The sequence below is a fragment of the Zingiber officinale genome, chromosome 4A, assembly GCF_018446385.1.
Source record: "Zingiber officinale cultivar Zhangliang chromosome 4A, Zo_v1.1, whole genome shotgun sequence".
Classification (NCBI taxonomy): Eukaryota; Viridiplantae; Streptophyta; class Magnoliopsida; order Zingiberales; family Zingiberaceae; genus Zingiber; species Zingiber officinale.
Genome location: NC_055992.1, coordinates 113,868,926 through 113,941,014, shown reverse-complemented (window position 1 = coordinate 113,941,014; position 72,089 = coordinate 113,868,926). Strand labels below are relative to the sequence as shown.

At 40.1% G+C, this 72,089-nt stretch overlaps 4 protein-coding genes across 4 annotated transcripts; 3 read left to right on the top strand and 1 right to left on the bottom strand.

The window, feature by feature from the left end:
- The first annotated feature begins 41,994 nt into the window (after nt 1-41,994).
- On the top strand, nt 41,995-45,892 carry LOC121970638 (elongation factor 1-gamma 2-like). The gene is made up of 8 exons (XM_042521464.1): nt 41,995-42,095; nt 42,228-42,278; nt 43,161-43,310; nt 43,399-43,459; nt 43,966-44,018; nt 44,098-44,199; nt 44,275-44,785; nt 45,256-45,892. Exons 2-8 carry the CDS (start codon nt 42,270-42,272, stop codon nt 45,633-45,635), a joined length of 1,266 nt encoding a protein of 421 aa, XP_042377398.1. The 5' UTR covers nt 41,995-42,095; nt 42,228-42,269; the 3' UTR covers nt 45,636-45,892.
- A 284-nt stretch (nt 45,893-46,176) lies between these two features.
- On the bottom strand, nt 46,177-47,011 carry LOC121973572 (protein C2-DOMAIN ABA-RELATED 3-like). Its single transcript, XM_042524973.1, has 3 exons — nt 46,804-47,011; nt 46,616-46,711; nt 46,177-46,541 (listed from the first exon to the last, which is right to left on the bottom strand). Exons 1-3 carry the CDS (start codon nt 46,912-46,914, stop codon nt 46,251-46,253), a joined length of 498 nt encoding a protein of 165 aa, XP_042380907.1. The 5' UTR covers nt 46,915-47,011; the 3' UTR covers nt 46,177-46,250.
- Nucleotides 47,012-47,617: 606 nt separating this feature from the next.
- Nucleotides 47,618-54,365, top strand: LOC121970636. The gene is made up of 2 exons (XM_042521462.1): nt 47,618-47,895; nt 53,988-54,365. The coding sequence occupies exons 1-2, from the start codon at nt 47,695-47,697 to the stop codon at nt 54,177-54,179; spliced, it is 393 nt and encodes a 130-aa protein (XP_042377396.1). The 5' UTR covers nt 47,618-47,694; the 3' UTR covers nt 54,180-54,365.
- A 355-nt stretch (nt 54,366-54,720) lies between these two features.
- On the top strand, nt 54,721-59,463 carry LOC121970637. The gene is made up of 2 exons (XM_042521463.1): nt 54,721-54,992; nt 59,158-59,463. Exons 1-2 carry the CDS (start codon nt 54,807-54,809, stop codon nt 59,230-59,232), a joined length of 261 nt encoding a protein of 86 aa, XP_042377397.1. The 5' UTR covers nt 54,721-54,806; the 3' UTR covers nt 59,233-59,463.
- The last annotated feature ends 12,626 nt before the right edge of the window (nt 59,464-72,089 follow it).

Here is a 72,089-nt window from a genome sequence, read left to right as displayed (position 1 = left end):
TGTATAATTACACTAGTACACTTAGAGTGTATTGAGTAGGACCATTTGAGGTCGTTTCTTTTATACTGACTTTATAAAGAAACAAAGACCTCGGTTATTATGGAAGTGTGTGCTCTTAATCCTGATATAATAACAAGCACATATATTTGATATTTATTTCTTTAATTTATCAATGGGTGAGATTTAGTTCGATGAATCAATAAGCCCGATAAGTTGGGAAATGGTATTACTTATAGTGTGTGTTGTTGATTATAGAAGGAAACTGTGTCCTAGAGATACTAGGTTGATAATGTCCTCAAGAGGAGCTCATAAGGATTGTCATGTTAAACCCTGCAGGTGGACTTAGTCCGACATGACGATAAGGTTGAGTGGTACTACTCTTGGACTTAGATATTAATTAAATAAGTTGTCAGTAACTCACTTAATTAGTGGACATTCGATATCTTAAACACAGGGAGACTAACACACTCATAATAAGAAGGAGCCCAAAAATGTAATTTGGGATTGGTGCGGTAGTTCAATGATAGTTCTCTAGTGGAATGAATTATCATTGATAAAATTAAGTTGTGTGTTCGGGGCGAACACGGGATGCTTAATTTTATCGGGAGACCAAAACCAATTCCTCCTCTCGGTCCCTATCGTAACCTCTTAGTTATAGAGTTCTATACCCACCTATACCCACCTTCTATACCCACCCAATAGGGGCCGGCCAAGCTAGCTTGGGAAACAAGCTAAGGCCGGCCTAGGTATAAGATTGGGTGGCCGGCCCTAGCTTGAACCCAAGCTAGTAGGGCCGGCCAAAATAAAATTAAAAAGAATTTTTATTTTTAATTTTTATTATGTGGAAGAAATAATTTATTAAAGAGAATTTAAATTAAAATTATCTCTCTTGTAAAATTTACAAAAGATTAAAGAAAGAGATTTGATCTCTTTCCTTATTTGTAGATTGGTGAGATATTTTATTTTCTCTTTAAAAATTATTCACATATTGTAAAATTAAAATTATGGAAATTTCTTTTTATTAACCATGTAGAGATTTTTAAAAAGAAATTTTATTTTTTAAAATTTCCGGAAACAAATTAGGAAGTTTTAATTGTTGATTAAAACTTGTCCAATTTGTTCTCCAATGATGTGGCCGGCCATGAGATTGTAATTGGGGAAATTTTATTTTATTTTCTCAATTAAATCATGACAAGGAAATTGAGGAAATTTTATTGTAATTAAATTTCCTAATTTGCCTAGGCCAAGGAATATAAAAGAAGGGGTGAGGGTGACTTCATGGAATAACCTCTATTGTTTTCTCTCCCTCTTTTCCTTGGTGTTGTGGCCGGCCATCATCCTCTCCCTCTCTTCCTCTTGTGGTGGCCGAATACTTCATCCCTCTTGGAGTTCTTGTGGTGGCCGGATACTACTTAGAAGAAGAAGAAGAAGGAGAGAAAGCTAGCATCTCTTGGAGCTTGGTTAGTATTTTGGTTTTCTTCTTTGGTGAAGTTCTTCCTTTGTGGCCGAACCTTGCTTGGAGGAGAAGAAGGTGGTTGGTGGTTTCTCATCTCGGTAGATCGTTGCCCACACAACGTCCGAGGTTAGAAGAGGAATACGATAGAAGATCAAGAGGTTTTTCTACAAGGTATAACTAGTAATTTTTATTTCCGAATCATGCTAGTTATTTATGGAAATAATACCAAATACAAGAGGCTTACGTTCTAGTATTTCGAATATGTTTTTCGAAGTTGTGTTCTTTTGTTTTATTTTTTCCTTGTGATTTGATTGTTCTTTTTGGTTAACCTAAAGTTATTTTAGGAAATTAAATATTAACTTTCTATAAAAGGTTTTTTTTAGTCGGTGGTGGTTGCTCCCATATCTAAGAAGGCCATGTGCCTCGCCACGTCAGTACTGGGAATCAATTATGGAAATTAATATTTAATGGAATTAATAACTTAAGGTGATTTGGGTCGAACGTGTTAAGTTCCGCAGGAGACCCAAGTCAAAACCTAAAAGAACGAATAGGTTAAGTTTTGGATCAAACGTGTTAAGTTCCGCAGGCGATCCAAAATTTAATTTAAAAGAACACATGGTAGCTAGGAAAAGGTTCAGACCTTTGTACAAAATTTTTGTACAGTGGAACCTCTAGGTTTTCCGAGTAGCAACCAACAATTGGTATCAGAGCTAGGGTTTTGCCTTTGTGTATTTGGTATTAGTCTAATTATGCACATGTCATACATAATTTAGGCAGGTTAATAGTAGGATGTGCTAACTTTGTGGATGCAGGATCCAACTATTATGGCTTTTAGTTATTATGTGTGTGATTGGACCCTTGGACATGTCAAGGGCATTTATATGTGTGTGCATGATTGTATTAAAATACAGCAGGAGCTGTATTTAGTTTTATTAGGATTTTATTTTTGATCTAGATACATGTACATTCCTTTTATGGAATATAGGATCAAAATGTAAAATTCTATTTTCGTCGCGGATCGAATCTTGCAAAGCGTGGAACCTTCGTAGGACCAGAGGCGCAGCGGAACTAGGAGCAAGATGGATGCGACAGCGAGACCCGGTGGCGGTGGCCAAATATGGCAGCAGCTTGGGATGACAACACACGGAGGACAACTAGAGATAAAAGCCATAATAGTTGAAAATTAGATTTTTCTATTTATTGCTTTTATATTGTGTTGTGTGTATGTGTTAGTCTACATGCTTAGTAGGCTAGCATAGTTAAAATTCCTCATTTATAAATAACTAAGTGGGAGAGGGATTTTTAAATAAATCTCATGGTCTCCATTACTGGTTTGTAAGTGATGCAAACAAGCTTGCGCGTTGGCTCTGAGTGCCTTCCTCCATAACGGATGAGCTTGTTTGTGGATCACTAGAACAGACTTCCATTTTTGGATGACTATAGGAAGTTAATTAAGAGCGTGTGATCTTCCCCAACGGAAGAGGCATAATCTTATTAATGGACTTAGTGTCAAGTAATGGTATACACTTAGACACACCTAATAGTATCCTCCCCATCGGAGTCACTGCTATTATTTGTGTGACCAAAAGATACCAACTATTAATTTTATTTGTCAAAAAGTTAGGTTGACAAGATAATAAAATTAATGGGTTAAAATCCTCTTTTTACAAATGTTGAATTTGTATACGTCCACACTAACGTGGCATACAAAATTCACGGTGTTTTGAGGTGTTGGTTAATTTAAAATAGTATTGTTTGAGGAATCAATATTATTCTAAATTTAGAGTTCTGACCAAAATTTATTTGTGATTCTTAGGATGTCTTTCAACCCACTGTCCATCATACTTCAACAGAATAGACTTACTGGACCAAACTACATAGATTGGAAAAGAAACCCGGACATTGTTCTATCAAAGCTATAAATTTGATCGACCGAAAAGGCTCGATGCACCCATCGGTGAATCTACCAAGAGGAGATTGAATATCATAGAAATGGGTAAAAGCAGATGAGACGGTGTTACATTTGACTTCAATGTCAAATGTATTGCAACATCGACATCAAGATTTACAACTTCTGATATTATGAACAATCTCAAGGAACTCTTTGGTCATCGTGATAGGGCTTCTAGGCAAGAAGCCATGAGAAAGATAATGACACCACCATGCAAGAGGGTACTCGTAAGGGATCATATCCTAAAGATGATGGCTTATCCGAACGAGATACGATCCTTGGAGGAGAAATTGATGGGAAACCCAGATCGATATGATCCTCCAACGCTACCTAGAAGTTTTGAGCAGTTCCCGAACTATAATATGAATAAGAGGGTTTATTCATTAGCGGAACTACTGACAGAACTTCAAGCAGCAGAAGGATTATTTTGTCAGAATGCTCAAATTCACTATGCTGAAAATGGTTCTACTTCTAAACCGAAATGTAAGAAGAAAAAGAAACAAGCTGGTTCAGCAAAGAAAGTGAATAAATCTCAGAGTACGGGATTTAAAGTCGGAATGAAGAAGTCAAGGGCAAGTGCTTCATCCGTAGGTGCGAGACATTGAAGGCGGATCGTCCTCGTGAGAAACCAAAACAAAGGTATATCTCATGCTCTAGTTGTTGAAACATGTTTAGCGTGTTATCTACCAAAGACCGTGTGTAGATACGGAGCCATCGATCATGTCTCGCACCTTGGGGGTTCCAGAAACCCGACGACTATCTGAAGGAGAAATTACTGTCACATGGGCAATGCTACTAAGGTGGCAACTGTTGCGGGAGACGTCTACTTATCTTTTAGTAGAAATAGAAATTTGATTTTAAGAAATTGTCTTTATGTACCCAGTTTTAGAAAGAATTTAATTTCAGTTTCTAAACTATTTTTAGATGGATATTCAGTTTCTTTCAGTAACGATGTAGTTATTAAAAGAAATAAAGTGATTATCTGTTCTGGTACATTAGTTGGCAATTTGTATACTTTAAATTCAATTTCTTCCACAAAGCAAAACATGGAAATTTATAACTCATCTTCTAACTCTAATAAGAGAAAAGAACCTTCGGAAATGAACCAAGCATATCTTTGGCATCTAAGGCTTGGTCATATTAACTTAAGTAGGATTCAGAGGCTTATAGCCGATGGACTTTTGAGTTCATTTGAGTTGGAAAATTTTCCAACTTGTGAATCTTGCTTGGAAGGTAAAATGACCAAGAGGCCGTTCAAGGCCAAGGGGTATAGAGCCAAAGAAGTGTTAGAGTTGATCCACTCTGATTTGTGTGGTCCTATGTCTGTCCAGGCAAGAGGAGGTTTTGAATATTTTGTCTCTTTCATAGACGATTATTCAAGATATGGATACATTTATCTAATGTGCCGCAAGTCCGAGTGCTTTGATAAGTTCAAAAAATACAAGGCTGATGTGGAGAAACGACTAGGTAAAAGTATCAAGACACTACGGTCAGATCGTGGTGGCGAATACCTCTTAGGAGAGTTTAGGAATTACTTATCAGAGGCCGGGATTCAATCCCAATTGTCTGCACCTGGAACACCCCAACAGAATGGTGTGGCCGAATGAAGGAATAGGACTCTTATGGTTAGATCAATGATGAGTTATTCAGAATTACCAAATTCGTTTTGGGGATATGCTCTGGAAACAGCAGTATACGTTCTGAACTTAGTACCTTCTAAATCAGTTTCTTCTACTCCCATAGAATTGTGGAATGGGCGAAAGCCCAGTCTAAGACATATTCGGATTTGGGGTAGTCCAGCACATGTGCTGAAACCAGATGCTGATCCCGTACAGAAGTTCGCGTATTTGTAGGATATCCCAAAGGAACGAAAGGTGGTTTATTTTATAGTCCTAAAGACCAGAAGGTTATTGTTAGCACCAATGCCCAGTTTTTAGAAGAAGACTATATAATGGATCACAAGCCCAGTAGCAAAGTTATTTTAGAAGAACTTAGAGAGGACATGTCTACTTCAGTACCAACAGTACAAGATGAAGTACCACAAGAGACTGCAACACGTGTTACACATGATACACAACCACAGACAGTGCCTCGTCGTAGTGGGAGGGTTGTGAGGCAGCCTGAAAGATTCATGTTTTTGGGAGAGTCTTCGGACTTGATCCCGGGTAAACATGAACCTGATCCACGAACATATGACGAAGCACTCCAAGATATAGATGCAGCATCTTGGCAAAAGGCAATGAATTCTGAAATAGAGTCTATGTACTCTAATAAGGTCTGGGAGCTTGTAGAACCACCTGATGGTGTAAAAGCCGTTGGATGCAAGTGGATCTACAAAAGGAAAAGAGGGATAGACGGGAAGGTAGAAACCTTCAAAGCTAGGCTTGTTGCGAAAGGGTACACTCAGAAAGAGGGAATCGATTATGAGGAGACCTTTTCACCAGTGGCCATGCTTAAGTCTATCCGGATACTCTTATCCATTGCTGCTCATATGGATTATAAGATTTGGCAAATGGATGTCAAGACAGCTTTCCTTAATGGAAGTCTTGAAGAGAACATCCATATGAAGCAACCAGAAGGGTTCATTGAAAAGGGTAAAGAGCATCTAGTGTGTAAGCTCAATCGGTCCATTTATGGACTGAAGCAAGCTTTAAGATCTTGGAACATCCGGTTTAATGAAGTAATCCAGTCATATGGATTTATTCAGTGTCCGGATGAGTCTTGTGTATACAAGAAGTGTAACGGAAACGTGGTGGTATTTCTTGTACTATACGTAGATGATATTTTGTTAATTGGCAACAATGTCAAGGTATTATCAGACGTAAGGGTATGGTTGTCCAAACAATTTGATATGAAGGACTTAGGAGAGTGTGCACACATTCTTGGGATCAAAGTTATAAGGGATCGTAAGAAAAGAATGTTGTGTTTGTCCCAAGCTTCATATATAGATACAATCCTTGCTCGTTTTAGCATGCAGGATTCCAAGAAAGGTTTTCTACCTTTTAGACATGGAGTAGCTCTATCTAAAGAGATGTCTCCAAAGACGTCAAAAGAGATAGAGGACATGAAAGCAGTTCCTTATGCTTCGGCTGTAGGAAGCTTAATGTATGCAATGTTATGTACGAGACCGATATCCGCTTTTGCGGGCATGGTCGCAGATATCGAGTAACCTCGGACAAGGACATTGGACTACGGTAAAGCATATAAAAGCACCGAGAAGGACAAGAGATTATATGCTAGTTTACCAAGCAGACGATCCGCTCCCTGTGGGTTACACGGATTTCCAATCAGATAGGGATAACAGAAGTCTACATCAGGCTATGTGTTTACTTTAGGAGGTGGAGCCATTTCATGGAGGAGTGTTAAGCGAATGCGTTTGGACTCAACCATGGAAGTCGAGTATGTAGACCTCTGAGGCTAAAGAAGCGATATGACTCGGAACTTTCTAATGGACTTAGATGTGATTCTGGTTTGCCCAAAATTATCACAATTTATTGTGATAATAACGATTGCAAACTCGAAGGAACCACGAGCTCATAAGGCAAGTAAACATATAGAGCGCAAGTACCACTTGATACGAGATATCGTGAAGCAAGGAGAAGTTGTCATCGCCAAGATTGCATCGGCAGATAACCTGGCGATCCTTTCACTAAGGCCCTTCCAAAAGCTTTCGATCGGCATGTGGAGGAATGAGAATCGGATGTATGGTAGAAGATATGGCGCTTAGTCATTAGTATAAGTGGGAGATTGTTGAGGTATACTGAAAGCCCAAGCTTTTGTAAACATTTGTCTTGAATAAAGAATCACATTTGGTCAAATTATCTACATTTGTTTAGTAGTTGTTCAATTAATTTATATTGTAGATAACATAGCTTGTGGTGTCATACATAAGATAATGTTATCAATACCTTATAAATTATAAATGTAGCTCACGACCAAAATGGAAAGGAACAAACCATTAAGGTCGTAGTGTAATTAGGTATCGTTTATCTTGATCAGATAATTACACTAGTACACTTAGAGTGTATTGAGTAGGACCATTTGAGGTCGTTTTATATCGACTTTATAAAGAAACAAAGACCTCGGTTATTATGGAAGTGTGTGCTCTTAATCCTGATATAATAACAAGCACATATATTTGATATTTATTTCTTTAATTTATCAATGGGTGAGATTTAGTTCGATGAATCAATAAGCCCGATAAGTTGGGAAATGGTATTACTTATAGTGTGTGTTGTTGATTATAGAAGGAAACTGTGTCCTAGAGATACTAGGTTGATAATGTCCTCAAGAGGAGCTCATAAGGATTGTCATGTTAAACCATGCAGGTGGACTTAGTCCGACATGATGATAAGGTTGAGTGGTACTACTCTTGGACTTAGATATTAATTAAATGAGTTGTCAGTAACTCACTTAATTAGTGGACATTCGATATCTTAAACATAGGGAGACTAACACACTCATAATAAGAAGGAGCCCAAAAATATAATTTGGGATTGGTGCGGTAGTTCAATGATAGTTCTCTAGTGGAATGAATTATCATTGATAAAATTAAGTTGTGTGTTCGGGGCGAACACGGGATGCTTAATTTTATCGGGAGACCAAAACCAATTCCTCCTCTCAGTCCCTATCGTAGCCTCTTAGTTATAGAGTTCTATACCCACCTATACACATCTTCTATATCCACCCAATAGGGGCCGGCCAAGCTAGCTTGGGAAACAAGCTAGGGCCGGCCCTAGCTTGAACCCAAGCTAGTAGGGCCGGCCAAAATAAAATTAAAAAGAATTTTTAATTTTAATTTTTATTATGTGGAAGAAATAATTTATTAAAGAGAATTTAAATTAAAATTATCTCTCTTGTAAAATTTACAAAAGATTAAAGAAAGAGATTTGATCTCTTTCCTTATTTGTAGATTGGTGAGATATTTTATTTTCTCTTTAAAAATTATTCACATATTGTAAAATTAAAATTATGGAAATTTCTTTTTATTAACCATGTAGAGATTTTTAAAGAGAAATTTTATTTTTTAAAATTTCCGGAAACAAATTAGGAAGTTTTAATTGTTGATTAAAACTTGTCCAATTTGTTCTCCAATGATGTGGCCGGCCATGAGATTGTAATTGGGAAATTTTATTTTATTTTTTCTCAATTAAATCATGACAAGGAAATTGAGGAAATTTTATTGTAATTAAATTTCCTAATTTGCCTAGGCCAAGGAATATAAAAGAAGGGGTGAGGGTGGCTTCATGGAATAACCTCTATTGTTTTCTCTCCCTCTTTTCCTTGGTGTTGTGGCCGGCCATCATCCTCTCCCTCTCTTCCTCTTGTGGTGGCCGAATACTTGGAGTTCTTGTGGTGGCCGGATACTACTTAGAAGAAGAAGAAGAAGGAGAGAAAGCTAGCATCTCTTGGAGCTTGGTTAGTATTTTGGTTTTCTTCTTTGGTGAAGTTCTTCCTTTGTGGCCGAACCTTGCTTGAAGGAGAAGAAGGTGGTTGGTGGTTTCTCATCTCGGTAGATCGTTGCCCACATAACGTCCGAGGTTAGAAGAGGAATACGATAGAAGATCAAGAGGTTTTTCTACAAGGTATAACTAGTAATTTTTATTTCCGCATCATGCTAGTTATTTATGGAAATAATACCAAATACAAGAGGCTTACGTTCTAGTATTTCGAATATGTTTTTCGAAGTTGTGTTCTTTTGTTTTATTTTTTCCTTGTGATTTGATTGTTCTTTTTGGTTAACCTAAAGTTATTTTAGGAAATTAAATATTAGCTTTCTATAAAAGGTTTTGTCTAGTCGGTGGTGGTTGCTCCCATATCCAAGAAGGTCATGTGCCTCACCACGTCAGTACTGGGAACCAATTATGGAAATTAATATTTAATGGAATTAATAACTTAAGGTGATTTGGGTCGAACGTGTTAAGTTCCGCAGGAGACCCAAGTCAAAACCTAAAAGAACGAATAGGTTAAGTTTTGGATCAAACGTGTTAAGTTCCGCAGGCGATCCAAAATTTAATTTAAAAGAACACATGGTAGCTAGGAAAAGGTTCAGACCTTTGTACAAAATTTTTGTACAGTGGAACCTCTAGGTTTTCCGAGTAGCAACCAACATTAAGGTGGCCGGCCATATATAGTTTGAAAGGGAAATTTATTAAACTTTCCTATCATTGGCAAAGAAAATAAGGAAGTTTTAATAAAACTTTCCTTATTTGCCAAGACCAAGGAATATAAAAGAGGGGATAGAGGTGTCTCACCTCATAACAATATCTCTTCTATTATTCCTCTCTTCCTTGGTTGGTGGTCGGCCCCTCTCTTCCTCTTCCTCTCCTATTCTTCTTCCTTGGTCAGCGACATCTTCATCTCAAGGAGCTTGGTTGGTGGCCGAATCTTGCAAAAGGAAGAAGGAGAGATAGGAGGTCTTGTTTCTTAGCATCCCTTAGAGCTTGGTGGTGGTCGAACCTCATCTTCTCTTGGAGTTCTTGTGGTGGCCGAAACTTGCTTGGAGAAGAAGGAAGCTTGGGTGGTTCTCATCTCGATAGATCGTCGCCCACACGACGTCCGAGATAAGAAGAGGAATATGATAGAAGATCAAGAGGTTGTTGCTTGCAAAGAAAGGTATAACTAGTAATTCTATTCCGCATCATACTAGTTTTCTTTGTATAGATTTTGAAATACCAAACACAAGAGGCATATGATTCTAGGTTTCAAATTTGTGATTCGAGTTTGTGTTTTTTTTTTGTTTTTTCGAACTTGTGATTCGATTGTTCTTTTTGGTTAAACCTAGGGTTACTATAAGGAAATTAAATATTAAATTTCGTTGAAAGGCTTTGTCTAGGAAGTGGCAGATGCTCCCATATCCAAGAATGCCTAGTGTCTCACCATGTTTAACCTGGAAGTCAATCTCTGAAATTAATATTTAATTGAATTTGTAACATGGGTGGATTTGGATCAATAATGTTAAATATCATTTGCGATCCAAGTCTAAACCTCTAAGAACAGATAAGTTAAATTTGGAATCAATAATGTTAAGTTCCGTTTGCGATTCCTAATTTAATTTCTAAATAACACAATAGATTGTTAGGAATGGTTCAGGAGTTGTACAAAATTTTTGTACAGGGGAACTGGTATGATATTATGAGTATCAACCAACATCGATCGCATCTGGGAGGAGGCGAGGGCGCGAACGACCATGAAACCTCTGGGCGCGCTGGCTGACAACCATCTGGAGATGTCCACTAGGGTGAGTATTTGCCAATACCAGTTCATAAGTTACCTCTGCTCGGCACTAATCTTTGCTTGCAGTTCTGGGTGGAGAATATCACCATGTGCCAGTGGCTTGCCCAAGTGGAAGATGAGCTAAAAAGGCTCAAAATCTTCGGAGAAGCCTCCTCCTCCCAAGGACCGTTGGTCGCCCGTCTGAAGGCCGAGCTGGAGAGGGCTCAACAACTCCTTGCTGTGGAGCAGCAAAAATCGGCCGAGCAGGCCAGTAGGCTGGCACATCTGAAGACTTATGACCGGAAACTCGATCTAGCTTCCACAAGGAAACGACGAGTCATCGCCGATCTAGAGGAAAAAAACAAAGAGGTCCGACAGCTGGCCGAGGATCTGAAGAAGGCAGAGGACTTCTTAGTTACAGAGCGGGAGAATTGCTCAGCCAAGGAGGCGGAGCTGCAGGGCCAAGTGAAGCGCCTTGAAGAGGAGCTGGCAGCCTCCCGTTCTGCTTTGATTACCTATCAAGAGGTCGAGCTAGGTCGCTTCGCAGCCCTGAAACAATAGTACCTCCGCTCGGACCAATTCTTGGAGAAGGCAATCGATCGGATCATCCGATCGTTTGAACTAGCGATTGATGCAACGCTCGGCCAATTGAAGGCGAACGACCATGTCTCTGAGGCCTTGTCTGATAAAGACGTGAATCACGTCCATCTCCTGAAATCCATTCTCAATGAGGCCTTCGAATACATTGAGTGAGCGAGGGGTCAGTTAGAGAATATTTTTGTAAGGTTTTGAATATACTCCTGCCGTTCGGCAGTGACCTATTATCAATGATCCTTTTGTGTATTTTCTTCATATGTCATCTGTTTGCTATATATTTGACCATATAGTTCCGATCGGTTGTGGCGCTCGTACTATTGTTATTGAAATATTCGCTAGGATCATACCTCCGGGGTTTATAATCGTCGCTTGACTCTAGGTTTTAACGTCTCCACTAGATGATCTCCCAAGGCGGAAGTTTAAGGTCGTCGTTCGACCACCGTTCGATCGTCAATGAGTCATGGGTTTAACATCGCCGCTCGACGGTCTTTCGGTTGAATATTTATAGTCGTCGTTCGACTCTGGGGTTTAACGTCGCCGCTCGACGGTCTTCAAGGTGGGGTTTTTATAGTCGTCGCTTCGACTCTGGGATTTAATGTCACCGCTTGACGATCTTCAAGGCGAGGTTTTTATAGTCGCCATTTCGACTCTGGGGTTTAACATTGCCGCTTGACGGTCTTCAAGGCAGGGTTTTTATAGTCGTCACTTCGACTCTGGGGTTTAACGCCACCGCTCGACGGTCTTCAGAACGGACTGGCCGCTCGGCGATAACTTTGAAAACCCTTTCTTTAGATTCTAGTTCTGCAGCCGAAGGACGCAGAAAAAACCAAGATTACATGGCATTAGTTACATCAGCGCACCTTTCACCCAGTTCGGTACGACTGGAGGTGGTTTACACTCTATGAACGCTCTAGCCTCCGCCTGTCCTCGTCCTCTAGGTAATAAGCACCCGACCGGAACTTTTCCACGATCTTGAAGGGTCCAGTCCAAGGAGCCTCTAGCTTGGCGACATCTCCGACTGGCTTCACCTTCTTCCATACGAAGTTGTCAACTTGAAAAGATCTAAGTACTACCCGTCTATTGTAGTTCTGGCGCATCCTCTGTCGGTAGGCCGTCAGCCGAACGACTGCTTTGGCACGTGCCTCGTCCACTAAATCTAGCTCCAGGAGTCTCCGCTCGGCGTTGCCCTCGCTATACTGCTGCACCCGATCGAATTCAACTCTGACTTCAACAAGGACGACTACTTCGCCTCCATAAACCAAGTGGAACGGGGTCACTCCTGTCCGCTCCTTTGGAGTTGTGCGGATTGCCCATAGCACGCCAGGAAGCTCGTCTGCCTAGCTGCCTCCGATGTGGTCGAGCCGAACTCGGAGAATTGACAAAATCTCCCGATTGGCGACTTCAGCCTGTCCGTTGCTTTGGGGATATGCTACGGAGGTGAAGATCTGCCGAATCTCATACCCCTCGCACCATTCTCTAAGATGTTGTCCGGCGAACTGTCTTCCGTTGTCAGAGACGAGCTGACGCGGGATTCCGAACCGACATATGATGTGTTGCCAAATGAATTTTTTAACCATCTTCTCGGTTATTCTTGCGAGCGGCTCAGCCTCGACCCATTTGGAGAAGTAGTCTACTATGACGAGCAGGAACTTTCGTTGGTCAGTCGCCATGGGGAAGGACCCCACTATATCCATGCCCCACTGGCCGAATGAGCAGGATACTGCGGCCGCCTTCATCTCCTTCAGGGGTCGGTGCGAGAGGCTGTGGTATTTTTGGCAGGACAAGCAGGTGGACACTATCCGAGCGGTATCTGCTTGGAGGGTTGGCCAAAAATATCCGGCTAGCAATATCTTTCTAGCCAATGACCGACTGCTTGGGTGTCCTCCGTAAGTTCCTTGATACACCTCCTGTAGAATGTAGTCGATGTCCTCTAGCCCGACGCATTTGAGCAGGGGTCGGGAGAAAGCTTTCTTGTATAGTTGATCTCCAATTAGCGTGAATCTTCCTGTCCTTCTTCTCAATAGCTGGGCTTCCTCCCGATCGGACGGTGTAATTCCCGATCGCAGGAACTCTATCAGCGCTGTCCTCCAATCATTTGGGAAGGTGAGTCCTTCCATTCGATCGATGTGTGCCACCAGAAATACCTGCTCGATCGGCTGCGATATAACAATCGACGATATGGAGTTGGCTAGCTTAGCCAGCTCGTCCGCCACTTGGTTTTCCGCTCGGGGTATCTTCTGAATAACCACCTCCCGGAAGTTGGCCTTTAGCTTTTCAAAGGCCTCAGCGTAGAGCTTGAGTCGAGTGTTGCTTATCTCGAATGTCCCGGTGAGTTGCTGAGCGACTAACTGGGAATCCGAGTGAATCAAGACCTTGATCGCTCTGACATGCCGAGCGGCCTGTAGCCTGCTATGAGTGCCTCGTATTCAGCCTCGTTGTTGGGTGCTCGATATTCTAACCGAACGGACAAGTGCATCCATTCCTCCTGGGGGGAGATCAATAGTACACCGACTCCGCTTCCTTGCCGAGTGGACGATCCGTCCACATATATCCTCCAAGTGGCTTCTGGCTCGAGATTATGTACTTCAGTGACAAAGTCCGCCAAGGATTGTGCCTTGATGGTCGTTCGGGGCTGATAACGTATGTCGAATTCGCTAAGCTCCGTTGTCCACTTGATCAGCTGCCCGGACACCACTGGATTGAGGAGGACTCTACCTAGAGGGTTGTTGGTCATCACTATGATTGTATGCGCAAGGAAATATGGGCGAAGCCTCCGAGCGGCGAACACCAAAGTAAAGGCAAGCTTCTCGAGACCAGTGTAGCGAAATTCAACACCTTTTAAAATATGGCTAAGAAAATACACTGGTTGTTCCTCTCCGTTCTGCCACACCAACGCCGAGCCGACAGCGTGCTCGGTTGAGGACAAATAAATGCGGAGTGACTCACCGACAATTGGCTTAGCTAATACAGGCAAGGAATTCAGATATGCTTTTAGTTCTTCAAACGCTCGGTCGCACTCTTTGTCCCATTAGAACTTGGTAGCTCGGCGTAGTATCTTGAAGAAAGGAAGGCTCCGGTCAGCAGACTTAGAGATGAACCGAGATAAGGCAGTTATCCGACCGATGAGGCACTGAGCTTCCTTCAAATTCCTTGGCGACGACATATCTTACAGGGCCTTCACCTTACTGGGGTTTGCCTCGATGCCCCGCTTGGTGACTATATAACCGAGGAATCCCCCCCCCTTTGCGCCAAACAGGCACTTGCTCGGGTTCAGCTTGATTCCGTATACGCGGAGCGTCTGACAAGTTTTTTCTATATCTACGCAGAGATCAGCAGCTCGAAGGGACTTGATGAGTATATCGTCGACATATACCTCCATGTTTCGTCCGATCTGCTCCCGGGACACCTTATTCATGAGCCGCTGGTAGGTAGCCCCGACATTCTTTAGTCTGAACGGCATAACGTTGTAACAGTAAGTGTTGTTCGCCGTGATGAAGTTCACCTTCTCTTGATCCTCTCGAGCAAGCGGCACTTGATGATACCCTTGATATGCGTCCAGCATGCATATTAGCTCGCATCCTGCTGTGGAGTCCACCATCTGGTCGATCCTTGGCAATGGGTAGAAGTCCTTCGGGCAGGCCTTGTTGAGGTCTCAAAAGGAAATGCAGACCCTCCACTTGTTGCCAGGCTTCGAGACCAACACCACATTCACGAGCCAGCTCAGGAATTGGACCTTTCGGATGTGGACGGCTTCCAGCAGCTTCTCTACTTCAGCTCGGATGATCTGATTCTGCTCGGCGCTGAAGTCCCTTTTCCTTTACTTCACCGACCTAGCGTCCGGTCGGACGTGGAGCTCATGTTGCGCTACGCTCGGGGAAATGCCGGGTAGTTCATGGGTGGACCAGACGAAGACATCATGATTTTGCTGAAGGCATCTAATCAGCTTGGCCTTCTGCTCAGCTTGTAGGTCGGCCGCTATGAAAGTCGTTGCCTCCGACCAGCCAAGGTGTATCTGCACCTCTTCTTTCTCTTCATAAACTAAAGTAGGAGGTTTCTCGGTTATGACATTTACCTTGAGTCGAGGAACTTTCCGAGCGGACTTAGCCTCCGCCTTCACCATCTCGACGTAGCAGCGTCGAGCAGCTAGTTGATCTTTTTTGACTTCTCCGACCCGATCCTCCATGGAGAACTTGATCTTCTAGCAATAGGTTGAGACTACCGCCCGGAATTCATAGGGCTGTGCAAAAAAATCGGCAAACCGAAAATTGGACCGAAACCGGTAGCTTACCGGTTCCGATTTACCGGTTAACCGATTTTAACCGGTTCCGGTTAACCGATTTATTCCCGGTTTTGAATTTTTTTTATCGGTTTAACCGGTAAACCGGTAAAACTTGTTTGTCCAAGTTTTAAGTTTTGACGTGTGTTGCTGTGAAGTCCTGAGAAAGTTGTTATTTGTTCTTGCATGATATTAAATGGTTAAAACTTAAAACAAAATCTTGTCAGTGCTCTGTAGTTGACTATTTGAACTTAAGAAAAGGGAAATACGTTGAAAAGCAAGGCCTTTAAACTCATAGATTTACTAGTTCATTATTTCATTATGCAGGAGTCATCTGCATTTATATTTCTCATTTCATATCATAGTAACTGTGCTTGATCAGACTGGTCTGGTCATTTTCCTCTATAAGATGTGTTTCTCTTTAAATATGCAGGAGAGTTTAGGTTGCAGAAGATATATTTATTCCATAGATATTAATGGCTAGAAAGTAATGACTATTTGGTCTGCACTATTGCTTCACTCTTTAAGTATCTTCTATAAAATTGGGTTTAGATAAATTCAATTGCATGAGACGAGTTGGTTTTCTCATTCATAGTATAAATTGCAAAGAGCTATTAAAAATGAAGAACCACAATAACTTAGTGGTGTGAGATATCAGAGGAGGATGAATGACTTAATTTATACACTAAGGTTTATTTAAGCCATTAATTTCAATTGTCATACAAGGGTGTGTATCATGTGCATTTAGATTTAGTTTTTGAGTAGTTCCAGCCTCTTCAATAATACTCCCAATGCTTGATTTGAATATAGGAATAGTTTATGGGTTAGTATGAATGTGAAGCAAGTTATTTTTTTAGTGCATGAGATATTTTTACGTACCTTGTGGCATGATTTGAAAACCATTGCTTGTAGGATCCAGTTCTTAGCAGTGTGACTACTGGAGTTTCACACTTTGAGAGATGTGCCCTTTGGGTTCAAGTTTTGTATAATTCTATTACCCTTTTTATGGAAGTGACATTTCTGGAAATTATGAAGGAAACTATGCGGAAGAGGATTCTCAAATTATCCGACAAAAGCAATACTTGAAACCAGAACTTCGGGCACCAGTGAGTTTAAGGTGCCAGCCTTACAAGATTCCACTGACTGAGCTTCTTTTGCCACATAAATGTTCACCTGCCGAATATTTTCGCTCATGGCCAAGTTTACCAGCTATTTTTTTTACTGGTTTACCGGTTGGTTCCCACTTCACTAAGTACACATACCCAAGCTCAATAGTCTTTACCGGTTCTCGGTTGGAACCGGTTAACCAACCGAAACCGGTTCAACCGGTAAGATACCGGTCGGTTAACCGGTTTTAAATAAATCATGGTAAACCAGAATTAATCGGAACCGATAAACCGGTAAATCGGTTAACCGACCGGTTGAACAGGCCTAGGAATTCATTGAGGGTCGGTCGGCCCAGAATGACGTTATAGGCTAAATGGGTGTCCACGATGATGAAGGTGGTAGTCCTGGTCTTTCGGAGCGGCTCCACTCCGAGTTATATGGCCAACCTTGTCTGACCGATCGGCTGGACCTCATTGCCGGTGAACACATACAAAGGTGTCGTCATCGATAGCAACTCAGCCCGGTCGATCTGGAGCTGGTCAAAGGCCTTCTTGAAGATGATGTTGACCGAGCTCCTTGTGTCAATAAATATGCGATGAATAGTGTAGTTAGCAATTACCACACAGATGATGAGGGTGTTGTCGTGCGGTACTTCAATCCCATCAAGATCCCTGGGGCCAAAGCTGATTTCGGGCCCGCTCGCCCTCTCTTGGCTGCATCCTACTGTTGGTTAATCCTAGGAAAACGTACCGGTTCCACTGTACAAAATTTTTTGTACAAGTGTCGAACCTTTCCTTAAATAACCTATTGTGTTCTTTAGAAGTTAAATTAGGAATCGCAGACGGAACTTAACATCATTGATTCCAAATTTAACTTATCTGTTCTTAATGGTTTAGATTTGAATCGCAAGCGGAACTTAACACTATTGATTCAAACCTACCTAGATTATTAATTCCATAAATATTAATTTCCAAAATTGGCTTCCAGGACTGCATGGCGAGGCACATGGCCTTCTTGGATATGGGAGCAACCACCACCGCCTAGGCAAAGCCTTTTAAGGAAAGCTAATATTTATTTCCTTAAATAACTCTAGGTCAACCAAAAGGAACAATCGAAACACAAGTTCGAAAAAGAAGAAAACACAAACTCGAAAAACTATTTCGAAAAACTAGATCTAATTGCCTCTTGTATTTAGAATTCTTACAAAAAGAAAAACTAGCATGATGCGGAAAACAATTGCAAATTATACCTTCTTTTTGTATGCTAATGACCTCAAGATCTTCTGCCGTATTCCTCGCCTCGCCTTGCCTTGGACGTCGTGTGGGTGACGATCTTCCAAGATGAACACCACCCTAGAGAGTCCTTCTCCTCCTAGCAATATTCGGCCACCACCACCTCTAATAGAAAAGAGAGCAAAGGGAGAAAAGAAGGGAGAGGGCCGGCCACCAAGAGATCACCCAAGCAAAAGAATAAGAGTTGTGTCTCATGAAGCCCCCTTACCCCTTCTTTTATATTACTTGCCCAAGGCAAATAAGGAAAGATTTTAATAATTTTCCTTTTCCCTTTTTATTTTTCTTTTCCTTCCTATTGATTGAATTAATCATCAATCAATGGTTGAGATCAATCCTATTTGGTTTAGGATTGAGATTGATTTAATCCTATTGGCCGGCCCTTGCTTGGGCACCAAGCAAGGTGGCCGGCCACATTAAAAGGAAAAGAAAAATTTTTTTATATAAAATTTTACAAGATAAACTCTTATAAAATTTTACAAGCTCTCTTTCCTTAAGTAGGAGTTAAAAAAGGAAAGTTTCTAAAAATTAAAACCATGTTTTAAAATTTAAAAACTCTCTTATAAAATTTCCTTTTTTAACATGATGATAGAAAATTTTAATTTTAAAACTTATCTCCCTTTTTTCTTAAACCATGAGGATGGTTAAAAAGGAAAGTTTTAAAACTTTTAAAACTCTCTATTAAAACATGTGGCCAAATTCAAATTAGGAAAGTTTTAAAAATTAAAATCTCTCTTTTAAAACTTATAGTTTTCTACAAAGAGAAGATTTTAAAAATTCAAAACAACCCTCCCTTTTTGAATTATTGTGGTCGGCCCCTACAAGCTTGGTCACCAAGCTATAGGGCCGGCCCCTTCAAGAGGATATGGCCGGCCATTGCTTGGTCACCAAGCAATGGTCCGGCTCCCTTCATGGACACCAAGAAGAGCCTTTCATTTGGATGGACTTGAGGCTATAATGAGGCTACGACAGGGATCTAGAGGAGAAATTGGTTTTGACCTTCCGATGAGCTTGAGTATCCCATGTTCGCCCCGAACACACAACTCAAGTTCATCGATAACAACTCATTCCACTAAAGAGTTATTACCGCACTACCGCACCAATCCCAAATTACATTATGGGCTCCTTCATATCATGAGTGTATTAGTCTCCCTGTGTTTAAGATTATGAATGTCCACTAATTAAGTAAATTACTGACAACTCACTTAATTAATATCTAGCTCCAAGAGTAGTACCACTCAACTTTATTGCCATGTCGGACTAAGTCCACCTGCAGGGTTTAACATGGCAATCCTTATGAGCTCCTCTTGGGGACATTCTCAACCTAGATAACTAGGACACAGATTCCTTCTATAATCAACAACACACACTATAAGTAATATCATTTCTCAACTTATCGGGCATATTGATTTATCGAGCTAAACCTCACCCTTTGATAAATCAAAGAAATAAATATTAAATATATGTGCTTGTTATTATATTAGGATTAAGAGCACACACTTCCATAATAACTAAGGTTTAGTTCTTTTACTAAGTCAGTACAAAAAGAACTTACCTAAATGATCCTACTCAATACACTTAAAGTGTATCAGTGTAATTTATTAGTTAAGATAAACTAATACTTAATTACACTACGACTATACTGATAGTTTGTTCCTTTCTATCTTAGTCGCGAGCAACTGTTTATAATTTATAAAGAACTGACAACATGATCTTCTAAGTGTGACACCACACTTCATGTTGTCTACTATATAAATTAATTGAACAATTACATTTAATAAATAAATACAAATATTGACCAATATGATTCTTTTATTTTAGCAAATAAATGTTTACAAAAGCTAGGCTTTTAGTATACACTCTAACAATCTCCCACTTATACTAAAAGACTAAGCTGCCATATCTGTTGCCTTACATCTGATTCTCATCCCCTCCACATGTCGATCAAAAGCTTTCGCCGGAAGGGCCTTTGTGAAAGGATCTGCTAGGTTATCTTCTGATGCAATCTTGGCGACGACAACTTCTTCTCGCTTGACGATGTCTCGTATCAGGTGGTACTTACGCTCTATGTGTTTACTTGCCTTATGAGCTCGTGGTTCCTTCGAGTTTGCAACTGCATCGCTATTATCACAATAAATTGTGATGATCTTGGGCAAACCAGGAATCACATCTAAATCCATTAGAAAGTTCCTGAGCCATACAGCTTCTTTGGCTGCCTCAGAGGCTGCCACATACTCAGCTTCCATGGTCGAGTCCGAGACACATTTCTGCTTAACACTCCTCCATGCAATGGCTCCACCTCCTAGAGTAAACACATAGCCTGACGTAGACTTACTATTATCCCTATCTGATTGGAAATCCGAATCCGTGTAATCCACAGGGAGCAAATCGTCTGCTTGGTAAACTAGCATATAATCTCTAGTCCTTCTCAGGTACTTTAATATATGCTTTACAGCAGTCCAATGTCCTTGTCCAGGGTTACTCTGATATCTGCTAACCATGCCCACGACAAAACAGATATCAGGTCTCGTACACAGCATTGCATACATAAGGCTTCCTACGGCCGATGCATATGGAACTGCCTTCATGTCCTCAATCTCCTTTGACGTCTTTGGAGACATCTCTTTAGATAAGGCTACTCCATGCCTGAAAGGTAAGAAACCTTTCTTGGAGTTCTGCATGCTAAAACGAGCAAGGATCGTATCTATATATGAAGCTTGGGATAGACACAACATTCTTTTCTTGCGATCCCTTATTACTTTAATCCTAAGAATGTGTGCACATTCTCCTAAGTCCTTCATATCAAATTGTTTGGACAACCATACCCTTACGTCTGATAATACCTTGACATTGTTGCCAATTAACAAAATATCATCTACGTATAGTACAAGAAATACCACTACGTTTCCGTTACACTTTTTGTATACACAAGACTCATCCGGACACTGTATAAATCCATATAACTGGATTACTTCGTTAAACCGGATGTTCCAAGATCTTGAAGCTTGCTTCAATCCGTAAATGGACCGATTAAGCTTGCATAATAGATGCTCTTTGCCTTTTTCAATGAACCATTCTGGTTGCTTCATATGGATGTTTTCTTCAAGACTTCCGTTAAGGAAAGCAGTCTTGACATCCATTTGCCAAATCTCATAATCCATATGAGCAGCAATGGATAAGAGTATCCGGATAGACTTAAGTATGGCTACCGGCGAAAAAGTCTCCTCATAGTCGATTCCCTCTTTCTGAGTATACCCTTTCGCAACAAGCCTTGCTTTGAAGGTTTCTACCTTCCCATCTATCCCTCTTTTCCTTTTGTAGATCCACTTGCATCCAACGGCTTTTACACCATCAGGTGGTTCTACTAGCTCCCAGACCTTATTAGAATACATAGATTCTATTTCGGAATTCATTGCCTTTTGCCAAGATACTGCATCTTTATCTTGGAGTGCTTCGCCATATGTTCGGGGATCCGGTTCATGTTTACCTGGGATGAAGTCCGAAGACTCACCCAAAAACATGAATATCTCAGGTTGCCTCACAACCCTCCCACTACGACGAGGCACCGTCTGTGGTTGTGTATCATGTGTGACACGTGTTGCAGTCTCTTGTGGTACTTCATCTTGAACTGTTGGTACTGAAGTAGACGTGTCCTCTCTAATTTCTTCTAGAACTAATTCACTCATGGGCTTATGGTTCATTACATAATCTTCTTCTAAAAATCGAGCATTGGTGCTAACAATGATCTTCTGATTTTTAGGATTATAAAACAAACCACCTTTCGTTCCCTTTGGATATCCCACAAACAGACAAACTTCTGTACGTGATTCCAGCTTGTCAGTATCTCCCTTCAGCACATGTGCTGGACTACCCCATATCCGGATATGATTCAGACTAGGCTTACGCCCATTCCATAATTCCATGGGAGTAGAAGGAACTATTTTTGAAGGTACCATATTTAGAATGTACACAGCTGTTTCTAAAGCATATCCCCAAAACGAATTCGGTAATTTTGAATAACTCATCATCGATCTAACCATTTCCAACTGCTTCCTTTGTCTCCTACTGGGCCGATCGGAGGAACCGCTCGGCTAGCGCCTTCCGTGCGACACCAAGGCTGGGTCGATCTGGATGTCTACTCTGCCGGTGATTTGATGCCCAACTTCACCCCGTCGAGCGAGGGAGCCTTAACTGCCAGGTCGATGCCGTGTCCCTTGTTAGTCGAGCAGGATGGCCGCTCGACCTTCGTCTCTTCCCGCTTTACCTCATGATCGTTGGAAGCTCGGCGTTAGGCTGAGCTGTCGAGGTGTTGGCCCGACTACTTTTCCTGCTGATCGGGAAGATTGCTCATCTGATCGGACGCATACCCTAGATGTTTACCACTTTGACTTCCTACCGGGCGGGCCCATCTTACCACCAGATCAAATCACATAACCAAAATTATGAGGAATAAAATATAGTCAAATATTGTTTGGCTTAACCTAAGTAATGCAATAAAAATTTATTTATTTAAAAGTTTTAATGAATAATCTATTTTAATATTTTACTATATTACCCTCATTTACCAAACAAAACATACATAATAATAATAATAATAATAATAATATTATTATTATTATTATTTAAACTACTGTTTTTTTTCTTTTTTCTCTCTTTTACTTCATTTTTTATTTTTTACTTTTTTATTTTTATTTTTTGGTTTTTTATTTTTATTTTTTACGTTTTATTATTTTTTTTACATTTTTTTTTACGTTTTTTTATTTTTTTAATGTTTTTATTATTTTTTATATTATTTTATTTTTTTTCTAGTTTTTATGTTTTCAATTTTTTTTAACATTTTTAATTATTTTTAAATTTTTTTATAGTTTTGCGTTTATTCTATTTTGATTTTTTTTAAGTTTTATTATTTTAAAATTTTTTTTATTTTTTTTATTTTTTATTATTATTTTATTATGTTTTTATGTTTATTCTATTTTTATTTCTTTATGTTTTCTATGTCTTCTTCCTTTTTTTTTTTTAGTTTTTTTTTATTTTATTTTTTATATCTTTCGTTTTTTTACATTTTTCTTTTATCCAAGATTATTTTAGATAAAAAAATTTATTAATCCCAAAATCGAAAAAAATCTTAGTTTTCAGAAGTTTTTCGATTCTGGGTTACATATTTTTTTTGTTAATGTGTCGGACATGAAATATTACTCGAAAATCATCAATTATTAAAATTAAATAGAATTTTCATTGATAACTCTGGATGGATAATCAAAATTATCATAAATAACCATCAATCAAATACAACTTTAGGATGTTAAGAAATTGTAGTCTCCTTCCTCTAAACATGTCGCTTTTGTGCTAAAAACCACTGCGTCCTTCCCTAGACACTTGTCTATGGATGAATTATGAGTTGGGGATAATTTTGAAAATATTTTTTTTATGTTAATCATAGAATAGTCAAAAATCATCCATTCGGTGGTAATCTAATTTCAAATTTTGATGACATTTGTTATTGTGGTAAGAGTGATTCACTATCTGAGAATCATTTATTACCTAAATTAAATAGGATTAAATAATATAATCTTGATTCAATAATCAAAGATATTAGCGATTTTGTCAAAGGGTATTTTTTGACCTTCAAAAAAAATCTCCTACGCAACCGTCAAGTCCCGCACTTGACTCTCAGCCTCCCAACAATTGTACCACAAAGGTATAAAGAAATCTCAAGGCAAAGACACTTCAACACCACAAGAAAGCCACAACAAGTAACACCAACGATTACGGGAAAACTCCCAACGTTTATTATTCTCGCCAATAAAGGAATACAATGGAACAATACAGAATCACTTATAAACCGCTTTTGATCCGCCCATACAATTCTTCATGTTCCGCCTTCACAAATTCCCCACGAATTTGCTTACAATGTGCACCCGTTGTACACTTTGTACACATGCACTCCTTGGCACTCTTGGCACACTCTAGCACCCTTGGCACCCTTGGGATGCTCTTGCCAATGAACCCACCATGCCTATTTATCATGCATAGGCGGCGATTACAAAGAAGTTACACGGTGGTTGCACCAACCACTTGTGCCACATGGACGTAACTAACTCAATTTCCAAAACCATCTTGTCCATATGTCTTTGGCTGCATTGGCTCTATGCCAAATGGAAGCCTGCACCCTTGTGCTTTGCTCCATCATGATGCTGCATTGGTTCCACGCCAAGTGTCAGCATGCTCCGATTGTGCTTTACCCCATGACTTCACTGCATTGGTCCACGCCAAGTGTCAATCTGCACCCCTTGTGCTTGACCATGATTTGGCTTCGTTGGCACCCACGAACAGTCCATCTGTCTGCCAATGTTCGCACAACGACTTTATTTCTTTAGCACCACGAGGCAGTCCATCTATCCTCCTTTAGCACCACGGGGAGTCCATCTGTCCGCACCACGAACAATCCATCTGTTCGCTAAGTCCATGGCTCTGCTTCTTTGGCACCGCGCCAAAGTCTGTTTGCACATCAAGTGCTCGACTCACAACTCCGTCTATTTAGCACAACAAACAAGTCCATCTGTCCACTTCCTTGGCGCCATGGGCAAGTCCATCTACCCGCACCTTCGTTGCTACAGACAAGGTCATCTGTCTACTTCTTCGGTAACACGAACAAGTCCATCTGTCCGCACTTTTACAGCTTTGGCATGCCCAGAACACATGCCTTGCTCAACCAATTGCCAAGTATGCCACATGCATGACTTGGGCTTGGGTAGCACCCTGCGTGCTACTGTATCTGCTACTTTGACATGCCTCGTGCACAAGTCACGCCCGGATGATTGCCAAGTCCTTCTCTAGTAAGACTTGGGCTTTAGACAGCTCCACGGCGTTACTCCATTGATTGACATCTTTCGCATGCCAGGCTAGATGGAATGCCAAGTCTGCCTCCTACAGACTTGGGCTTGGACGGTGCCCCGCGCACTTCCAATCTGTTGCTTGTTATGGCTTGTGCCCATGTCATGCTTGTTGGTTTGCCAAGTCCGCCTCCTGTAGACTTGGGCGTGGACAGTGCCCTGCGCACTGCCAGTCCACTGCTTGGCATAGCTTGCGCCCATGCCACGAACACTGGTTTGCCAAGTCTTCCTCTTGTAAGACTTGGGCTTGGGAATCCCCGTGTTACCGCTTCGCTTGGCATGCCTTACGCGCATGCCACACCTTGAACATTTGCCAAGTCTACCTCCTGCAAGACTTGGGCTTGGACAGTTGTCGTGCACTATCCAAAGTCTCCGCTGCGTAGCATGTGCCCCGCGCACATGCCCAATAGGTTGGATGAAAGGAACAACGAGCCAATCCTTGTGTCCAGTCTAGCCGCCAAGTTAGGGGACTAACATATTACCTCCAACCAAACACACCTTAATAAGGGGTAATATAATTAAACTTATAACATAATTAATTTTGTAATGCAACGTAATTAATATGACATTACTATGTTGGTTGAAAGAGTTGTATACTGATCCGATGGTAAGGTGGGGTCTGCCCGACAGGAGGTCAAAGTGGTTAACGTTCTAGGCAGCCGTCTGATTGTGCGAACTACCTTCTTGATTAGCAGGAAGAGTAGTCGATCCGACACTTCAACAGCTCGGTCAGACACCGAGCTTCCGACGCTCATAAAGATCAAAACAGGGAGGGACGAAGGCCGAGCAACCATCCTACTCGCCTAGGTAGTAGACGCCACCTCGACCCGGAAGACAGGGTGGAGCCAGACAACAGATCATTGGACGAGTGGATGCTCGGCCCAGTCATTGTATCACCCGGACGACAGACTGGCCGAGCGGCTCTTCCGCTCGGCCCAATAAAAGACAAAAAGGACAGTTGGCGATATCTTCCTAGGGGCCAGTGTCATCGATGGGCGGCATGGTCAAACAGAGAATCATACGATAGAAGCTTCCACTGTCACACCAGGGATATGCTCGAGTCGTTAAGGTATGACGTCAGACACGCTTTTCTGACACGTCCTTTCTAGGTATGCTTTGAGAAGCGTGTGCACCTCAGGAAGCGTGCACACACCTCTTGGGAGCCCTATATAAGGACCCCTAGGTTTAGACAGAGGTAGGTTCGCTACTATAGCTACAGTTATGTTGCTGCTCCTTTCTTCTCTACTTCATTCGTTTATCGTTGGTAACTGACTTGAGCGTCGGAGGGCTATCGTCAGGGAACCCCTCCCTAGCTCGGCACTAACGACTTGTGGTTTCAAGATTAGCTTGTTGGAGGCCCATGTCATCTTCAGCTAACATCCAGTCAGCGTGAACGCCACCTCCCCAGTGTCCGTCGACTCACTCTCGGACAGGATCAAATTTGGCGCCGTCTGTGGGAACGCACCTGAATCCGAGCGGAGGAGATGGAGGAAGTTGGACGTCTCCACACCGTGACACTCACTCCAGAGGAGCTCGATGTGCTCATTCAAGTACGAGCGGCAAAGATAGCCGAGCAGCAGCAGCAAAAGGCACTAGATGATCGGCTGGCGCAACAAGCGACGTAGGCCTCGGGAGGCCGGGCGGCGCACGAAGACCAGCCGGAGCAACTCTCCATATGGGGACAGAACAAGATGCCGATTGACACTCCAGAAGAGGTTCCATCGACACCCATTCCGTTTCACTGGGCGTTATTTCAGACGCCCTCAGAGATTGCTCAGGCCAACCAGGACGGGGTTCTTCTTCAGACGAGGCTCCCGTGCGGGACGCAAGAAAGGGCAAAGCACCCTGAGCTAACTCGTCGGCCGAGCGGATCAACCGACAATTCTTTGAAGCCATTCTGCAGGATCCGCTACCGAGGCACTACGCTACCTTGGCAATCGGAGAATATAATGGGTCGACTAACCCGGACGACCATCATGGTAAGTTTGATAACGCCGCTACTCTTCATCAGTACACAGATGGAGTCAAGTGCCGAGTTTTCCTCACCACTCTCTTTGGATCGACACAATGGTGGTTTCGAAGGTTGCCGGACGGGTTGATTAGAAGCTTTAAAGACTTCCGAACAACTTTCCTTCACCACTTCGCGAGTAGCAGACGCTATCAAAAAACAAGCGTCAGCCTGTTCTCCATGAAGCAGGGCCAGAGGGAGACTCTTCGAGCTTACATCCAGCGCTTCAACTAGGTGGCAATGGATATCCCCTCGGTCTCGTTCGAGACCATGATGAACACATTCATGCAAGGGCTCGTGGACGGGGACTTCTTCCGGTCGCTCATCAGGAAGCCTCCCCACGATTATGACCACATGTTGAAGAAGGTCAACGAATGCATCAATGTCGAGGAAGCTCAGGCAGCAAGAAGAAAGGAGGCACCGCTCGAGCCGCCCTCGGCGACCAAACGAAGGCCGCCAATCAACCATCAACCTCCTAGAGGGCCTCGAGCCAAAGGAGTATGCCCACACCAGGAAGCAAGGCCACACGCCGTCCAGCATGTTGTCGTCGAGCGGCCGAGAACCTAGGGGAAGGTATGGACCCCTTTGTTCTGCTCATTTCATCAGTCTACAATTCACAACACCCATGACTGTCGCGAATTCTATTGGTCCCTTTGGAGGCCGGCAAGAGGGGAGGGGTGAATTGCCCTACAAAAATTAAACTAAAAACTTTTCTCGGATATTCAACTAATTAACGGACACAATTGTAATAATAAAAAGAAGAGACTAAATGAAAAGATTAGACATAAGAGATTTACTTGGTTTGCAATCAGGGGATTGCTAATCCAAGGAAAGTAAGCGCATTATCTGATGATCTCCTTCGGGCGGAGTAGCCTCTTTATAGTGTTGACAGCACAAATAAAAAGAACAGAAATGAAAACACAGAGAAAACTGATTACAAGTGAGTTGATTTAACTGTGCAGATCAGTGCTATATTTATAGCACTGGTCGGGGCGCCTCGAAGGGGTTCCGGGCGCCCTGGGGGGGGGGATAAAATTTTATTCCCAATGATCAGATCGCGTTTGACGTGATCCTGGTCAAAATCCGGGTCCGGGCGCCCCGGACTGGTCCGAGCGCCCGGAATGGTTCCGGGCGCCTGGACCAGGAAAGTCAACAGAGTTGACTTTTCTCGGTCCAGGACCTCTGCTCCAGTTCAGCTCGTCTCAGTCTGGGTCTTTCGCTCCAGTTCCACTAGCTTGGGTGATCTCGACTATCCAGAATAGGGCTCACCCGAACCCAAGTTCTGGCCTTCTCCTCGAGCAGCCTTCCTTCCCGGTTTCTCATCCCTCGAACGCCGCACACGTTCTTCTCGTCCACCGGTGTACTCTTCCGCGGTCACCTCGTCCCTCTGACGCACCGAGCCTGTCGGCTCTCTCCCGTGTCGTCCTTCTCGCTAGCCGCGTCTTCCGCTCGACTTCCTGTGTTCCTAAGCTCCTGCACACTTAGACACAAAGGTTAGACAACGCAAGACCTAACTTAGCTTGTTTGATCACATCAAAACACCTTGGGGTTTCAACAATCTTCCCCTTTTTGATGTGAGCAACCCAAGTTAAGTTAGGGAAAACATATGCAACAAAAACAATTTATTTGCAATTAAGTCCAAAGATATTTCAATTTAAAAATTATATACCTCCCCCTAGACTTAACATATGTCTCCCCCTTTGATCACATAAAAAATAGGGTTTTTTTAACAAGCCTAAGGTAAATTCTAAAAAATCTTAAGTGTAAAAATGTTTAAGCAAAATGGCTAAGTAAAGACATTCTTCAGAATTTTTCTTTCGAAAAAAGTTTAAGTAAAACATTTTTTTAAAAAAATCATAAGTGTTAAAAAATTTCTTAAAATTTAAGTTTGAAACTTATTTCAACATTCCTTAAAAAAAAATTTTAAGATAATTTTTTTTTTTACAAAAATTTCTAGGGAAAAAAAATTTTCTAAATCAATTTTAAATATTTTCTAACACAAATTGAATAACTCTTTTAAAGCATTAAGTAAAAAAAAAAAATACTTTTTCAGTTAGTCAATTAAATTTTTCATTTCGATACTTGGCTTCCAGGTCGTGACGAGGCACTAGGCCTTCTTGGTTATTGGAACAATAACCACTTCCTTAGACAAAGCCTCATAAAGAAATTAGTTGTTTAATTTCCTTGCTGAAAATGCTAAGTCTAATTTTAATTTTAAATTAAACAGGTTTTTGGAACCCAATAGAGGTTTCTTCCTACTGGGTTAATTAAATATTTTCTAGGTACATAGACCTTTGATATTTTTCTAATTTGATTTTGGTGAAATCTATAATACCAGTTTAGTCCTCTATAATTTCTAAAAGTAGAAATATTTGAACCATTAGACTTTTTCAATCTTTCTATTTCTTCTTTAAGTTTTTCATTTTTAATTTTCAATGTATCTAAATCCTCTATAAGACATGATTTTGCCAAAATTCTTTTTGTTTCTAAAATTTCATTTTCTAATTTGGTATTTTTATTTTCTAATTTATACATGGATTTTGCCATTGCCTTAATACCAAAGTAAAGTTGATTAGGGGGTAAGAGGCATACCTCACTTACCATATCAGACTTGAAGCCTGAATCTCCCCCTGCTTCGCTACTTTCATCTGAGGTCGCTCCCCCTTCATCGATGCTGGGTTCTGATGTACTTTGCCTTTCGTAGCTTGTCATCAGTGCTATCCCGGCATATTCTTGAATCTCGGACTCAGATGAAGAGGTGTCGTCTCAAGTAGCTTTTAGGTTCTGGTGCTTCTTGGGAATCTTGCCTTTGTCCTTCTTTAGTTCTGGGCAATCTTCTTTTAGGTGTCCTTCTTTTTGACACTAGTAGCAACGCATCCTTCTTCTATTTCTTGGATTCTTTTTACTTTGCATTTCTTTAAATTTATTATATCTAAAAAACTTTTTAAAGTTTCTTACCATGTACGCTTCCTGATCATCTTCTGAGTCTGACTCGGGTCCATCCCTTTTGGTTGCGTTTAGTGTGATTATCTGGCTTGATTCCTTTATTCCTGCACACCTGGTTTCATGCAATTCAAGAGTGGAGAACAGTTCTTCTAAAGTACTTACCTCCAGGTCTTTCAAAATATAGTAGACGTGACGATTAATGTCCATTTTGAAGTTCTTTCGAAATGTTTCAGTGGGACGAGGAGTGTAACCAGGCCTTTGAGGAACTTAAAACGTATCTGAACTCGCTACCTGTACTAGCTAAGCCTGCTGTCGGTGAACCACTCTGGATCTATCTGTCTTCAATGGAGCACGCTGTCGGCTCGGCGTTGGTCCAACAGAGCGGCGAAGAACAGCCAATGTGCTTCCTGACTCATATATTAAAGAATGTTGAATCTCGCTACACTGGTCTTGAGAAGCTCGTATTTTCATTAATACTCGTTGCACGAAGGCTTCGTTCTTATTTCCTTGCTCACACTATCATTGTGATGACCAACAGCCCTTTGAGGAGAGTCCTGCTTAATCCAGAGGGCTCGACCGGTTGATCAAATAGACAACGGAATTCAGCGAGTTCGATATCCAATATCAACCCCGAACGGCCATCAAGGCACAGTCCTTAGCAGATTTTGTCACGGAGGTATAAAACCCTGAACCCGACTCGATCTAGAAAGTATATGTGGATGGATCGTCCACCTGGCAGGGTAGTGGGATTGACATACTGCTTATCTCCCCACAAGAAGAGCGGGTACAGTTGTCCGTTCGACTAGAATATCGAACGACTAACAACGAAGCTAAGTACGAGGCGCTTATAGTCGGTCTACAAGCTGCTCGGCATGTCAGCGCCAGCAAGGTTCTTATCCACTCTGATTCTCAATTAGCCACCCAGCAGCTCATTGGAGCATTCGAGATCAGTAATACGCGGCTCAAGTTGTATGTCGAAGCCTTCGAAAAGCTAAAGATGAACTTTCAGGAGGTAATCATCCAGAAGATCCCCCGAGCAGAGAACCAAGCGGCGGACGAGCTGGCCAAATTGGCAAGCTCCCTCTCGTCGATCGTCATTACGCAGTCGATTGAGCAAGTATCTTTGGTGGCGCACGTCGATCAGATGGAGGGGCTCATTTTCCCTAGCGATTGGAGAATGACCATAGCAGAGTTTCTACGATCGGGAGCAATGTCGTCCGATCAGGAGGAAGCTCGCTTATTGAGAAGAAGAGCTAGTCGTTTCACCCTAGTTGGGGACCAGCTCTACAAGAAGGCCTTCTCCAGGTCATTGCTTAAATGCGTCGGATCAGAGGATGCTGATTATATAAGAGGTACACCAAGGCTCCTGTGGAGGGCATCTGGGCGGTCGGTTGCTAGCGAGGAAGATTCTGTTGGCCGGGTACTTTTGACCGACTCTACAGGAAGATGTCGCTCGGACAGTAGCTAACTGCATATCCTGCTAGAAGTACCACCACCTCTCCCATCGGCCGAATGAAGAGATGAAGGCTTCCACTGTGTCGTGCCCGTTCGACCAATGAGGCATGGATATTGTGAGACCCTTCCCCATGGTGACTGGGCAGTGAAAGTTTTTGCTCGTCACGGTAGACTACTTCTCCAAGTGGGTTGAGGTCGAGCCGCTGGCGAAAATAACTGAGCGGATGGTCCAAAAGTTCATCTGGCAGCAAATCATCTGTCGGTTCGGCATTCTGCGTCGACTCGTCTCAGATAATGGTAGACAGTTTGTCGGACGGAAACTCAAAGAGTGGTGCGAGGAGCATGGCATCCAGCAGGCCTTCACCTCCGTAGCATACCGTTCCACCTGGTGTACGACAGTGAAGTGGTTGTCCCGGTCGAGGTTGGAGTCGAGTCCAATCGAGTACAACACTATAGCGAAGACAACGTCGAGCAGAGGCTTCTAGAGCTGGACTTTGTGGATGAGATGCGCAACAAAGCAGCTGCTCGACTGATGGCTTATAGGCAGAGGATGAGACAGAACTACAATCGACGGGTGATCCCGAGTCGTTCCAGGTCGGCGACCTCGTGTGGAAGAAGGTGAAGTCGGTCAGCGACATCACTAAACTAGAAGCTCCGTGGGCCGGACCATTCAAAGTTGTGGAGAAGCTCCACTCAGGCGCCTACTACCTAGAGGACGAAGACGGGCGACAACTAGAATGTCCTTGGAGCGCGAACCATCTCCAGTCGTACCGAGCTGGATGAAAGTGTTGGATCGCAACGGCCGGCTAGGAGGGGAGGTTGAATAGCCTGAAAAATAATAAAATGGAACTCTTCTCGACTTTTCTTAAACTAATACTTGCATAAAGTAAATTAACTAAACAAAACAGAAAGAAGAGGCAAGAGGATTTTTACTTGGTTACAACCGGGGAGGTTGTTAATCCAAGGAAAGTATAGCACTAAATACTCCTTTAGGCGGATAAGCCTTTTACGGTAGTGAAGCGCAAAAACAAAGAAGCTAATCTAGAATTTAAGCATACAAGTGTTGGAAATGAATTTCTTATATTGATATGAAGCTTCTAGACCAAGACTGTATTTATAGCCTTGGTTGGGGTGCTCCGAAGTGTTTTGTGTGCCCTGGGAGGATAAAACTTTATCCCCAACGCACATATCTCGATTTGACCGAGATCTAGATATACTTTCGGTCTGGGCGCCCGGAAGGGTTCCGAGCGCCCCGGACTATTCCGGACGCCTCTGGTGGGAAAGTTAACCTCGTTGACTTTTTCAGCCCGGGTCTTCTGCTCCGGCTCCATTTGCTTTAATCCGAGTCTTCCGCTCGCTTGGGTGATCTTTGCCATCCGGAATAGGGCTCATCTGAACTCAACTTCCGGTCTTCTTGAGCAGACTTCCGCTCCGCCCTCTTGTCCCTCGGAATTGTCACGTGCTTCCTTCTTGTCCACCAGTGTACTCATCCGCAGTCTTCGTCCCTCGGTCGCACCCCGTGCCGACCTTCTCTCTAGCTGCGTCTCTTGCTCCCCGAGCAGTCTTTCGCTCCGGCTTCTCGTCCCTCGGAACCACCGCACGCTTCCTTCTCGTCCGTCGGTGTACTCTTCCGCAGCTGCTCATCCCTCGGACACACTGCATGTCGTCCTTCTCGCCAACTACGTCTTTCGCTCGACTACCTGTGCTCCTAAGCTCCTGCACACTTAGACACAAGGTTAAAAACTGACATGACCTAACTTAACTTGTTGATCACACCAAAACAACCTTAGGGTTCCAACAATCTCCCCCTTTTTGATGTGAGCAGCCCAAGTTAAGCTAGGGTAAATGGACATAAAAAGTAAACTAACTAATTTTGCAATAAAGTGCAAAAAGATAAAAAAAAATAGAATTTAATTTTGGTCTACCTCCCCCTAAACTTATACTTTTCCTTCTCCCCCTTTGATCACATAAAAAATGGGGTTCAAAGAAAAACTCTAAGGGTGCGTTTGGTTTGGGGTTATTCTTGATAACCTTGGTTATCCATCCAAGGTTATCAACAAAAACCTTGTTTGGTTTAGGTATTCGATGATTCCCGAGTAATGTTCCATGCCCGACACGTCAGCAAAAGGGTCATGCAGCCCGGAATCAGAAAACCTCAGAAAACTAAGGTTTTTCTTGATTCCGGGGTTAACGAATTTTTTTTTACCAAAAATACCCTCCGATAAGAAAAAACATGAAAAAATGTCAAAAAATATTAAAAAATAAAAAAAATGTTTTAAAAAATTTAAAATTTAAAATTTAAAATTTTTTTAAAAATAAATAATTTAAAAAAAATAATAAAAATAAAAAAATAAAAAATTAAAATTTTTTAAAAAAATTAAAATTTTTTAAAAAAATTAAAATTTTTTAAAAAAATTAAAATTTTTTAAAAAAATTAAAAATTTTTTAAAAAATAAAATTTTTTTAAAAAATAAAATTTTTTAAAAAAATAAAAATTTTAAAAAAATTTAAAATTTAAAATTTTCAAAAATAAAATAAAATAAAATAATATAAATAAATAAAAATTTAAATTTAAAAAATGTAAAAAAATAAAAAATATAAATATAAATAATATAAAAAATATAAAAACATTAAAAAATAAATAAACAAATAATAATAATAATAATAATATTATTATTATTATTATTATTATGTATAGTTGGTTTTGTAACTGAGGGTAATACAGTAAAATATTAAACTAGGGTATTCATTAAAACCTTCAAAATTTTTGTTGCATTACCTACGTTGAACCAAATAACATTTGGTTATATTTTATTCCCCATAATCTTGGTTATGTGATTACCTAGTAATCACATAACCAAGGTTATACATGATGACTTGAACCAAACGCACCCTAAGGGAAAATTTTGTAACTTTGAAAAATTTTGCAATAATTTTCAACGAAAAAAAAAGTTCTGAGTTAAAAGATTTTTAAGTAAAACTTTAAGTAAGAGAATTTTCTAAGTAAAGCTTTAAGTAAGAGATTTTTTTTTAAAAAAATTCTGACTTAGGATATTTTGCAATAATATTTTTGAAAATTTTTCTAAGTAAAAATTTAAGCTGAAATTTCTAATTTCAAAAGAACTTTTAACTTATTTTTCTAAGTAAAAGTTTTATGCAAAAAAAAAAATCTGAGTAAAAAAAATGTTTAAAAGATATTTTAAAGCATTATTAAATTTTAACCTTAATGCTTTATCAGAAAATTAATTAAACATTTTATTTCAATATTTTGACTTCCAGGTCATGGTGAGGCACTAGACCTTCTTGGTTATTGGAACAACAACCACTTCCTTAGACAAAGCCTCATAAAGAAACTCATTGTTTAATTTTCTCGCTGAAAGCGGTAAATCCGATTAAAATTTAGATTAAGCAAGACTTAGGAACCCAATATAGGTTCCAGCCAACTGGATTAACTAAAAATTTCTTAGGGGCATATTTCTTTGAAATATTTCTAATTTTCCCTTATGAGATATAAAATATCAATTTAGATTATTAAATTTTCTATCATTTGTATTAGATGAGCCTGCACGGTTTTTCAAGTTATCTACTTGTACTTTTAATTTTTCATTGTCTAATTTAATTCCGTCGAATTTTTCTATTGGGCAAGATTTAGCTAATATTATTTTTAAAATTTTAATTTCTCTTTCTAATTTATGACAATCCTTTGTTAACAATTTAATGAACTTAAATAATTTGTCGGGAGGAAGAGATCGTACCTAACTTACCTTGTCGATCTCGTTGTCCGTGTCTCCCACTGAGCTGCTGCTTTCTTCCGATGTAGCTCTCCCTTCATCGATGCTCTCGATGCTCATTTCGGAAGAGCTTGAATCGTCGTCGTCGTCTTGATGACTCGCCATTAATGCAAGTCCGGAGAAAGCCTCGACTTCCGATTCAGATGACGTATCGTCCCACGTCACCTTGAGGACCTTGCGCTTTTGGACAGACTTCTTACCTTTATCTTTGTTCTTGTTCTTTAGCTTGGGGTAGTTGTCCTTGACATGTCCTTCTTCGTTGCAGTGGTAGCAGCGAATGGTCCTTTTCTTTCTACCCTGCGGATGGTTAGTTTTTCTAGACTTACAAAGATTCTTGAATCGTCTTACCATCATTACCATTTCCTCATCGTCGAGAGAAGACTCCGACTCAGGTTCGTCTCTCGATGCTTTGAGGGTGACGTTGTTCTTGGGCTCCTTCGTACCTGCACATCTTGATTCGTGCACTTCAAATGTCGAGAATAATTCTTCCAAAGTAATTTTTTTTCTAAATCTTTAGAAATATAAAAGGCATCTACTAGTGATGCCCATTTCGTATTTCTAGGAAAAGAGTTTAGTGCGTACCTGAGCGAATCTTGGTTACTTACCTTTTCTCCGAGATTCAAAATTTTGGTGATGATTTCTTTAATTCTCGAGTGCAGATGCACAACTGTCTCGTCTTCCCCAAGTCGCAGGCTGGTGAGCTGATTGCGAAGTAGATTCCGTCTAGCGAGCTTAGCTTCAGACGTCCCTTCGTGCAGCTCAAGGAACTTTTCCCACAGTTCCTTTGCTGTGTCGTAGTTGCCGATCTGGTTGACTTCTTGTGACGAGAGAACGCTCAGCAGATAGTACTCTACTTTGCCGTTTGCCACGTAGTCGTCCTGCTCCTTTTTCGACCACTGATATTTCTCTTTATCTTCCGGTACCGTAAAACCGAATTCCATAATTAACATTAAGTCAAAATCGGGTTTAAAAAAATACCTGCATTCATTTTTTCCAGCTAGCGAATTCCCCTTCGAACTTTGGCGGATAAATACTCAGTCCGACCATTATTTCGTTGCTTCGTTCGGCGATTAGTACTCCTGAAGCGTCCTTGCTCTGATACTACTTGTTGGATCATGGCAGCCGGCTAGAAGGGGGGTTGAATAGCCTGAAAAATAATAAAATGAAACTCTTATTGACTTTTCTTAAACTAACACTTACATAAAGTAAATTAACTAAGCAAAACAGAAAGAAGAGGCAAGAGGATTTTTACTTGGTTACAACCGTGGAGGTTATTAATCTAAGGAAAGTGTAGCACTAAATACTCCTTTAGGCGGAGAAGCCTCTTACAGCAGTGAAGCGTAAAAACAAAGAAGCTAATCTAGAATTGAAGCGTACAAGTGTTGGAAATGAATTACTTGTATTGATATGAAGCTTCTGGACCAAGGTTGTATTTATATCCTTGGTCGGGGCACCCCGAAGTATTCCGGATTCCTTGGGGGGATAAAATTTTATCCCCAACGCACAGATCTCGATTTGACCGAGATCTGGATATACTTTCGGTCCGAGCGCCCCTGGTGGGAAAGTCAACCTCGTTGATTTTTTCAGCCCGGGTCTTCTGCTCCGGCTTCGTTTACTTCAGTCCAAGTCTTCCACTCACTTGGGTGATCTCTGCCATCCAGAATAGGGCTCACCCGAATCTAACTTTCGGTCTTCTTAAGCAGGCTTCCGCTCCGGCTTCTCGTCCCTCGGAATCATAGTGTGCTTCCTTCTCGTCCGCTAGCGTACTAATCCGTAGTCTTCGTCCCTTGGTTGCACCCCGTTCCGACCTTCTCGCTAGTTGCATCTCTTGCTCCCCGAGTAGTCTTCCGCTCCGGCTTCTCGTCCCTTAGAACCATCACACGCTTCCTTCTCGTCCGTCAGTGTACTCTTCCGTAGCTGCTCGTCCCTCAGACGCACTGCATGTCGTCCTTCTCGCCAGCTGCGTCTTTAGCTCGACTACTTGTGCTCCTAAGCTCCTGCACACTTAGATACAAGGTTAAAAACCAACATGACCTAACTTAACTTGTTGATCACACCAAAAACAACACCAAATCGTCGAGTGACAATGTTAAGCCCTGGTCTTCACCAAATCATCGAGCGATGATGTTAAACTCAGGTCTCCATCAACGGTCGAGCGACAACCTTAAACCTCGATCTTCACCAAATCGTCGAGCGGTGACGTTAAACCCAGGTCTCCATCGACGGTCGAGCGATGACCTTAAACCCCGGTCTTCACCAAATCGTTGAGCGGAGACGTTAAACCCAAGTCTCCATCAATGGGTGAGCGGTGACCTTAAACCCCAGTTTTCACCAAATCGTCGAGCGGCGACGTTAAACCCAGGTCTCCATCGACGGTCGAGCGGCGACCTTAAACTCCTACCTTAGAAGATCGTCTAGCGGAGACGTTAAAACCCAGAGTCAAGCGGCGACTATAAATCCCGGAGGTATGATCCTAGCGAATCTTTCAATAATGAAAGTACGTCATAACAGCCGATCGGGACTATACAGTCAAATACTAGCAAAAAGAAAACATATAAAGAAAAATCACAAAAAGATTTCATTGATAACAAGTCAAACACTGCTGAGCGGCAGGAATACATTCAAGGCTTCAAAAAATATTTTCCCTACAAATCCGTCACTCACTCGATATAGTCAAAGGCCTCGTCCGGAATGGAGTTGAGGAGCTGGACGTGGCTGACATCACTGTCGGACAGGGCATCGAAGATGTGGCCATTCACCTTCAGCTGGCTGAGTGTCACGTCGATGGCCAGCTCAAACGATCGGACAATCCGATTGGTCGCCTTTTCCAGAAATTGGTCTGAGCGGAAGTATTGTTGCCTTAGGACCGTGAAGGGACCCGCTTCAGCCTCCTAGTAGGCTGTTAGTGCAGCGCGGGAGGCCTCCAGATCCTCTTCAAGGCGCTTCACTTGATCTTGAAGCTCCGCCTCCTTAGCTGAATGGCTCTCTCGCTCGGCAACCAGGGAGTTCTCCGCATTCTTGAGCTTCTCGGCCAACTGCCGAGCCTCCTTGTTCTTCTGTTCCAAGTCGGCGATGACCCGTTGTTTCCTTATGGAAGCCAGATCGAGTTTCTGGTCATAAGTCTTCAATTGTGCCTCGATCTAGCCCAGCCTACTAGCCTGGTCGGTAGACTTCTGCTGCTCCGCCGACAGAAGTTGTTGGGCCTTTTCCAGGTTAGCCTGCAGACGAGCGATCGGTGGCCCTTGGGAGGAGGAGGCTTCTCCGGAAATCTTGAGCTTTTTCAGCTCGTCCTCCACTTGAGCCAGCCGCTGGCACATAGCAATGTTCTCCACCCAGAACTGCAAGCAAGCATTAGTGCCGATCGGAGGTAATTCATGAATTGATAGTTGAGAATACTAACCCCGGTGGACATTTCTAGATGACTATTGGCGAGCACGCCAGGGGATTTCACCGCCCTCGTGCCCTTGCTTCCTCCCAGATACGAGCGAGTCGACCACGAATATAGACCTGATGCTGGGGAGAGCTCGGTTGGTCGCTCGGCGCGAGAAGGTCCTTTGTCGGTAGGCGAAGCGTAGCGGTGATGGATCGTCGCCCGCTCGACGTCGATTGAGAAGAGGCTGCCGGGTCGGAAGCTTGGGCAAGGGGGACTGGAAGAATAGCGCACCGTGTTATCTTCCGCCTAGCCGGAGGCAAGGAGGTGATCGGTCGAACGGCGAGCGACTCTGGTAGCTCAGCCAAAGATGAAGTTCGATCAGAGGAAGTAGCCTCCGATGTTGCGGGAGCGCCTGGAGACGGGATGCATCCCCACGTGGAAGCTTGTACGACCAAAGTGGCAGAGCGAGAGGGCGCGTCCGTTCGGCATCTCTTTTGAGTAAGCGGTACCTCATCGTCCGAGGACCCCGAGCCCTCAGTATGGACGGCGGGTGGCACTTCTTGGATTGGGCGTGGGTCAATCGCTCCTCCTACGTCGGGCGACCGTTCGACGGTCCCCTCGCTCACAGTTGGGGTCTCCCCAACCGTACCCTCTTGGGAACCGACGGGAGTCAAGCCGAGCCGTTCCATCTCCTTGATTGCGACTGCTTCAATCTCGGCCTGCTTGGCCTTCATTATGCCGGCTGCCCGAGCGCGCATCATGATGTCAGCTGCAAAAGAAGAAAAGAATCAATTAGACTCAAAGGAAGAAGGTTGAGAAATTTCATACCTAGGCTACTCGGGAGCTTCGTTCGGATCAGACTCAACTTGAACACGTACATCACACCCTCTGACAACAACTTATGGATGTCGAATTTCAAGCCAGCCAGCATGTTGGTAGCATAGAGGTAGTCCGGTCGGGTCTTGTACTTCTTCAAGTCCGGTTGAGGGGGAAGCCCGACCTGCCATTTGGTTCGGAAGCTTGGCCACTCGAGGAGTCTCAGAAAGAAAAAGTACTCATTCCAGTGTTTGTTGGAAGTGGGCATTTTTTCAAAAAAGATCAGACCGATACGAGATTGGAAAAGGTAAGTGCCCAGGTCAGACTGTTTGGGATAATAGTAGTAGTGGAAGACCTGAGGGGTTAGTGGAATGTTGTGCACTCGGAACAACACTACCACGCTGCACAGCAGACGGAAGGAATTAGGGACAAGTTGGGCGAGCGGGACTCGGAAGTAGTTGCAAACCTCGGTTATGAAAGGGTGGACGGGAAATCGAAGACCGACCACGAATTGGTCTCGGAAGAAACCGACAGTGCCGACCGGCGGATCATTGGGCCGGTCGGACGGGGAGGCTAGGACTATTTCATGGTCAGAAGGGATGCCAAAGGTGTTTATCAGGCTCACGGCGTTGCCCGCATCGAACCGAGTCTCCATGGCATTATACCAGAGATCGGGAGCTGGGTCGGAAGGATGAGTAGAACTCGCCATCGTCACGAAACTGAGAAGCAAAGAGGGAGAGGGCGAAGGGGGAGAAAAACACAAAACAGACGCTGGAACGGTGGCGGAAAAGGAGCAGCGGAAAAGCAGCAATGGAGAGGGAGAGAGAAAGCTTACGAGAGGAAGAGGACCACCGCAGGGAGCAGGGGATCGCCACAGCAAAGAGCCAAGATTTGCAGGAGCAAGCAAACACATAATCGCTGGAGCACACAGCAGACGCAAGACGATGGAACAGAAGCCGACACCGTGACTTTATAAAGAATGGCTCAGCCAACCGGAGCCATCCGATCCAGGGCATGAGATTCGAAACGCACATCCAGCCGCTGAATTAGAATCGTCAAACGTCACATCGACAGTTGTCACCTTGGACGTGCGACGGCTGAGGCGGCGACATGTGGCGCCCTCCCACAGGGCAATATTTAATGGGTGTGGGCGCGTGCTCGGCCTTAACGGGGGTGATTTGCACGTATTCCGAGGAGATTCGGGCAACGTTAGCATTGATCGCCAAGCTCGCGCCCCTCTGGGAACGATGAGGAAAAAATATCCAAGTACAAAGGTTCAATGCGTTGACCGACAGAGAAAGATCAGTCCTACATGGGCTGATCGGGATTCAACCCACCCATTGGCTGATCGGCCAATCGGTCACCAGACTACTTGTCTAGTCAGTCGGGCTTGCAGCCTCCTTCGACTATACTTGAGGGGGAGGCACGTGATCCAGTGGTAAGGTGGGGCCCACCCGACAGGAGGTCAAAGTGGTCAACGTCCTAGGCAGCCGTCCGATCGGGCGAACTACCTTCCCGATCAGCAGGAAGAGTAGCCAGTCCGACACTTCGACAACTCGGTCATACACCGAGCTTTTGATGCTCATAAAGCTCAAAGCAGGGAGGGACGAAGGCCGAGCGGCCATCCCGCTCGGCTAGGTAGTAGACGCCGCATTGACCTGGAAGACAGGGCTCCCTCGCCCGATAGGGTGGTGCTGGACAGCAGATCATTGGCCGAGCGGACACTCGGCTCGACCATTGTATCACCCAGACGACAGACTAGCCGAGTGACTCTCCCGCTCGGCCCAATAAAAGACAAAAAGGGCAGTTGGCGATATCTTCCTAGGGGCCATTGTCATTGACAGGCGGCATGGTCGACGACAAGGTTAGATAGAGAATCGTACAGTGGAAGCTTCTACTGTCACGTCAAGGATATGCTCGGGTCGTTAAGGTATGACGCCAGACACGTTTTTCTGACACGTCCTTTCCAGATATGCTTTGAGAAGCGTGCACACCTCGAGAAGTGTGCACACGCCTCCTGGGAGTCCTATATAAGGACCCCCAGGTTTAGACGAAGGTAGATTCACTACTGTAGCTACAGTTACGCTGTTGCTCCTTTCTTCTCTACTTCATTCGCTTGCCACCGTTAACTGACTTGAGCGTCGGAGGGTCATCGCCGGGGAATCCCTCTCTGGCTTGGTACTAACGACTTGTGGTTGTAGGCTTAGCTTGTTGGAGGCCCACGTCATCTTCAGTCGACATCTAGTCAGTGTGAGCGCCACCTTTCTAACGTCTGTCGGCTCATTCTCGGACAGGATCATATACTATGCATATAATTTTTTATTACAAGGGTAATTATATTCTTTTATTTGATGTCCTCTGCCGACGGAGGTGGTTAGCGCTAGTGCTGGCGTTGGAGGCGGCGACAGGAATGGGTGGAGATGGTGGCGGTGGCCAACAATGGCAACGACATTAGCAACCAATTGATGCAAGAAATAGACTAAGAGTATATTTATATTGAACTTGAAATATAATTGAATTATATGATGTTGGTCTCAATTATAAAATTTTATTATTTTTTATAATCTAATCTAGCTTAAATTGCGTTACAACTTTAGAATTAAATTAAATGAAATAATCAATATTGTAATCATCTTGATTACATTAGAAGGTTTTAAAGTTTAGATATTTTTCCAAAACGTGCACGAAGGGCCGATCTGAGAATTTTCCCAACAAGAGCGGGTACATTGGGTAAGTAGAACCGACTCAGATAGGCGATTCCTAAACCGCTATCGACCGGGCCGGATTGCAAATTTAATGTACGTGCTGCCCTAGATGGACCAGGCTTTCCCTCTATATAATAAAGCGGCCGCTCACGTTTTCTTTCTCTTGACTGCTCGCGTCGTCGCCAGCGCCGCATTCATCTCTCTCCGCATCTGCTCCGTGAGTTCTCAAATTCCAATTATATTTCCTTTCTCCGTCTGATCACATTGTCTGTCAATGCTTGTTGTTTTGTTCCGCTAGATTCGTCGTTAAGGTTTTTGATTTCATTTCTTTGGTTTATGTGATGAACAGGTATCATCCGGACCGTAAGCGGTCGCCAATCACTGAGGTCCAATGGCGCTGGTGAGTTCTTGAATCAGGGTGTTTTTTAAATTACTCATCCTTGTGGTTGTGCGAATTCGTTTGTATTTTTCGTGGCCACGCGGTCGAAGTTTATGTTGTTATCTACAAGTTGAAGATCTCTTATTTCTTTATTTTCTTATCGGATTTTCCATTATGTTTTCTTGAGGATTTTGTTCCTATGATTCGCGATAGTAAGTTTGGTTTCTTACTCTGTTATTTGGCGCTACAAATATCCGTAACTAAATGTAGCCGTTCAGGTTGCTCGGGTGTCAAATCACGACCTTTTCAAAAAAAAAAAAAAAAGAAGAAGAAGATAAAGGACGAGCCTTTGGAACTTTTAACCTATAAAAAATGCTGCTATTTCTGTCCACTGTTTCATTGACCATCTAGTCTGACTTTTGCCGACTTCTTGCACTGGCATACTGTCAGCCGTCTGAACTTCTTCGTCGTGGAGGAGAAATTGGAGTATGTTGGCTGGTACTCTTAAACTATAGTGGGATGCAAGGTTTAAAATCTAATATTGTGCCAGATGGCACCGACAAGCACCAGCACGGGTGCCACAGGATCGCGGCGACCAGATAAACATTGATTCTTCAATTTATTTATCTAATTCATATTATTGGATAGTCCAAACATCCAGATGAACACTGGATTATTTTCAGCTAGAAAAAATGCCTAATAAGTTTATGTTGGAGGTTCCTTTTTTTTTTTTTTGTAACACTACTAGCAGTATTATCTAGATCTAGAAATCGAGCTATGCAGTGGATTATTTTTTTGTGCTGGATGAATTGCCTAACTAGCTTACTACTATTATGTGCGTGTGTGCCTGTAGCTTTTTTACTTTGAAACCTGGTTGTATTATGTTGAGATTTAATTACCCAGGTTTTTCACGGTGGAAATGGAAACAAGAACGCTTTCAAGGCACTCATTGCTGCAGAGTACACTGGGGTTCAAATTGAGCTGGCTAAGAATTTTGAAATGGGTGTATCTAATAAAACTCCAGAGTTTCTCAAGATGAACCCAATAGGGAAGGTATATAATTTTTTGTACAAACATTATACAGTGATTGTTTGTGAAATGCTCCTTTCCAACTTCAAATGCTGGGTAAATTTGAGTTCAGATACCTGTGTTGGAGACACCAGATGGTCCGATTTTTGAGAGCAATGCTATAGCTCGATATGGTATGGAGAATTTTTGTTCATGAGTTTACAATTTTATTTTTTCTTCCCAAAATATGGTTCTTAGTTCTTACAATCTTTGATACATGAACGTGACTATGATTGTTAATAATATAGTATAGTTACTGGAATCTTGAGTCCCTGTTTCTCACACTCAGATCCACACCTATGGCACACTAATACCCGAGTTCGAGCAACATAATCCTAATTAACAAATTTCCACAAAATTTCAAGAATCTTCATTTCTTTTAGCATGGGATTGCATTCCATTTTCTTTCAGCAACCCAGTTTTTTCTGTGTTTTTTAAAAGAAATGCCACCTGCACAGTCAGTAATAATTATGTTCATGCGCGCATGGTGACATTTTCAGAAAATATAATTGCTTAGTTTATGGTTATTTTTAGAGTCAAACTGCAAGTGGAAGCAACACTTTCGTTGCAAACTGCAATTTTTGTGAATGAACATTCATGTCTTACTCTTATTTACTTTTTTTTTTTATCCATGCTTCAGTTACACGCCTGAAGGAGAATAATCCTCTTTATGGCTCTTCGCTCATTGACTTTGTAAGTCTTTTACCTCCCTTAAATTTTTGACGTATTAATGCAATTCAAATAATTGTATTTTTTGGCATATGCTTGGCAGGCCCACATTGAACAGTGGATTGATTTTTCATCTATGGAAATTGATGTAAATATTGCACGGTGGCTTTATCCACGAGTTGGATACATCCCTTACCTTGCTCCTGTAAGTATAATAGTTGTTTTGCAAGTGCATCATATACACCTTGTACCTTGTCTTTACAAGACAATGTTTTTGTAGGCTGAGGAACTAGCGATAACTAGTTTAAAGAGGGCACTCGGAGCTTTGAATACTCACCTTGCTTCTAACACATATCTTGTTGGCCATTCAATTACACTAGCTGATATTATTATGACATGCAACTTATATGTTGGATTTTCTCGAATCTTGGTTAAGAGTTTCACCTCAGAGTTCCCCCACGTGGAAAGGTATTTCTGGACTCTGGTTAATCAACCTAATTTCCATAAGGTGTTAGGTGAGGTGAAGCAGACAGACTCAGTTCCAGCTATTTCTTCACAAAAGCAACCTGTTCAACCTAAAGAACCAGCTAAGCCTAAGGAAGTTAAGAAAGAACCAAAACAGCAGCCTGCAAAGCCAAAAACACCTGAAGTAAATGAGGAAGAGGAGGATGCTCCGAAGCCTAAGCCAAAAAATCCTTTAGATCTACTTCCCCCTAGTAAAATGATATTGGATGAATGGAAGAGGCTTTATTCCAATACAAAAACCAACTTCCGTGAGGTTGCTATTAAAGGTATGTTTGGATTTTTTTTGATAAATTTTTTGTTGCCTTTTCATATTGTTTTCCCCTCTAGTTTACCAACCATTCTGCATTGCCTAATCTGTGATATAACATAGTGCTTGCTGACACTTTCTTTTCCGTATTTTATCTGTTATCGACATGCTAAAAATGTAATCTTCTTTAGATGTGCATAACATAACGAGCCCAATAATCTTATATGAAAACACCCTAGTTAATATTTGATGTGGTTGGATATTGTTTTGACAATAACATGCTGATGGGTCCGATGTTCTAGAAGCATTAGTCCATAATCTAATTTGCCAGAGCCTGCTAAGAGGATCAAAAGCATATATATTGCATTCAAATGTTCTTTGAATGGTAGAAGAAAGTATGAGCTGATAGTGCATGCACCAATATATATGTTACCCAAGTGTTTTTAAAAAGATTTCACTGATTGTATGTAATGCTAATAATGGATGCAGGTTTCTGGGACATGTATGATCCTGAGGGTTACTCTCTATGGTTCTGTGACTACAAGTACAACGATGAAAATACAGTATCATTTGTGACCCTGAACAAGGTGGGTGGGTTCTTGCAGCGCATGGACTTGGCACGAAAATATGCATTTGGTAAGATGCTGGTGATTGGTTCTGAGCCTCCATTCAAGGTGAAGGGACTGTGGCTTTTCCGAGGGCAGGAAATTCCAAAGTTTGTGTTCGATGAGGTCTATGACATGGAGCTCTATGATTGGGTAAAGGTTGATATCTCAGATGAAACGCAGATGGAGAGAGCTAATGCCATGATCGAAGATCAGGAGCCTTTCGAAGGTGAGGCCTTATTGGATGCCAAGTGCTTCAAGTAAAAGCCTCACAGCTTTTGCTTGATCACAATTGGATGCCTGATTTCGGCCTCTTCATTTTTGAGCAGTTGGTATCTGTAGTTTCAGTATCGTTAGTTGTTGGGTATCTGTAGTTTCAGTATCATTAGTTGTTGATTTTTGTTTAAGTTATCAATCAGTACTCCCTAATAAACCCCCGGTATTTGCCTAGAGTTCTTTTTGTACTATGAATTATTGTTTTTTCAAATGATGCTTGATATTGCCTACTTTTTATTTCTAAATATCCATTGCTTTCATTTTGCTAATGTCATTGTTAGTATTTTCTTCATTTTCATTTGTGCACTAATACAAGTACTTGTATCATCCTCCATGCTCACCTCTTTCTAGTACTCAGTTTTTTCTTGAAGTCTGTCCAAGATCATTTCACGATGTAAATTCTCTTGTTGATTTTTCGATAAGCATATGCACATCACCAGTTACATAATATATTTCATCCATTTGACTTGTTGATATTTGATATTATGGGGAAAAAAAAACCAAGTCATTGTGTATATAAATGGTAAAAAAAATTTGATACAATGGAGGAGAACAAGTAAATAAGGCTTTGGGAATTGAACTTGCAAGATACATATCATCGTCCTAAAAGCCCGCAGCGCCTGGTATGCTAATCCACATCAGTTGTAGCTCCAATTCGCCACTCTCGACATTTCTGAGCCTAAGTATGATGTCCTGCACCACCTTGTCATCTCTCCACACGATGCCACTCTCGTCCGCCAAGCAGTTTTGCCTATTGGGATACACTCTCCTTATTGTGGTGCCATTAGGGAGCCCAGATAGGTTCATCTTCACAGCTTCCACGAACGGCTCAATGTCGATCTCCGCATCTCCCATTTTGTCATCGCGACTGAAGGTATCCTTGTCGTATACTTTCTACATTATCATATAAAGTACTCGCAATCTCATGCATCATCGTTTTGAAAAAGATAGTAAACTTATATACATACAAGTTTCACTGGCTGAAGAGGATTTGAAACGGTGAGAGTCAAATCTTCATTCCAAATTGGATTGACATTGTTCTTCTTCACGCTAGTCTTCAATTTCTAGCCAAAACAAGGAGACAAATAAGACAAAGATACTACTGATCCAACCATTTCGAGCATACAAGACTACATCGCTAATAAACAACACTCACCTGATTACCCATGCGAACGACAACGTAAGGATCGCTTCCGGTGGCATCACGATAGGCGAGATTGATCCCTTTGACCACCCGCACCCTCAGGAGCCCTAACAAGTTCTCCATTTATTGGAATTATACTCTCAATCCTTCTATCTCAATTCCCCTCTTAATTAATCCAAAGAGATTAAGAAAATTAGTTAAGAACAGGAGATAAAAAGTGAATAAGTGGGAGAGGAAAAGCTAATTGGGAGGAGAAGACGGGGTTTATTTATAGTCAATAGATTGATTAAATGGTGGGTTATTGTTAATGGGGAACGAGGAATCCCTGTCAATTCTTTTTTGACCAGCAAATCACGGTCAACCGCCTATCGTGTTAACAAAAATCAAATTCTAAAACTTTTGACTTTTTTTTAGAACCATTTTTTTAATTACAAATTGACTATTTATTAGAATAAAATGTGATAAGTAGATGGCCAGTATCATCAATCCCTGACTAGATATTCATGGAGGAGGGGATATTTTTCTCCTAACATAATGGATGAAATATTTTTATCTATTAAAAATTAATTAAAATATATTGGAGCAATTATTTATAGTGGGGACAACTATTTACTTATTATTGTACTAATATAAATTAATCATTACGGAATAAATTGAATAATAGTTAAAATTTATTATTGTATATTATAATGAAAATAAAAATTATGTAGAAAATAATTTTAAAAGGAATTATTTTCGCAATCAAAGAAGCCTTATCGATTTAGAAGGACCGAACTGTAAATTAGTAATATTTGAAGTTTATTTTGTAAAAAAACGGTGTCGTATAATTTGTAGGGCGAAGTGAGTGGGCGGTTGAGAGAGTTCGACGACTGCTACGGTTGGGGCGGCGGAGAGCGGGGAGAGATGTCGTTACTGTGGGAGAAGAGCGAGTCGTGGCGGTGGCTGGTGCGGAAGACCCGCGATTCCAAGCCCTTCTTCTTCTTCTTCGCGGCGGCTTGCGGCGTCGTCCCCGGCGTCATCGGCTACTGCGTGATGCAGTTCACTAACTCTCGGCAAGAGCAGCTGGAGGCCCACCTCCGCAAGACTGCCAGCCCCGAATCCACCGTACCGTTCGCAGATCGCTTTTAGTTTCTGTTATATGTTTCTTTGAGGAGATGTTTAAATCTTTGAGAGATTTTTTATGATTAATTCCTATCTCTCGAAGGGGAAACAGAACTAGGGTTAAGAATTTCAATCTTATGTCCACACCTGCTACTACTAGTGTGTATTTAATGGTGTTTAGGAAAAAAACGTGCTTGATGAATTGATGACCAATGAGAGGACAAGTTCATTTTAGGCATAGTTTCTGTTAGGTATTTTACTGTTAGGAATTCACAGCGCTAGTCCATGCATGATTGTTGCGCTAAGAGAGGTACCTTAACTTAAGCTTTCTAAGAACCTTTTCCTTTTGTGTCTCAATGTCGAATTGTCTTCACTGACTAAGTTTGAGAGTAGAAATTGGGTGGTGAAGGGAAATGGATGAAGGGTCTTTTGCAGTGTAATCATGTTTCAGTCTCTTATTTCCAATTCATTTGTCCATGAATATTCGTAAACAAGAAAGCGTTGATTTATTCAAATATCATAGGTACATCTATGTTTTCTTTTCATTTGCACCTTGTACTCTTAGGAACAACAATATTGAAGATTGTGTTAATAATGATTGTGGTGCTAGAAGATGGAGATAGTTTGACTTCAAGAAGGTATTTTGGATTATGGTATCAATAGGAAAAAGGCTAGTGGAGAGAAGATGATAAAACAATGGTTGTGCTCCATCCACCTTCATATGATTTCAGTTTACTGGTCTTTTTTCTTCAGCTTGCAGAAAATCTATGCCGGTTAAGGACTGAGAGAAGCATGCTGAACACTACTCTGAAAATGGAAGGAATCTCTTAGAACCCTGTTATCTGCAATGGGAATGTTTATGCAAAAATGTTGCTTTCTTGATTAAATCCTGGTTTATTGTAAATCACAAAGAACTTTATATGTCTGTCGCATTTAACAATGTTATAGAAATGCCAATCTAGAAATCAACTTTTTAGTGAATGCATTGGAAGGGGAGCCTTGGCGCAACGGTAAAGTTGTCGCCATGTGACCAAAAGGTTACTGATTCGAATCCTAGAAACAACCTCTTGCAAAAAGCAGGGTAAGATCGCGTACGATGGATCATTTCTCAGGACCCCGCATGGCGGGAGCTTCGTGCACCGGGCTGTCCTTTTTTATTTCTAGTGAATGCATTACAAAGAAACTTGAATGGAATGATGATATGATTTAAAGTGCATTGTAGTTTTCTGTATCTATCAAAATAACTTATATTATGTAGCTTCTAAGCCACTTGATATTGCTTTGTGAATTTGCAAGTTGTAGTTTCCTAACTATTTGAGTCTCTTGTGTTAGTACCCCAAGGTAGTTTTGATGTCAACCAAGTCAGGTTAGGTCTTGTTGGTATTTAATCCCTGTGTCTAAGTGTGCAGAAACTTAAGAGCACAGGAAGTCGAGCAAAAGACGCAGCTAGCGAGAAGGACGACACGAAAGAGAGTCGACGGGCTCGGTGCGTCTGAGGGACGAGGTGCTGCGGAAGAGTACGCATGCGGACGAGAAGGAGGCGCGCGACGTTTCCGAGAGACGATAAGCCGGAGCGGAAGATTGCTCGAAGGTCGGAAGTTGGGTTCGGGTGAGTCCTATTCTAGATGGCCGAGATCGTCCAAGCGAGCGGAGCCGGGGCGGAAGATTCGAACCCAAGCGAGCGAAACCGGACCAGAAGACTCGGACCAAAAAGTCAACAGAGGCTGACTTTTTGGTTCCAGGGGCGCCTGGAACCCCTCCAGGCCGCCGGAGTTGAAAACTTAGCCAAACTCTACGTGGCGCGAGCTATCGCGACGGGGATAAAATCTTATCTCCCTCCACCTTCCAGGCGCCCCGATCAGGGCTATAAATATAGCCCTGATCCCAGTAGTCTAGAACAACTGATATACGAGTTTCTTTAAGTGTTCTATTACTTTGTTTAATTCTAACGCTTGTAAGAGGCTTCTCTGCCTACGACGAAAGGAGAATTTGAGTAGTGCTTCAGAGTCTTGGATTAACAATCTTCCCGGTTATAATCAATTAAAAAAATCGGTAGCCTCTTATTTTTTTTTTGTTTATTAATTCTGTTTATACAAGTATATTATTATAAGATCGAGAAAGGTTTGTTTGTTATTATTGTGCATGCGATTCACCCCCTCTTGCCGGCCATACCGATCCTAACATTTGGTATCAGAGCCAGACCCGTTTCAGAAGGACTAACCGCCATCCGAAGCAAAAGCGGCTGGATCCAGCATCTACCCGTCGAAATTTGAGGGAGACTTCGCAACTTGGAAGAAGTGCATGGAGGTATTCTTCAAAACCGACTTCGAAATTCTCTTAAGTATAAGATATGGTTTTGTAGCACCTACGGATCAGCACGGAGCCGAGAAAGAAGAATACACATGGACGAAGGAGCAAGCCGACTTTATGACTAACGGAAAAGCAGAGTTCCATCTACTCAGCGTTCTTCCATCCCAGGAGGTCAGTCGGATCGGAAGCTACGACTCCACCAAAGATCTCTGGAAGAATCCTGGAGCTTCATGAAGGTACCTCGGAATCCAAATTGGCTAAGCGGGACATCTTTCGAAGCGAACAAGGGAGTGAAGGTAACCTAACTCCACGTAAGAATCAAAGACCTGATCACCCAGCTCAACAACCTCGGAGAAAAGGTAACAAATCGTGACTCCTTAAGGTACGTACTTAACTCCTTTCCGAGAACTTAAGAATGGTTAACCTTAGTAGATGCTTACTACATCTAAGGACCTTGAGATATGCACTCTTGAAAGCTTATTTTCAACTTTTGAACTTCACGAGTCTTGCTGTATATATTTTCAGGAAATAGAGAAATCAAATGACATCGCTCTAAAAGCCAAGAAGGATGAATCAGACGCCGACAACCCCTTGAACGACGATGAAACAATATACATGGTAAGGAAATTCAAGAAATTTTTTAAAACTAATAAGTTTAATCAAGTGCAGACAAAGAAAAGGAGAGCAAGGAAGGTAAAATGCTATAACTGCAATGAAGAGGGGCACATTAAGGATGATTGCCCAAAGCTGAAGAAGGAAAATAAGAAGGGACCAATCACAACAAAGTACAAAACCCTGAAAGCAATGTGGGACGAGTCGTCAGAGTCAGATATGGAGAAGTACGTTGGAATTGCATTGACCCGGAGGAGAGTATAGATCAAGGGGGAGGCTCCTTAGAGGAAAGTAGCAGCGAGGAGGAAGAAACAAACTTTAGAATAGATCTGGTAAGAGAGGTATGTTTACTACCCCTAACCAGTTATATTTAGATATTAAATCCATGACAAGATCCCTATGTAAACTAAAAACGGAAAATATTAATTTGAAAAAGGAAGTTTTGGAATTAAGTACAATCCTAGCAAAAACATACCCTTAGAAATGTATGGTAAATTAAAAAATGAAAATAAAAAATTGAAGGACCAAATTAAAAAATCAAGAAACTTTGCATATGATAATCAAAATACCTGGAAAAATTATAGAAACCTAAATTGGTATCTTAAATATCATAAGGACTAAATTAGAAAAATATCAGAAGTAAGTTCCTAGAAAGTTTTGGATAAAATCCGGTAGGAAGGAATTTATTTTGGGTTCCAAAATCTTGCTTAAATTAAAATTATCTTTTGATGCATGACCTGTTAGATCTAGGGGATTTCAGAAAGAAAATTAAATATTTAAATTCTTTAAGAGGTTTTGTCTAGAAGTAGAAGTGGTTGATGTTTCAATAACCAATAAGACCTAGTGTCTCGCCACAACCTGGAAGCCAATTATTGAATTGAATGTTTAATTGACTTACTGTAAAACATTTAACTAAAGCTTTAAATTGCTTATCAAAATTTCTATTAGAAAATTTTCTATGAATTAGTTATCAAAATGCAAGTTTGTTTTGCGTTAATTTTTTTTTCCTAAAAATCAAATTTTTACCCTTGTTAAATCTTTTTAACATTTAAAGTTTTTTTTAAAAAAAACTTGTTAATAAAATCAGAGTTCTTGAAGTTTAACTTTTCATTTTTTTCCTTTAGACTCTATATTTACCTTTTCCAAAGTCATTTTTAAAAGTATCTCAATTTTTAATGTGATCAAAAGGGGATTAGTGAAGATTAAATCTAGGGGGAGGGTAGTTAGTACATATTTTTAATTTTTTTTTCTCTTTCAAAAATTATAACTGTTATTTTTGAGGTTTACCCTAACTTAACTTGGGGAGATTATTAGTACCCCAAGGTAGTTTTGATGTGATCAACCAAGTCAGGTTAGATCCTGTTAGTATTTAATACTTGTGTCTAACTGTGCAGGAACTTAGGAAGTCGAGCGAAAGACGCAGCTAGCGAGAAGGACGACATAGAAGAGAGCCGATGGGCTCGGTGCGTCTGAGGGACGAGGTGCTGTGGAAGATTACGCGGGTGGACGAGAAGGAGACGTGCAACGTTTCCGAGGGATGAGAAGTCGGAGCGGAAGATTGCTCGAAGGACGAAAGTTGGGTTCGGGTGAGCCCTATTCCGGATGGCCGAGATCACCCAAACGAGCGGAGCCGGAGCGGAAGATCCGGACCTAAGCAAGCAGAACCAGACCAAAAGACCCGGACCAAAAAGTCAACAGGCTGACTTTTTGGTTTTGAGCGCCCGAAACCTTCCGGGCGCCAGAAGTTGAAAACTTAGCCAAACTCTACGTGGCGCAAGCTGTCGCGACGGGGATAAAATCTTATTCCTCTCTAGGCGCTTGGAACCTTCCAGACGCCCTAAACAGGGTTATAAATATAGCCCTGATCCCAATAGTCTAGAACAACTGATATACGAGTTTCTTTAAGTGTTCTACTTCTTTGTGTGATTCTTCGCCTACGACGAAAGGGGAATTTAAGTAGTGCTCTTGGATTAATAACCTTCCCGGTTATAACCAAGTAAAAAAATCGGTAGCATCTTATTTTTTGGTTTATTAATTCTGTTTATACAAGTATATTATTATTTCAATAGATCGAGAAAGATTTGTTTGTTATTATTGTGTAGACAATTCACCCTCTCTTGCCGGCCACACCGATCCTAACATCTTGAGTCATTTGTGTGACTACGATATCTCTTTTCTTGCCCAGTAATATAATTAAATAACAACTGAGCCCCGAATTACCTTGTTAGAGATTTCTCATGTGACCTTAATGCAGCTGGATAAATGGGAAAGAGATCTGTTTTAAATAAATTTGATGTCTATAAGCACACTTTAGCTGCACTCGGAATTAATGTTACACTTATCATTCATTTTTAGGCATCTTTGGTTCTGAAGTGATGATAATTATTTTTATCTGTCATCCAGTTCCTTGAAATTATGCGTAAAAAATGATTATTAATTTTTGCTTTGCTCTTCATGCTTAATAGCTTGTCTTCTAGTCATTGTGACTTGTGGTGATTTTTCATTGTCAAACAGTCGTAACAAAGTTCCAACATCAATTATATTCTCTGTTGATAAAACGTATTTGCTAAAAACAAACATATTTTGGTGAAAACAATTTGGAGTTGTCTTGTATCAGGTCTTACTAAATATCTAATTCATCATTGTATTTGTTTGGAATATACTCTTTGACAGTCTTTTACTTTATGCGTATCAAATCTCTTGGTTATAGTTGACATGTTCCAAATTATTACTTATCTTGAATACTCTTTTCCTTCCTATGCCCTTCTTAGTTATATTTTCACTATTATAAGTTGATCATGGTAGACTTATTGCCTAAGCATTCCCCAAAATGATGATGCGAAGATGACACTGGAGATTCATGACGCATGGTAAATGATGAATAACTGCATAAAATTAGCTGGTTTACATCATCCTAACATCAATTAAGCACAAAAGCTTGATACAAATACCTTTCCGATGGAATTTGTAATACACAAACACCAAATTTATTGCTTGTCTATTCAATATTCAGTTAAATAGGTAATCAAACTAAAGAAGCTGTTATTGCTTGTGCTGGAATTTCACTTCTGCTGTTCTTACTATCACTGTGTTGTGTCTATGTTACTGGCATATTGCTTTCATAGTATGTATTTTTCATGGCTTTTAATCTGTTTGCTGGATCCACATTTTAGATGATGGGGCAAGTTAACAAAGAGAGGCTGGCTGAGTTTCTTGGCGAACTGCAACGCAAGGAAGATATCAATGACAGATACGCAGCTGCTCTGCGAGGAGAGATATTAACTAGGAAGCCTTATGTCAGGATCCAGCCACTGCCCAAGGAGGACAATGAAGAAACCAACAAGGAGACCCCCAAAGAAAAGTAGATAAGAAGTTGGTTCAAGCTTTTGCATTGATAATTTTCCACCACTTTTTTCCCTTATTTGCAGTTTGAGAAGTTCATGAGAGAAACACTGGCTCGAATGGTTCTGTTGGACTGATAATAATCTGTAAATCGTATGGCCAACTGTGCAAGTTAAATTTGGTTAGATACTCAACCAGGCATTTGTTTATCCTCCTTTTGCAATCGACCCACCTTCATAATTTGATTAGTACTTAGATTACAATGTCAAACTCAATATAAACACAACTGGACAATTTTAAAATATTTCATTAATTGCAAGGGTATTATTTTAACTTCCGTGCTAGTAAATTTTTTTTTTGTTATTTTATTACACGCAATGCTGATTTTTTTTCGTGAGTAAATTTATGGTAGTTCTTTATCCCTTTTTTTAATGGATTTAATAAATAAACCGATTAGATAGTTTTGGAGGCCATATTTTCATAATGCCATATCACGTGCTTTTCCCGTGTTCGAATCCTTAAGTCACGTGATTCCCACGTGCCGTCTGGTTTAATTCCCCAACTTTACATCGGGCCGAAGGGCAAAACCACAGGATCTGGACGAGGTAGGGCGCAGAGAGGAAGAGGGATTTGGTAATCGACTCATCGCCATGGGTGGAGGCGGCGGAGAAGGCCACGGTCACCATGCCGGAGTGGAGGATTTCAGGACCAAGGTTTGGAGCATGACGGGCGGGCCCTATTGCCGTCCCAAGCACTGGAGGCGCAACACCGCGATCGCTATGTTCGGTATCTTCCTTGTCTGCATCCCCATCGCCATAAAATCTGCCGAGCTTGAGGTCAGCGCTCCCCTACTATTCTCGCTCAGCCTCATCATGTTTGCTATTCTCCTACGTCGATAGCGTATTGTTTATATTCATCTGAAGATCTCATCTTTAGATGAACGTTTTGTTTATATTGCTATTTAAATCAGTCGGTGGAATGACAATTTTGTATTTCTGTTTCTTTTTTCCAGTAGATAGAATCGTAAGAAATGCTTGTGACTGTTATAGATGATTTTGAGCAGCGAGATTTATTTCTTCTGTATAGAAGTTGTCTACTACAGTTATTTCTGTTCTTAGAAGTCCGATGAGGCAGGATGAAGAATATTAGGGGTTTTGTGGAGTAGATTCATTCTACTGTCACAATTCAATTGAGTTGTAATAGTGAACACGGTAGGTGATCAAGGAATTCGGTCTTTTAAAGTATGCTTAACGTGCCAAACTAGGAGAATTCTGGAATCTCAATGCAGTTGTTGATTAAGGTTGCCTTATCATTAATTCCATTATAAGACCATCTTACTTGTAATGTTTAAGCATCAATTTTTGTAGATCTATCATCCATCAGGGTCTATATAGCATAATTCCTAGGAGATAAAATATGGAAAAAAAAAACCTTTGGTATTGTAAGCAACTTTATCATCATTAAGTCATGCTCATCCTAACTATTTGGGGTTGGTTGCATGGATCTTAACCTGCATTGAACTCTATGAAAAATCATATCACTAATAGTACTCAATTCAATCAAAGTTTATGATAGTAACTAGATTTCCTTAAAATTCCATGTTACTTACACCTTTCACTCTTATCAAATCAACTGATCTAATTATAAAATTCTATTGATCATCAACTTTGCCATGTCTTTATGTTTGATCTTTTTTCTCCCATTTTATTATATATATTAGAAGTTGTTCCTAATTGCTATAGAATAGCAATATTTTTAATTTTCCACCTTCAAATAATCTCGCACATCCATGTTAAAACTCCCATTTATGCTAAATTAATTTTTTTATGTGTTATTTCCTAATAACCTAATGTTGTGAGCTAAAAAGTACCATAGGCCACACTATAATGTTATAAAATTATGCTTTTAGCTGATGGAGCACACGAAGATCATACAAGACTTGAAAAGCTCCTCTCCATTTTATCTCTTATGTTTCATCATTTTAATGATTTCTTCATCAATATCCCTTCTTGTTAAAGAATAGATGCAATGTATCAAAAAACTAAAAAGTTGATTCATCCATCTTAATGGTTCCCAGGATTTTTCTCTGATTATTGAAACTATATTTTACATATTAAATTTTAATTCTACTCAACTTTGAACCTTTAGTTTCTAGTTTTTTTTCTCTCTAAAATTATCTAGTTCAGTTTATTTACAATTACATCAATTAACATAATATTGCCCACAAATAAGATATATTTGGTGAGTTCTTCTAGTATTGCCATCAAAAGGTAAGGAATTAGAGCTGGCCTATGATCAACATTAATAAGCTACCTTTGTCCTAACTATTTAAAATCCCCTATTAACCTCTATACAAGGCCAATAACTAGTAGTACTCAAACTAATTAAATTATTTTTTTATACTTTTGTGTGTGTTTGTTACTTTGCTTCCTCGTAGCCTAACACTTTGATCCATAAAGTACGGCAAGTAGTACCACAATCTTATAAATTTTTTTATTAATTCTAAGAGGAATATGACCACCACACAAGACCCCAAAATCTCCTCTCCGTTCGGATCATTCCTTTTACATCCTACTAAAGATAGATCAATAGTAATGCTTCAATGACTAAAAGATCTAGGATTCATAGAACTCTTACAAGGACATATTATCAGATAGAACACATAAGTTATATGACACAAAATAACAATAAATGGCTCAACTTGACCCATTTGATAAACAAATTATTTATGTAAAAAACTTTTAACGACATTTTCTATTATACAAGAAATAGATGCGTAGAATTACTAGAAGAATAAGAATAAAAAAATACTAATATTCAAACGTAAATAGGTGTAGTTCTAACAAATAATAAAATGGGGAAAAAAATAGGTTATGATAGTTTTAGGAATGTTCAAAACTAATAGAGTGGAATCTATTAGGGTGGATTGTGTAAAAGATAAGAGGAAGAGCAAAAAATAGTATTAGTAAATGTAAAAAAAAATGGTTTACTCAATTTGAATATTGCTAGTATGCTGTTTTATATAGGATTCAATAGAGGAATAAGATTGAGGTAGCCGATCCCAAATAGCTGGAACAAACATGACTTACCTGATGATAGTGGTGATGCAATCGTACATCATATAAATGTAATAAGTTTTATATTACTTTGTCTAATTTTACATTGGCAAAATAGCAAGGCCATCTTATGACATGATCACCATACAACATGAATTGCTAATTTTATTAGCCACATCAACATATTTAGCAAATATTTTGTCTAAGACATCTATCATATATATTTTTTAAGTTAATAAAGTCCATATGCAATTTCTTCTCTCTTTTCCAATATCTTCTATTAATTTTTATTAGTAAATGAAAATATATGAGAGGTCTTCTGAAGATGAAACCAAATTGATTTTTTTTCTTATTTGACCTCATTCAATTTAGTATTATGAACAAACTCCTTTTAGTATGCAGAAACAAAAACTAAATATATTTGAGTGTTCATTGAATAATTTGTGAATAATTTTCCTCTCATCTTTCTTTGATGCATTATCATCAACAAGAACCTCTTGTCCGTGGTTTTCATGTATCCCATGCAAGAAGGTGCATTTCACATTATCTGGAATATTTGTCTAGCTTGATCAATTACCAAAGTGATGTAGGAAATGGCTAGTGAGAAAACACTCATAGATAAAATAAAATTTTATTGAAAATTGAAATTTAATAAAACAAGGTGTGGTTTTTTTCTAGACTCAACAACAGTCAAATTTTCTAAAACATGGTCTAGTATTTACCAGGTCTAATAGAATTAGTGAAAAAATAACCTTGTCCAAAATAGCAGACTTTCACTGGTTTATTTTATAGGAAAGATTTATTTAAAAATACTAAAATGTTAATAATAATCTGCATCTCAAAAAGAACAATGCATGAGCAACTGTGTTAGACAATAAGAGAAAAGCCAAGGAGACAGGTAAAACAGGTTCCAAATGATGGATTAATAGTAAAAAAATAAACATAAAAATAGAGCATGTATTTAGTAAATAAATTTATAAGATTTATATTCATGAAGTTAAAGTTGATAGAATTTGAGATAGAATCAGAGAGATTAGAAATACAGAGAGAGGAGAGAAAGGAAAAAAAGGAGAAGGAATTAGAACAATAGTGTCTTTCATTTTTATCGTGTGGAAAAACCAGTGGTCCATAATAGTTATCATCCTAGATGTAAGATGTGGCACCGCCATCAAGAACAATGACCTATTGCTCACGTTCTGGCAAGGAAACTCCTCAGTAGTTATACTTAGCTGTGACTCATATGTGTGGTAAGTCTTTCTTGGAAGTTTGATGTAAATCCTAAAAATTTAATATGAAGTTTATATTGATGGTAGTTAATAGGACGAGATAGATCCTAGTTTTGTAACATAAATATTGTAATTTGGCATTTAATTGAACTGAAATACATGAATAAGTTCAACTATATGTCTAACCCTATTCTAGGACACCAATGACTGCCTAAATATGCATATTGGTTAATCTCAAGTCAACTGGTAGTATCTCCATCTAGGTTTTGTAACCGCATTTCCAATGACAAGGCCAAGCTTAATTGCTATACATGGTTTGCAGTTTTGCTTCATGATGCTAGATTGGATGCTTGAAAATAAATTTCTGTTGATACTGCTCAATTTTTAGTGCTACTTTTCATGTAGAGTTGATGGAAAGGCATCAATTTATCCTGTTGTTGATCAACTAGTTATTGTCATATATGCCTCCGGTGGTTGGATCATTCTAGTCATTCAAATAAAAAATAACATAATATGATCTGTGTTTCAGCATCTTTTTTCTCCTCACCATCAGGAATCAGGATAGTTTATTTCTTTTGTGGAATGGGACCTTGAAAGCCTTGCTGGTTGTAGTTCATCCATTGCAATCCCAAAGAGAATCAAATGCTAGCTTTACTATGAATTGTTATCTGAACAATACGATACAGTGATGCTTTGTACTTTGGTTATCTATTTTGCAGCAACGGCCTCATCACCCAGTTCGCCCAATTCCTTCTCAGCTTTGGTGCAAGAACTTTGGCAACAATAAATACTAGCAGCGTGATGCATTTCCAAATGGTAATAATATCTGGAGATGTTCTTCATCTGCCGTAGCAGCAAAAACTGCTTTCTATCTTGTTACTGCCTTTTGATCTATATGCGTTTTCTATGGAAGTTAATCAGAACTGCTCCAATGAAATATGTCTGAACAAGTGTGTTGATCCAGAACGATTGTTTTTGTTTTGAGGTGTCGCCCAGATTGAAATAAATCCAGATGCTCTTTTTAATATTGTATTTCTTGATAGACTTTGATAGCTTCTATGCAATAATGCCCTTGGGTTATGCTGCAATGACAAGACACTCAAGCAGTTTTTCAAGCATTCACGGTTAGAATTCACAGTTTGAATTTCAGTTACGGTACACGGTACACTGTAGGATATTTTTCTTCGAATGAAAAATTTGGAACATTGGCTGTTGGATGAGGAGATCCTCGTGCTTACGGATTTGCTTGGGGGCCAGGTCATCCAGCTCCAGATTAATTGGACTGAGCTTAGACACTTGGATTTTGTTTTTAAACAAACTTACCTTCAGATTGAAATATGTAACAACACGAATTATATTAATTAAAATCGATTCAAATCAATATCGTTACAATATATGTTCAGCCTGCAAATGTCTCCTATGACGTGGCACAAGTAATAATCTGTCCATGCCAACTCTTACAAATTCTTGTCTAATGACGATACAGTTGAATGGTCTTGATCAGCAGCATCTCCGTTATCAGTGATCACTAGCACCTCTTGTTTTATCATTCTCTCCGATCCTAAGAAAATTAGTTTGCTAAACCTAATAAATAGTATGTTAATAATGCCAATTAATTTGCTTCTAATAAGTAATTGTGAAGTTGGATCATTAATTAACACGAGAATGGGCCAGGTCAGTTTTTTTTTTTTCATCTGTTTAAGTTTTTTTTATTAATTTTTTTTATCAAATTAAATTTGAGCTTTTTTATGGAGCTCCATCAAGAATGTGATTGTAATGTTGTTATCTAATTATTAGAACTTATATTATTTGTATAATAAAAAAAATATAAATTCAATATATATACGAATAAACAATAGAATAATAATTTTATAATTAAGATTTAAACAAATTTATGAATAAGTTAATTCTATGTTAAAACTCAGCTCATCATACTCAAGCTTATCTATTTTCTGTATAAATAATTAATATCAAACTACATGCAGATGCGGAAAGTCACCAGAAGGCGTCTCCATCATGAAGAAGTCAAGTGTCCAAAATTAAATGGTCGAGGAAATTCAGACACGTCTGTCGTGCAACAATGCACATTTAAAGTTGGGAAATAGATATATTCTAATTTTGTTACCAAACACATGAAAAAGTGTTTTTATTTTTTTGGTAAATTTGAAACGGTAAAAATTAAAAGAAAACCATCAAGAGGTTTTTATTTTATATTAATTATTAAAATAATATTTCATTCCATTTTTATGACTCAAATTACTTCTTATTTAGTTGGTCTGAAATCCATGAAAATTGAATCGACAGTTAGGTAAATATTTAGAATGATATTACTGAGACTTAAGTGTCATTAAAAATATATTATAAATATACTATAAGTATATTTATACTTGTTTTTCAAAAAGCATTATTCTCATAGTGAGTTATAAGATCTGAGTGTTAATCTAATCGATGGTTCAATGGAATGGAAACTCACCCGTGTACATATTGTAATAATTATGAATCGCAATTGTTATATGTTATACTAGCTAATATGTCCTAATATGTATACAAGTGATATCATATTTAACTCAAGCCAACGCTAGTCCTACTATGTTGTGGTAGTATAATGAACGTGTAATAACCATAACTCTATAATTCCTAACTATTATAACATACAGGTAAAACCTTTTTAAGCACTTCAATCAATAACATACTCTATGAATCTTAATACCTATAACGACTAAATAATAGTAAAAACAAAAATGATTATATTCTATCTCAAAAGTTTTTTTTATAGTTCGTCTTAGATTATATGAAGAGAAATAAATTACGGATCAATTTATAATCCACTGTCGAATGATTAAAAGATGGTAGAAACTTTTTCCCCCAATAACTACTATATTGCAGTTATGATTGAAACTATTATATGCATAGATGATCAACATGTTATAATGACTGTGAATAGTTATTACTTATCCTTGAGATAGGATTGAATTGATTATTGCGGGGCAGAATTTGTTATAATAGGTAGGAGTCGATTCTCGGTAAAGTCGAACGAACAATTCTTACCGTACTGATCAACTATAATTTCTCAATTTATTTCTTCATAGATAGTTATGGGATTGATCATGTAGAATTATTGGATGATGAATTTCACATTTTACTATTATGAATAGTAATTACTATAAGAAAAGATAATTCAAATAATAAAAATAGGATGAGATGTTATTTTAAAAGATAGTTCTTTATGGATTTAATTGAATGCCAAAAAATAAAAAATAGAAAAAATCCGCATATACTAACATTGGCACATCATTTACTTATTGATTTGAAGGCGGAGATCAGTCTATATCATATATAAACAACGAAGCGGCCATGGAAGATGTCAATATTCTCCTCGTATATATTCCTCATGAAGTAGTCAAAAGTCATAAAAAAAAATTATAAAAAAAAAGAAATTCTAGATGTCTTTTATAATTCATATCTAAATTATATAAAAAAAATAAATTATAAAATTAACTTATAATCGATCGCTAAATTAATTAGGTGGAAGGAAGAGACATCTCTATCATTGTGGTAAAAGGTGAATATGCTCGTCTTCAGCGCCTCCGCCAATCTGTCCTAGGGTCAACATGGAGGAGGTAAATCATGGGCGGCTACTAGCTTTTGGAATAGTGACTAGCACATAAGGAAAGTATTTATCTCAATTTTACCAAACCTTAGATCTCATTATGATAATATCTCATATATTAATCACTAGATCCATCCGAGGGACGAAGACATCTCAATCATTGTACATAGAAAACGTCGATAATCAACTATTACCTGTTATCTACTGTTGACTCGGACTTTGAAATTTCCATATAAATTTTAATTTTATATAGATACATTTTAATAAAAATAGATTACTCGGCTGGCGAGAGGTTCGGATAAGTGGTCTTTTAGGAAAATGTTTGTGGTGGTTTATTTGAATGAAATTTTTGTCTATAGTTTGACGTGGATATTTTTGATCATTTCCGTGTTATTTTTAAAAGGTTGAAAAATGAGTATTTATTTGTCTATAAGAAAGAATGTTCCTTTTTTGCTAACTTGGTCTCGGCTTTATTGTATCTATTAATAATGTTCATATAGATCAATCAAAAATAGATATAGTTTTTGAGTGGTCTCAGCTAATTAAGAATCTTGCACGATGTCAAAAGTTTTCATGGATTGACTTCTTTCTACTATCGATTTATCAGAAATTTCAGTACTCTCATTGCTCCCATCGTCGAGTGTTTCAAGGGACGTGATTTCAAGTGGTTTGAAAAGACGAAGGTTAGCTTTCAACTAGTCAAGTAGAAGATGATTGAGACACCAGTTTTAACACTTTCCAAATTTGACAAAGTGTTCGAGGTCAACTATGATTCATCTGACATTAGTATAAGAGGTGTTTTGAGTCAATTTGAGCATCCAATTTCTTTCTGTAGTGAGAAGCTATTTGGATCTAAGAAGAATTATTCTATCTATGACTTGAAGTTCAATGCCATTATTTAGTCCTTGAAGTATATCGTTCTAATATAGGAGTTATCTTGTTTATTGATCACGAAGACTTAAAGTACATCAATGGTCAACATAAACTGAGTAAGCAACATTTCAAGTGGATGACTTATTTGTATGAGTTCATCTTTACACTAAGACACCAAGCCAGGAACTTGAACCGCGTTGTAGATGCCTTGAGTTGTCACTCTTCATTACTTACCATCATGAGTACCAAAGTTGCAGGCTTCAAGGTTTTCACAAATATGTACGCAGTTGATCCTTCATTTAGAAGAATATTTCAGGAGGTACATAATGGTCATCGCCACGATTTTATTTTGTATAATGGTTATCTGTTTTGTGAATTGCAGTTGTGAGTTCTAAATTTTTCATCGAGGCAGCAAATAATGAGTGAACTTCATAATGAGGGGGCACTTTAAGGTAGATCCGCTACTGATCCTGTCCGAATCGCCGAACCAAAGGACGCTGGGCACGTGGCGCGCTCCCAGTCGATGGTGTAGGTCTCCGTCTGGTCGCACGAATCTCCGGCGAACCTGCACTGAAGTCGGGCCGGGAAGGAGTTCCCGGCGGCGACCCTCCGACGCTCAAGTCAGGTAAGTGGTGGAAAAAGGAGATCCCCAGCTTGTAGAATGCGTACCTCCGGCGAAGAATGAGGGCCTTTATATAGGGCAGCGAAGAAGTGAGTGTACACTTACCGAGGTGTACATGTGTCCATGGCCCATACTCCAGTAAGGACTTGTCAGTGAGCTTACCTGACCCATACTGCTACAGTCCCAGCATGTCCTCGATGGGACAGCGGAATCCCCTGTCACAAGATTTGGAGCATGGCCCACACGTGAAACATACATGCTGTCAGAAAAAGACGTTCCTTGTCCTTTTCCCCTTTGCTCCAAATCTGGCTTCTGGGCGGACAGCTCCCTCAACATCCGGCCGGACATATGCGGTGGTTTACTTGGGGGAGGTCCTTCATCACGTGCTTTATGGGGACTATTAGCAGTGCTACCTTATGGCTTTGACCGAGCGTGGGGTCCGCTCGGCCCAGCGACCTTTTCCGCTGAGCGCCGGAACCCTGATTTCGACAGGGCGCCTTTAACCATCAGGCGAATATCGTCCGGTCGGCAAGCTGATCGGACCCATCCCTCTCCGGGCGTGCGACTCCATCGGCCGGCCGGCCGGTCGGACCCAGCCCTCTCCAGCCGTCCGGTCGGACCCTGCCCCTCTGGACGGACAACTGCCACTATGGCTTCCACGTGGCGTTGACTTCACAGGGCGGGGTCCCCTGTTCTTACTACCGGATCAGCTACCTTAGCGGCCCCCCTAGTACCGACCCCACGGATATGGACGGAGGTTCATGCAGGTACACATTCCATAGGCGCATGGCGGGGTAAACCCCAGGTCGTCAGTTCCTTAGAATTGACCTCTGACAATTACGCTAGAGATATCATGCGCCCATCGTCTGTACTATGCCTTGGGGGCAATGAGGGGGCACTTTAGATGTAATAAGACGTTGACCCTTATCTCTACTGATTTTTATTTACCCAAGTTGACTAGTGATATTGTTGAATTATATAATGCGAAAGCATATAGACATTGAAAAGAATAGAAAGACGAACAAATAGAAGATAATTACTTCTTTATTATTGATTGATAATTGTCATAGGCTAACTTACTTATTATACATATTGTCAAGATAATATATGGAAAATATAATGATTAATATGGAAATATATTATCATAAATATAGTAATATATTATCATGAATATGGTAATATATTATCATAAATATGGTAATAATAAATATATAAATAATGATAAATATTGTTTGGATTGCAATTCAAACATGATGAATCATCAGTAATTGAAATCAATTTATGAATCTCTTGAACTACTATCTTTATCGTCATTACCCCCGACAAACTCAATGGGAGATTTTTGAACGTTAAGTTTGGTTGTCAATAACCAATCATATCTTCTAGAGCAAAGTCCATTAGTACGATCAACGAAACAACATATTTGTTGAACTTTGCCTTTGATGAAAGAAGACAACAACTAGAAGGAGATGAGGAGTTATTATTTGAAGGTTGGAATCTGATCTATCGTCGGAATAAGAGCAGTAGAGAGAAAAGACTGTATTTTGGTGGCTGAAGATGCTGGAGCTGAGGAAGAAAATCTGCCATTGTGTGCTGAGCAAAATAGGGTCGAGCAAAACCTGGAAAAAGCTTGATATTTGGTCATCAGAAGAGGGCTAAAAAAAAGAAACAATAGTTAAGAGAGTAAGAAGAAAGGGAGATAAAGACGAGAGGAGAAAAGAAGAAAGAGATGGAAAACTTGTTGCTAATTTTAAGAGAAAGATATTAAGAACAAAAGAGAAAGAGAGTGGTGGAGCTTGGTTTTTTTTTTTTTTTGTAATAGGGAGAAAACAAACAAAAAGGTAAGAATGACCTGACTTTAATATTTACTCGGAGTAGAATGAAATCTCAAGCTATTGTCTTTTTGCACCATATTAGGTCCATGATATGACAAATCTTCTGTACGAATATCATACTCTAGTGGAATATGATCAATCACTCCAGAGCCTGAGTGCCATCCTGGGGTTCTATAAATAGATGAAACTGTATTTGGGAGAATGGAAAGAGAGAATGCTTCTGATTGAGATGATTGGGATGTAGATTTCCAAGAGGAGGGTGAATATTGATTTGATGACATAGGACTTCCTGGAAAATTTGAATCAAATATCTTATAACACTTTTGAGCATAATGATCATAGTTGAAGCAAATATGACAGTGTCCTATACCTTGACCTCGACCCCGACCTCTACCTCCTCCATTTATGATTTTGATAATCATAAATATAGTAATATATTATCATGAATATGGTAATATATTATCATAAATATGGTAATAATAAATATATAAATAATGATAAATATTGTTTGGATTGCAATCCAAACATGATGAATCATCAGTAATTGAAATCACTTTATGATTCTCTTGAACTGCTATCTTTATCGTCATTACCCTCGACAAACTCAATGGGAGATTTTTGAACGTTGAGTTTGGTTGTCAATAACCAATCATATCTTCTAGAGCAAAGTCTGTGGGGCCGACACTAGGGGGCCGCTAAGGTAGCGGATCTACCTTTTTTTTCTAGAGCAAAGTCCACTAGTACGATCAACGAAACAATATATTTGTTGAACTTTGCCTTTGATGAAAGAAGACAACAAGTAGAAGGAGATGAGGAGTTATTATTTGAAGGCTGGAATCTGATCTATCGTCAGAATAAGAGCAGTAGAGAGAAAAGGCTGTATTTTGGTGGCTGAATATGCTGGAGCTGAGGAAGAAAATCTGCCATTGTGTGCTGAGCAAAATAGGGTCGAGCAAAACCTGGAAAAAGCTTGATATTTGGTCATCAGAAGAGGGCTAAAAAAAAGAAACAATAGTTAAGAGAGTAAGAAGAAAGGGAGATAAAGACGAGAGGAGAAAAGAAGAAAGAGATGGAAAACTTGTTGCTAATTTTAAGAGAAAGATATTAAGAACAAAAGAGAAAGAGAGTGGTGGAGCTTGGTTTTTTTTTTTTTTTTTTGTAATAGGGAGAAAACAAACAAAAAGGTAAGAATGACCTGACTTTAATATTTACTCGGAGTAGAATGAAATCTCAAGCTATTGTCTTTTTGCACCATATTAGGTCCATGATATGACAAATCTTCTGTACGAATATCATACTCTAGTGGAATATGATCAATCACTCCAGAGTCTCAGTGCCATCCCGGGGTTCTAGAAATAGATGAAAATGTATTTGGGAGAACGGAAAGAGAGAATGCTTTTGATTGAGATGATTGGGATGTAGATTTCTAAGAGGAGGGTGAAAATTGATTTGATGACATAGGACCTCCTGGAAAATTTGAATCAAATATCTTATAACACTTTTGAGCATAATGATCATAGTTGAAGCAAATATGGCAGTGTCCTATACCTTGACCTCGACCTCGACCTCTACCTCCTCCATTATGATTTTGATAATCATGTTGTGGATGAGGCTGATTGTGATGATCAGATTGTGGATCTTTACTAGTCACGTGTGTCGACAATGAAATAGAATCTGACATCCTCTGAGATTGTATCTGTAGAAGTCTTTCATGAGAGGATAACATACCATGAAGTGTTTTAAGCAACACTTGATCCATGCAAGTCGTGACACTCGGAACAAAACTATAATATGTAAATACCCCGTGGTAGTTTTGATGTGATCAACTAAGTCAAGTTAGGTCCTGTTGTGGTTTGATCATTGTGTCTAAGTGTACAGGAACTTAGGAGTACAAGAAGTCGAGTGAAAGACGCAGCTAGCGAGAAGGACGACATGAGAGAGAATTGATAGGCTCAGTGCGTCTGAGGGACGAGGTGTTGAGGAAGAGTATGCTTGCGGATGAGAAGGGAGCGTGTAGCATTTCCGAAGGACAAGAAGCCGGAGTGGAGGATTGCTTGAGGAGAAGCTAAGGCTAGAAAATGGGTTCGGGTGAGCCATATTCCGGATGACTGAAATCACCCAAGCAAACGGAGCCGGAGCGAATGGAGCCATAACGGGAGGAAGACCGGACAGTCAACAAACATGTTGATTGTTCAACCCGGTCCGGGCTCCCGGACCCCCATGGGCAGCCAAGGAGCCCCGAGCTCGTGCCCTGGACGTGGGTCAGCTAGGTCTGGGGGCTCGGACCTGGTTCAAGCGCCCGAACAAATCCTATCCTTAACGAGCCATTGCGATGTGGATAAAATTTTATCCATGTCCAAGCACCCGGAGCCATTCTAGGCGCCCCAAGCAGCTCGACCAACAAGCTATAAATAGAGCCTTTGTACGAGGCTTCTCCGCCTCCGATGTTTTGTTTAAGAAGGAGATTCTCTTACTGAGCTCAATTTTCTTAGAGTAGCAATCCCTTGATTACCAACCAAGTAAATGATCTATCTTGTACTCATTCTTGTTATTCTATTTATTACTTTTAATTAAGTGTGTAATTGTGAAGCTCTATTGTTTGAGAAAGGTGTTTGGTTGTTTGTATTGTGCAGGGCAATTCACCTCCCTCTTGCCGGCCGTAAGGGACTAGCAAGTGGTATTAGATCCCAATCGCTTCAAAAGGACTAACTGCCAATCGAATCATAGAAAAAGATGGCCGAACCGAGCATCTACCCACCAAAGTTTGAGTTAGAGTTCGCGAACTGGAAAAGAAGATGGATGTATTCTTTAAAACAGATTTTGATTTATTATTAATAATAAAGTTTGATTTTGTAGCACCAAAGGACAAAGAAGAATATCAATGGAGAAAAAAGCAAGCGGACTTAGTGGCAAATGACAAGGCAGAATTCCATCTGCTGAGTGTTCTACCACCATAAGAAGTCAACTAGATTGGGACCTATGAGTCAGCCAAAGATCTCTGGGAAAAATTCCCAGAAATCTATGAAGGAACCTCAGAGGCAAAATTCGCAAGACGGGATCTGCTCCAGAATCAGATCAGCAACCTCCGGTTAGAAGAAGGTGAAACTGTCACACACCTCCACTCAAGAATCAAAGAACTCATCACCGGACTAACGAATCTCGGAGAAAAGGTAACCAACCGAGATTCACTAAGGTACACACTTAACGCATTTCCTAGGATTCCTGAATGGTCATCCTTAGTAGATGTATAGTTCATCTCTAAGGACTTGGAGGTAAGTAATTTAGAGGAATTGTTTTCAACATTTAAAATTCACGAATCTAGATATGTAGATCTAAAGACGAAGACGATTTAGAACATTGTCTTAAAGGTCAAAATAGACGAACCAGAGTCCGAAACATTCTTTGACGATGACGAAGCAACATTCATGGTAAGAAAATTCAAAAAGTTCTTTAAAACTAGTAACTTCAGTCAAGTGCAGGACAAGAAAAGAAGAAGGAAGGTAAGATGTTATCACTGCATTGAAAAAGGGCATGTCAAAGACAACTGCCCAAACTTGAAGAACAAAGATAAGGAAAAGGACAAAAGACCAATTCAAAAGAAGCACAGAAATCTAAAGGCGACGTGGGACGAAACGTCATCAGATTTAAAGATCAAAGCCCATGCCAGACTTGCACTGATGACAAGTCACCAAGAAGAAGAAGATGAAACAAACTCATCCGAGGTGAACATCTAGAGCATCGATAAAGGGGGAGCAATGTCAGAAGGAAGCACCACTCCAGGGGGAGCTTCAGATAAAGGGATTGACAAGGTAAGTCAGGTACGATCTTTATCTCCTGACCAATTATTTAAGTTTATAAAAATGTTATTGAAAAATTTCTATAAATTAGAAATTGATAATAAAAATTTATTAGAAGAAAATAATGAATTAAAAGGAACTTTAGAATATCTTGTCAATTAGAAGATTTCGACAAACTAAAAATGAAAAATGAAAAATTAAAAGTTGAAATAGAGAATCTAAAGAATTCTACATGTTTAAATATTGCTATTTCAAATTTCAAAAATTATCAAGAACTAAATTAACATTTTAGATATCATAATGGCCAAATTAGAAAATTATCATAAAAAAATATATCCCTAGAAATTTTTTGATTAATCCAGTTGGAAGGAACTATTTTGGATTTCAAAATCGTGCTTAAACTAAATTTTTTATGTATGTCAAATTTTAAATATTTTTTAGTTTATTTACTTACAATAATCTAAATAAATTGTTTCGTATAATTTTTGTTGGAAATTAATTTATTTTTTAATTTTTTCAAGAACAGAAATTTTATCACTTACATGTAGAAAAATTTTAAAATTTTCTAATCGTTAATTTTTTTATGAATTTTGTAACAAATAAAAACTTATTAGAAGAAAATAATGAATTAAAAGGAACTTTAGAATATCTTGTCAATTAGAAGATTTCGACAAACTAAAAATGAAAAATGAAAAATTAAAAGTTGAAATAGAGAATCTAAAGAATTCTACATGTTCAATATTGCTATTTCAAATTTAAAAAATTATCAAGAACTAAATTAACATTTTAGATATCATAATGGCCAAATTAGAAAATTATCATCAAAATATATCCCTAGAAATTTTTTGATTAATCCAGTTGGATGGAACCTATTTTGGATTCCAAAATCGCACTTATACTAATTTTTTTATGTATGCCAAATTTTAAATATTTTTTAGTTTATTTACTTAGAATTATCTAAATAAATTGTTACGTATAATTTTTGTAGGAAATTAATTTAGTTTTTAATTTTTTCAAGAACAGAAATTTTATCACTTACCTGTAGAAAAATTTTAAAATTTTCTAATCGTTAAATTTTTTTTTATGAATTTTGTAACAAATATGATAGTTTTCAATTTAAAAATAATCCACGGAGCAATTCTTGTAAATCTCATTTTTCTGTGAAAAACTTATCATGTTTATTTTTTCTACAAAGATATTTACTATAATACATTCTCAGAATTTTTTTAAAAATATTTTTAGTTTAAAAACTTTTTTTAATATTTCTTTTATGAGAATATGTCTTTATGTCACAAAGAATTTATTAATTGTTAGATTAATTTTAATTTTTAATGAAAATTTTATCTCTAATTTGACAATGTCTTCCTAACATTTTTCAAACTTGTGAAAATCAAGATTTTCAAAATTTAAACTTCATATTTTTTTGGATGGTACATTGATTATTAATTGGTATCCCTTAGAGATTAAGTCTAAGGGAAGAATTAGTAATTAAGTCTAAGGGAGGGTACATTTCTTTCACATTACATTGGTTAACATTAGTTATAGATTACAAATTTTGTACTTGCTATTTTACTATTATTTGTGTTTTATTTATCCTAACTTAACTTGGGTTATTCATATTAAAAACGAGATTGTAAATATCCCGTGATAGTTTTGATGTGATCAACTAAGTTAAGTTAGGTCTTGTTGTGGTTTGATCCTTATGCTTAAGTGTGCAGGAACTTAGGAGCACAAGAAGTTGAGCGAAAGACGTAACTATTGAGAAGGACGACATGAGAGAGAGTCGACGGGCTCGATGCATCCGTTGGACGAGGCGATGCGGAAGAGTACGCTGGCGGAAAAAAGGGAGTGCGCGGCGTTTCCAAGGGATGAGATGCTGGAGCGGAATATTGCTCAAGGAGAAAGTCGAAAAATGGGTCCGGATGAGCCCTATTCCAGATGGTTGAAATCACCCAAGCAAACGAAGCCGGAGCGAATGGAGCCAGAACTGGAGGAAGACAGGACAGTCAACAAACATGTTGACTTTCCAGCCGGGTCGGGCGCTCGGACCTTCGGGGGCAGCCGAGGTGCACCAGGCTTGCGCCTTGGACGAGGGCTGGGTTAGCCCGACCCGGGCGCCCGGACCAAAAGAATCCTATACTTGACGAGCCATTGCGACATGGATAAAGGTCCAGACACCCGGAGCCAATCCAAGCACCCCGAGCAGCTTGACCAACAAGCTATAAATATAGCCTTTATCTCGACTCTGCCTTCGACGTTTTGTTCAAGAAGGAGATTGTCTTACTGAGCTTAATTTACTTAAAGTAGTAATCCTCTGATTGCCAACCAAGTAAACGATCTGTCTTGTACTCATTCTTGTTATTTTATTTATTACTTTTTGATCCGATGGTAAGGACGGGGGACCCTCGTTGGCGGAAGGTCAACGACATGTGGAGGTCAAAGGTCAAGAGATTCAACTCTGAGACCCGGCCGACCGGACGAAGCAGGCTGACCGATCGGGAATCCTCCGAGCCGAATGAAAGACAACCCGACTAGGGGTCGGGTTTCCGATGCTCAAGGTAATAAGGTTTCAGGTCCGAGCGGGCAGTCCACTTGGCCAGGGCGCAAGGCAACAAAGACAGGCAGGAGCAATCTCATCCGAGCATATGACCGGGAGCCCTCCCGTTCGGACCGATACCTATAACCGGCGGCAGAAGTGATACGCCTGCCGAGCGACCTAACCGCTCGGCCCTGGAACAGACAGGGAACGCAAGAGGACAAAGGAGACAGGGGATAACATCATCCTCGAGACGTCTGCCGCTGACAAGCAGCAGAGATGGCGGCCGAGCCATACACAGGATCATACGGCGGAAGCGTCCACCGCCACATCCGGGATATGCTCGGACGATTGCGGAATGACGTTAGGGGTACTTTT

Bases quoted from the DNA above. Each gene is read 5' to 3' on its own strand.
- LOC121973572 (XM_042524973.1), bottom strand. From the start codon at position 46,914: ATGGAGAACTTGTTAGGGCTCCTGAGGGTGCGGGTGGTCAAAGGGATC. The intron at 46,712-46,803 runs GTGAGTGTTGTT...TGTTTTGGCTAG, and splicing joins TCGTTCGCATGGGTAATCAG to AAATTGAAGACTAGCGTGAA. The intron at 46,542-46,615 runs GTATGTATATAA...ATGATAATGTAG, and splicing joins CTCTTCAGCCAGTGAAACTT to AAAGTATACGACAAGGATAC.
- LOC121970636 (XM_042521462.1), top strand. From the start codon at position 47,695: ATGTCGTTACTGTGGGAGAAGAGCGAGTCGTGGCGGTGGCTGGTGCGG. The intron at 47,896-53,987 runs GTACCGTTCGCA...TCCACATTTTAG, and splicing joins CTGCCAGCCCCGAATCCACC to ATGATGGGGCAAGTTAACAA.
- LOC121970637 (XM_042521463.1), top strand. From the start codon at position 54,807: ATGGGTGGAGGCGGCGGAGAAGGCCACGGTCACCATGCCGGAGTGGAG. The intron at 54,993-59,157 runs GTCAGCGCTCCC...TCTATTTTGCAG, and splicing joins TAAAATCTGCCGAGCTTGAG to CAACGGCCTCATCACCCAGT.
- LOC121970638 (XM_042521464.1), top strand. The intron at 43,311-43,398 runs GTATATAATTTT...ATTTGAGTTCAG, and splicing joins AGATGAACCCAATAGGGAAG to ATACCTGTGTTGGAGACACC. The intron at 43,460-43,965 runs GTATGGAGAATT...TCCATGCTTCAG, and splicing joins CAATGCTATAGCTCGATATG to TTACACGCCTGAAGGAGAAT.